This window comes from Aquarana catesbeiana, linkage group LG10 (assembly GCF_042186555.1).
Source record: "Aquarana catesbeiana isolate 2022-GZ linkage group LG10, ASM4218655v1, whole genome shotgun sequence".
In the NCBI taxonomy this organism is placed as follows: Eukaryota; Metazoa; Chordata; class Amphibia; order Anura; family Ranidae; genus Aquarana; species Aquarana catesbeiana.
This window is the reverse complement of record NC_133333.1, coordinates 90,487,766-90,556,744: the sequence shown is the minus strand read 5'-3', so window position 1 is coordinate 90,556,744 and position 68,979 is coordinate 90,487,766. Positions and strand designations below refer to the sequence as shown.

The following is a 68,979-nucleotide window of genomic DNA, read 5'->3' as shown; positions in this document are numbered from 1 at the left end:
GAAGAGTATGGAGAAGGAAAGGAACTGCTCATGATCCAAAGCATACCACCTCATCAGTGAAGCATGGTGGTGGTAGTGTCATGGCGTGGGCATGTATGGCTGCCAATGGAACTGGTTCTCTTGTATTTATTGATGATGTGACTGCTGACAAAAGCAGCAGGATGAATTCTGAAGTGTTTCGGGCAATATTATCTGCTCATATTCAGCAAAATGCTTCAGAACTCATTGGATGGCGCTTCACAGTGCAGATGGACAATGACCCGAAGCATACTGCGAAAGCAACCAAAGAGTTTAAGGGAAAGAAGAAGTGGAATGTTATGCAATGGCCAAGTCAATCACCTGACCGGAATCCAATTGAGCATGCATTTCACTTGCTGAAGGGAAAATGCCCCAAGAACAAGCAGGAACTGAAGATAGTTGCAGTAGAGGCCTGGCAGAGCATCACCAGGGATGAAACCCAGCGTCTGGTGATGTCTATGTGTTCCAGACTTCAGGCTGTAATTGACTGCAAAGGATTTGCCACCATTAAAAAGTGAAAGTTTGATGGACGATTGTTACGTTTGGCCCCTTAAAAAGTGGGAGGCACATATACAAACTGTTGTAATTCCTACATCATTCACCTGATTTGGATGTAAATACCCTCAAATTAAAGCTGAAAGTCTGCAGTTAAAGCACATCTTGTTTGTTTCATTTCAAATCCATTGTGGTGGTGTATAGAGCCAAAAAGATTAGAATTGTGTCGATGTCCCAATATTTATGGACCTGACTGTATGTGTAGAGGAGTCCCTGGTACCCTTTTCAGGCCGGCTAGGAATAAAACAATACATTCCTAGCAAAAGGACCAAATACGGAGTGAAATTTTACAAGCTTTGAGAGAGAGTCACGGGATATCTGTATGCGTTCCGCATATACGAAGGAAGATTCCCAGCTCCAGCCCCGAGTGCCCGGCCTACATGGGCACAACTGGTAAAATTGTATGGGACCTGGCATACCCACTGCTGAAGAAAGGTTACCACATATACCTGGAGAACTTCTACACCAGCCTGCCCCTTTTCAAACACCTATACCTCGCAGAAACCCTGGCCTGTGGAACCTCCAGAAAGAATAGGAAGGGCTTCCCACAAGCCATAGTAAATAAGAAATTGTGAAGGGGAGAAAGAGCAGCTTTGAGATGCAACAAGTGCTGGCCTTGAGGTGGAAGAATACCAGGAATTTGTACATGATGTCCACCATCCATGATGACACTACAATTGAAGTTCAGAGAAGACGAGGTCCCATTGTAAAGCCAAAATGTGTACAAGATTACAATCTGTACATGGGGGGGTTGGTGGATTTCAACGACCAAATGCTTCAGCCCTATTTAGCAATAAGGAGGTCCCATTTCTGGTACAAGAAACTAATTTATTTGGCCATTTATAATGCCTACATCATTTACACCAAATCCACCAAAAGCCCACTTCCTAAAATTCATAGAAGAAGTGGTCACGTCCCTCATCTACCATCGATTTCATGAACGCCACTTCCCGGACCACATTCCACCATCTGAAGCAGGCCAAAGACGCCAAAAAAGATGTAGAGTATGCAGCAATAAAGGATTTCGAAGAGATACCAGCTACCATTGTCCCCAGTGTCCCTCCAAACCCGGCCTTTGCATTGGTGAATACTTCAGACTAGGGTTGTCCCGATACCGAGCATTTGCCCAAGTACTTGTACTCGGGCAAATGCTCCCGATACTTCCCCCGATACCTGGAAGTCAGCTGTGATCGGCACGTGGGGGAGTTACAAGATTCTCCCCCAGCGGCTTTCAGCGGCTTTAGTGACATACAGCGGTGATCGGTCACCGCTGACTGTCACTGCATCCTCCTCCATGCCCCCTCCGTTCCTCTGTCCCCCTCCACTGTCCCCCTGCGTTCCGCCGTTCCTCTCTCCTTCTCTGTCCCCTCCGTTCTGCTGTGCCTCTCCGCTGTCCCCTCCGTTCTGCTGTGCCTCTCCGCTGTCCCCTCCGTTCTGCTGTGCCTCTCCGCTGTCCCCTCCGTTCTGCTGTGCCTCTCCGCTGTCCCCCTCCGTTCTGCTGTGCCTCTCCGCTGTCCCCCTCCGTTCTGCTGTGCCTCTCCTTCTCTGTCCCCTCCGTTCTGCTGTCCCTCTCCGCTGTCCACCTCCGTTACGCCGTCCCCCTCCTCCTTCCTTTGTGAATGGACAGAGTCAGCTGACTCTGTCCATTCACATAACTGAAACATTGTAATCTCTTGTGATTACGATGTGTCAGTTTATGAATGGAGAGGAGCTGCTGTCTTCTCTCCATTCATTCTCAGTGCAGCTGAGGCTGCAGAGAAAGGGACTGGGGAATCTATATCCTCTGTCTCAAGGGGGAGATATCAGAGGTCTGTTAAGACCCCTGATATCTCACCAAAGCCCCCCAACAGGGCTGATTAAAAAAAAAAAAAACAAAAAAAAAAAAAACACATATTGCAATAAAGAATAAAAAAAATGTTATTGTAAAAAATAAAATTTTTAAATAAAAAAAAAAAACCACACACACATAAACCGTGTTCACCCCCCCCCCCCCCCCCGAAAAAAAAGAAAGCACTGTTAAAAAAAAAAAACAAAAAAAAAAAAAAACACTGTCACGTGACATTAAACAAAAAAGTATCGGTAATCGGTATCGGTGAGTACTTGAAAAAAACGTATCGGTACTTGTACTTGGTCCTAAAAAAGTGGTATCGAGACAACCCTACTTCAGACTATATCACACATCCCTAAAATATTAGCCCATATTCTTAACCATTTCCCCATTTTCATCATCTGTGCTGACCATTTCCCATGCTTCCCCAAATAACCATGCCACTACCTTCCACGTGAACTGACCCTGGCCTGTTTTTTGACTATGCCTCTCCCAACCGTTTCGACTGCTTCCACATGAACTGACCCTGGCCTGTTTTACCAACTACGCTTCTGCCTACTGCTTGGACTGCTTCCATGTGAACTGACCCTGGCCTGTTTTATGGACTATGCTTTTGCCTACCGCTTGGACTGATCTGTTACCCTGCTACTGTAGGACACAGGGGTCTCACATGTGAGGGGCTCCAGAAATGTTTTTCCGGATGGAGAAAACAATTTTTTTTTGTTGTCTCCGGATTTCGTAATTTCCGTATTAGGGTCTGGAGTCCAGAGGCTTCAGAGATTTGGGTGGGTCGAAGCCTTTACCCCTGTGCCCCTGTGCACAGGTCTTACCTGATTGCGGCCCTCAGCCTGCTGCTGACTTACTGCTGCCATCCCCTTGCCTGCAGCATAAACTGACCACACCTCTGCCTGCTACCTGGACTATGGAATAATTAGCTGTAGCAAGAGGCAGTAAGTTTATGAAGGGCTGGAGAGCGGTACAATAATGAGTGCAGGGAGGTAATGGTGTACCAGGACCAAAATTAAGTCTGTGCTGGCTTTCTCTGCCTTGACAATTTCTATGGACAAATGCTTTGGCTGTGCTGACAATATCCTTGTGCTTACCATAGACAATATTCCTGCCTGGATAATTACTATTGTTACTAAGCACATCCCTACCTGCACCTATTCTCACCTCTGGGGACACTACTAAAACCACAGGTAATACTTTTTTTTACCCTTTCCTCAATAGAATTTATTTTGAAGTGTAATTTTTGGTATGTAATGTGTTAGAAATATAAGGGCCTTCAAAAATAATAGGTCAGGAAATTACATGTGTAATTTATGCTTGTAGAACGCCTGAAGGTGCTACTTCAATGGCGGGCCTCTGTATGTGGCCAGGCTGTGTAAAACTCACACACGTGGTATTGCCATACTCAGGAGGAGTAGCAGAATGTATTTTGGGGATTCATTTTTGCTATGTACATACTATGTGTTGGAAATATCTTAAAAATGGACAACTTTGTGGGGAAAAAAAAAATGTGTTTTTATTTTTTTCCACATTTTCCAAAAACGTCTGGAAAAAAACGAACAGTTCAAAAGATTCATTATGCCTCATAGATTATACGTTGGGGTGTCTGCTTTCCAAAATGGGGTCATTTTGTGGGTATTTGTACTTTCCTGGCTTGTTAGTGTCCCAAGAAATGAGATAGGTCTTCAGTACATCAGGTATGATCAGGTGTGATCAATTTTCAATGATTTGCACCATAGCTTGTAGACTCTATAACTTTCGCAAAAACCAAATATACACTAATTAGGGTTATTCTTACCAAAGATATGTAGCCGTATAAATTTTGTCCAAAATTTATGAAGAAATATTACTAATTTGCAAAATTTTATGACAGAAATAAAGAAAAAGGCATTCTTTCACCAATTTTTCAGTCTTTTTTTATTTATAGCACAAAAAATATAAAAAACCCACTAGTGATTAAATAAATACCACCAAAAGAAAGCTCTATTTGTGTGAAAAAAAGGATGCAAATTTCATTTGGGTACAGTGTTGTGAGTAATTGTCATTCAAAGTGTGAGACCGCTGAAAGCTGAAAATTGGTCTGGGCAGGAAGAGGGTGAAAGTGCCCTGTAGGCAAGTGGTTAAATTACTTCATGCCATTACAAACTGACCAGGTCCTTAAAATTAAAAGGTCATCTTGTTCTAAGGAGAGTTTGCCATTGTTTACACACAAATCCTATATAGTAGTTGTAACTTGAGACATTTAGTCTCGTATCAGAGCTTGCAGTCACGCATGCATCTGTGATTACCTGTGCCACGCTACGTAAACAGGCGGGACTTCATGGTGGAAACAGCATCTTCAGTTAAAGCGTTTAGAACTTTAATGCAGAGAATGTATAAAAGTGGTAGTAAACTTTGTTCTACCACTTGTAACTACAGGCAAAACCCATAGTAAGGCTTACCTGTAGGTACTGTGGATACCTCCTAAACTTGACGTTACCGGTGCATGCGCTCTGAAGGTGCCGGATCTTCAAAGCCCGTGCCATAAACGGCTGCTCCCGCACACATGCGTGGGAGTGATGTCATCACGATCCCGGCCACTCATGTAGCCAGAGGACGCAAACTCAGAAAGAAGACCAGGGGAAGATGTCAGCGCGGCGCTGGAGGGCTTTGTTCTAAGGTGAGTCTCTCACAATGTGCTATTCAATGTATACTAGCACATTATAACTTTGCCTTGCAAGGGATTTTTTATTTTATTCCAATCAACTGCGGTTTACTACTGCTTGAAGTATTCTGACCATTCCCATCACTGACTCAGTGATGGGAATGGTCAGATCTGACACCAGAGGATGCAGGATTTGCACAGTGAAGATACATGTGATGAGTTCCCAGGTTACGGCTTCACTTCAGATATACTGTTTGACCGACCACCGCAGACGAGATCTAAGGCAGCTGCCCATCAGATATTCATCCAGCCGTGTCTGACCCCCTGTAATTAAGGGGTACATCCTTTCCGGTAAGCGTACCCATACGATTTTGTATATGACATCTGAGACGCAGGAAAAGGGGACCAGTCTGTTTGTGCCAAGAAGAATTTAATATATGTCTTACTAGATGGACTTTTTATTTAATGCTTTTATTTAATGCTTTTAACAGTTTTCGCTGCACTTTCATTTGTTTAGTTATTTGATACACACGTTATGCTGTAATTGGAGGTGGGATGTGTCGCTCCAATGTGCGTTATAAATTATGAGTGAACCCACATCCCTAGTAGCATACAGAACAGAAACACACTCACAAAGGAGTGTAGCTCCTCTAATGGGACTTTAAAGAAGGTCACTTCCAATATAGTACAAGAGTGGTAGAGTTTTTTTTTTTTAATTTTTGAATATTTATTAAGGAAAATATATAAGGAAAATATATAAAAGAGGATCTGCAGGCCCCTAGGTGGAAAAGCGTCCTGTCAGGACATTCATGGGTGTGTCTGACATGAGGCTCCGTACTAGGTGAAGCCGTCGTGGCGTAGGGGCGCGCGCAGAACTGGCGTGTCCGTCGGCATGGTAACCATGTCAACAGACTGCCAGAGAGGAGGGGGGCCGAATGCGTCTGAGAGGGCGCAAAGCGCCCCCCCCCCCCCCCCCCCCCGTGTGCCGAGTGGAGGGCCATGCAGCAATTGAAAAGAAGTGAAAAAAGAAGAAATGGGGACTAGGAACGGGAAAAGAGCAAAGGACAAAGAAAAGAAGAAAAGAAATGTAGAAATAGAAAAAGGGGGAGAAGAGGGAGGTGCAGGTGCAGGTGCTGCAAACCTATTACTAAATGCTTCATTATTTTTATTTTAGTGACCTCGGGTTTATGACCAGTCAGCCCCTGTTTATGGGCACTGGCATGTTCCACCCCTAAGGGTTGACTGTGCTAGTCTTCGGGGGTGCCCTTTGTGGAGTTACTGCAGCCCTTGATTTCTTCTGCCCATTCTGGGACTTCAGTCTCTGCGCTTTATGTTAGTATCTCTTTTTTCCTTTCGTACTTTCTTTTGTTCTCTGGTCTTGGGCCCCAGTGGAGCTGTGACGGGTCGTACGGTTCTTGCTGGATGCTGAGAATATCATGGAAACCCCTATGTGAACTTGAGTGGTTAGTATCGGCATATATTTATTAAATGTACAAATGTTGTAATTGTACTACTGTGGATGATTTATGTGATGTAAATTCTATACTCACTGTTGATATTGATGAAGATGTTTCATTTTTTGTCTACTTACTCCAGTTCTGCTTTGTAACTTTTTAGATGAAAAAATCATCCTGACCAATTGTTGCGACCCTTGAAGAGGAGGTCAACCCCCTTTTTACCTCGAAACGTCGGGTCTTATGGTTATTGTTATAAAACAAGTAAAAATTCGCGCTGAACTGAAAAAAGCAAGCGGTCAGCAAAGTTCGTAGATAACAAACAAAAAGTCACATGCATAAAAATTATTGCGGCGCTGAAAAGTTCAAAATGAAATTGAAGAGTGGGAGGAATCCAATCACCAAATATATTGTGCAGATGTAGAAAGAGTCACTCGTCACCACGTGGTAATGTAGTCTGCTTACCAGAAGGTGTTAAGGATTAGGCATAGATGATAAATTCTCAATAGCATCCAGCAAATCCAGCCCACTGGAACCCCTCATCAGACCACAACATCCGTGGGATTTCCTTCACATATAAACATCTCCCAATGGTCACTTCAGAATTAGGCATTCAGGCATGTAGTCATCATATATCCGAGAAAAGAAAATGAAGGACCCATAGTGAAGCCCGTAATGATAGATAAAAAAAACTTTTATTGTAGTAACTTACAGTTGAAGCTTAAAACAGCATGCATCAATGATAGGAACAAACGGCTGCAGCAATCAGCGTACGGATGTCAGCCTGCCTATGGGTCCTTCATTTTCTTTTCTCGGATATATGATGACTACATGCCTGAATGCCTAATTCTGAAGTGACCATTGGGAGATGTTTATATGTGAAGGAAATCCCACGGATGTTGTGGTCTGATGAGGGGTTCCAGTGGGCTGGATTTGCTGGATGCTATTGAGAATTTATCATCTATGCCTAATCCTTAACACCTTCTGGTAAGCAGACTACATTACCATGTGGTGACGAGTGACTCTTTCTACATCTGCACAATATATTTGGTGATTGGATTCCCCCCACTCTTCAATTTCATTTTGAACTTTATGGTTATTGTTGTTCAATCACCTTTTTTTATTACAATTGGTCATTGTTCCATGTATATTAATTTTCCTCAATTGTATGCATCTATTTTATCTATGTATTACTGTTAGGTCATGATGATCCTCTTTTATATATTTTCCTTAATAAATATTCAAAAATTTAAAAAAAAACCTCTACTACTCTTGTACTATATTGGAAGTGACCCTCTTTAAAGTCCCGTTAGAGGAGCTACACTTCTTTGCGAGTGTTTCTGTTCGTTATGCTGTAATGTACAATAACATATAAAGTGCCAAATAGTGAAATCATTTAACCGCTTCAGCCCCGGGAGATTTTACCCCCTTCCTGACCAGAGCACTTTTTGCGATTCGGCACTGCGTTGCTTTAACTGACAATTGCGCGATCGTGCGACGTGGCTCTCAAACTAAATTGACGTCCTTTTTTCCCCACAAATAGAGCTTTCTTTTGGTGGTATTTGATCACCTCTGCGATTTTTATTTTTTACGCTATAAACAAAATAAGAGCGACAATTTTGAAAAAAAAAACGCATTATTTTTTACATTTTACTATAATAAATATCCCCCAAAAATATATAAAAAAATGTTTTTTCCTCAGTTTAGACCAATCGTATTCCTTTACATATTTTTGGTAAAAAAAAAAAAAAATCGCAATAAGCGTTTATTGATTGGTTTGCGCAAAAGTTATAGCGTTTACAAAATAGGGGATAGTTTTATGGCATTTTTATTAATCATTTTTTTTTTACTAGTAATGGTGGCGATTTTTATCATGACTGTGACATTATGGCGGACATTTTTGACACATTTTTGGACCAGTCATTTATACAGCGATCAGTGCTATAAAAATGCACTGATTCCTGTGTAAATGACACTGGCAGTGAAGGGGTTAACCACTAGGGGGCAGGGAGGGGTTAAGTCAGTACTGGGGAGTGATTACTAACTGTAGGGGGGATGGGCTAGCTGTGACACGTCACTGATCACTGCTCCCAATGACAGGGAGCAGAAATCAGTAACACTGTCACTAGGCAGAACGGGGAGATGCTGTTTTAGCATCTCCCCGTTCGTCCTCTCCGCGAGGCGATCGCGGGTATCCCAGCGGCGATCGAGTCCGCGGGACCCGTGACCCAACTCACGGAGCTCCCGGCTGGCGCGCGCACGCAATGGCACGGCGGGCAATTCAAATGGACGTACCTGTAAGCCCATTTGCCCAGCCGTGCCATTCTGCCGACGTACATCGGCATGCGCCGATCCGGAAGGGGTTAACAGTGCAAATGTGAAAAGTTCATAAATGGCTGGAGTTCAATGAAAAAGATCCCATGTGAGATATGGAGCATGGATCAAATACTTGACCGCGTGATACCCATCACCACAGTGAGGTAAAAGGCTTACCAGAAAGCCAGCGACCACCCTTATTCAGGGGGGTCACAAAGCTCTTGTTGGATCAAGGATCCACTGAAAGGATGTCCAGATATCCTGAGCGTCTCCCACCAGAAGCCTCCACAAACACGGGGCGATGATCAGATCTTCTCAATACCAAGATGTGCAGATATGCAAAGAAACAAAAACTCCAATAGTGCAATATTGTCTCTTTTGGGTATTTTAATGGTAAGTATTGCAGTGCTGCATACAGATATTCTGGCTCAAAAGACGAGTTTCCAGTACAAATGGATAAAAAGAAATTCCTTGCAAGTAAAAAGTCCACAAACGTGTATAAGTGATCTCGCATGCACAGAGCGTGTGTGCGTAACGTCCCGACGATCGTTTTGTCAGAAACGATGACGGACTTTTGATGACGGACTTTTTTTTAGCATCCTGCCAGTGCATGGCTCGCTTTCACACCGGAGAGGAGAGGCGCTTTACAGGCGCTGTTTTTAGCGCTATAGCCCCTCAGTGTGAAAGTAGCCTAAGTTCATTTAAAAATTTACATGAACATGCTTGAAATGAAGGAAAATATTTTCATCTTGATAATAAAATCAAGTTTAAAAAAAAAAAAATTTCACAATGCCTGCACCGACAAGAAGGTCTATTTTAATAAAAGCTGAAGGCCCCTCGCATCTTATTAGAAAGGCATGCTCATTCTGACATTTAAACCAATCAAGGACTTTTTTTTTTCTTCACATGTTTTCAAGGTATGCTAGGTATGAAAAGGGCAGGAACAAGCAAGGAAACAATCTATAGTTTCAGTGGCAGATGCCTCCGTTTCTGAAGATGAAAGCTACACAAGTGCAAATCAGCTAATATCCTAAACCAGAGAACCAAAATAGTGGGTTGCGCATGCCCTCTCACCTGTACGATTACTGGGAATCAGGGAATAGTATGCTAGGAGGGGTAACCACACACAGCTCCTATTTCCTAAGTCTTATGTTTTGTGCTATGACCAGCTTGGTCTTCAAATAACAAAAAAAGATAAATATTTAAAGTTTGGAATAATTATTCTGGGAAAATTTTTGAAAGCATACTGCTAACACATTAGAATGGGTTTTAACTCACTCTACCACAAAATGTAAATCTATTTCTTTTGCAAAGATCCCCATCACTTCGTATAAATGTGATACAGTGTCCCCGCTTTTCCTTTCTCTCTAAGAAAGGAAAAAAAGTTTTTGGCTGGAGTTGGGATTAAAGAAATGTGATGTCACTTTTGTTGCAACGTTAAAGCTAAAAGAATAGTTGAAGAGTTGGGATAACACATAATAGAAAATGTTCAACACCCATGTCTGTTTTAAAGAAAACACAACTCCATTTTAAATAAAAAAGGGCACATTTAATATATTACAGACCTGAATCCAGTAAAATACAACACAAAAAGTTTTTTTTTTTTTTTTTTAAGGGTGCTAAATTATATAAAAAATATTTTTCTTTACCCTTTAAACCTCTTGAAATCCTCCTGAAGTATAGAGGAACCCATGTAGCAACATGTACCCATGGGGTAGAAAGATAAAATGATATTCCTGCATTAATCAATGAGTGAGACATACTATCATGAAATCTGTGGCTTTTAAAGGAATATCGTTTACCTGAATACCTGTTATCGAAGTAACACAGGGCTGCCACTGTCGATCTACTTCAGAAAATGTTTGTTGTCTGGCTGTAGTACTTCCAAGTCATAGACCCAGAATAATTCCTTTCCTCTATGCTTTGTTCTCAGTCAGTGGCTCAAAGTACTGAAGTCAAAGAATCAGCATGACAGGCAGGCAAGTAGCATTTTAAGAAGACCAGCAAAGGTATATATATATATATATATACCTATACAGTACATCCAAGCATAACCTGTTACATATCAAACATATTAAGAGAGCCTAGTGTTGAAAATACAGCTGATGTAAAACTAAAGACTTTTTTTTTTAGCGTAGGAAAGAGTGGAGAGGGATCAGAACACCCTGCATGTTTTTATTGCCGTCTGTGCCCCTGTTGGGGACATTCTCCCCATTTGTCAGATTTACCATCATCACCAAAAGTAAAAGAAAATGACACATTTTGGGTTGCCCTAGACAGGAACAGAAGGGGAATCTTCCAATTGGGGACACTAGTTCTGGTGACAACCAGGGAATCCCTCATTTTGGAGGGATTTCCACTAAATTCCTGTTTTGGCTGTGGGACAGGAAGTGAAGGAAAATCTCTCCAATGGAAAACATGGCAGTGATTATTACCCTCTCCTTTATCTACAATGAAAAAGTTAGTTTTGCTTTTAGTTCTACTTTAGTATCCACAGGTCAACTGCATTATGGGATTCACTAAACAGAAAACAGCATAGAAAATGTTAATAGACAGTTTGCTTGCATGTTCACAGCTATTCGAAATGGTCCTTTCAAAGTTCCAGGCAAACGTGACATGTTCACATATCTTCCACACTCCACTTGTATGCAGATTCTTGGACAGCCTTCTTTTCCGAAATTCTAGCAAAATACTTGTTTTCAAATCCATTAGACCTACCAGGACAAACAAAATGTGTGAAGGAGGAATCTGCTTAACATTTATCATTTACGTTTTGTAAAATAATTCTACAGAGTAGAATTTACATTTAAAAGGAAAAAGCTTGTAGACACAAAATTGCATTGAAGTACTGTTGAACTATAAATGACTACTAAACGGCATTAAAAAATGAAAGCATGGAATGTGGAACTGCCTTTTAAATCTGTCTGAAAGAACTTAATTGCACCCATCAAACAGAATACAGTGCTGGAGGCTCTTTAAATTGAAGGCCCCTTAGGTGTGTTGTAGTAGAATTTCATATTAGCCAATGTATTTCATATTATTCATATCAATTTGCATATGTTTTATTGATAATATAATTATTATTCATATAGTATATAGTAGTGGTCTTATCAATATTCTATAGTAAAGCAATAGTTATTAGTCTTTAATGTATACTATGTTATCGCATAGACAGTCTTGATTTTTAAATGTTGAACTTTTGATGACCTCTCTGCCTTATGCTGGTATTTTTTAGAAGACAGTCACAAGTTTACTGGGTGAAAGGTTATTAGGATGGTTCATTTTAGGTTTTTAAGTCTACTACTTAGAAGAGAAACACTTTGACAGCAGTTGAACTACAGCCTGATAAGATAATATTCCTTGAGGTTAATAAACAAACACTGTCAAGAATAAGTGATAAAACTTCTTATACTAGTGGTTTAAAATGAATTATGTGGAATATGGGAAAGTTATGTACATTAATTAAGTTTGACAGGGTCAAAAAGGTCTGCTTGTGCCCTCATTAAAACTGTTAAAATACATTGAATAAGAGAACACGGATGTGAAAGTATAGATAATTAGACAATATTGAATAAAGCAGTTAGAGATTAAAAAAATATATTATATATAAATAAGTAATACAGTACCTTTCTGTGAAGCCAATATATGAATATACATACATGCATATAGGATTGTATAGTGAAAAACAATAAGAAATATAACACATAAAAGGTGGGGTTGTTGCAAGTTCACTTTCCCAAAGTCGTAAATCTGTATCCTCGAGTTGGTGAAGTCTTATCAGGACAAGGAGGGTTTAATGTAACACGATTGGGTGCCATACTGTCTCTAAACAAGTATTTTAACGGATAAAACCATAGACAAAACCAGTTATAAATAATTTTAACAAACATATAGGAATTCTGGGAATGAATATGTTTGTCTGGTTGTATGACAGGTGTCAGATTTATGGTTAGTTACATTGACGTAGATCTTAGCAACCAATCATGTTGTACCTAATATGCTTGCATTGTAAGAAACTGTATAAATTAGACCTGAATCTTGTAATACTTTCAACATAAACCTGTATGTTCCCAGCTGTTAATAAACCTGCATCACTGAGATCCTGCCTGGTTCGATACGTTATTATTCTACTTCAGTGTCAAACATGTTTGTGAGTTAATTTGACAAAGTGATAAGGTGTTTGGTAGTGGACTAAAGCCAGCCATAGAAGGATCAAATTTTCTGCTGAACCAGCCAAGATTCAAACTATGTATGGGCAGGCTGAATGTACCCAAGCTAATAAACTTGGTTACAAACAGACTGTTGGATTTTACATTCCATGATTGCTATCAGCTATTATAGCCGCTAGAAGTAATCACGGTGTTTTCCCGGCGAGGATGGCTCCCCCTGTCGGGAGAACACAGTGGCTCTGCGGGAGGGATTCCCTCAACAATCATAACCGTGTTGATGGGGGGAATCAAGCAAACCAGGAGGAAGGATGAATCCAGGAAACCACAGGTTGCAGGAAAGAATATCAGTTCATCTATAGCCAGCCATAGACAGTTCGAATCTCAGCTGGTTCAGCAGTTTTCAAACCATGTATGGACAAGACCGCTTGTACCCAAGTTGATTTATTGCTCAACTTGGGTACAACCAGCATTTCAGATTTTTTATGGGATTATTGCCAGCGGCTATAGCCTCTAGCAATAACCACTGTGTTCTCCCAGCAGGCACAGCTCCCTACTGACCGTGTTGATGAGGGAAAACAAGCAACATCTTTGGACGATTTAAGAAACCAAAAGAGAAAATATTTACAACAGGTTACTGGTCAGGCCAAAGCCTAGGTACAACGCATAATGGTAAAGTACAATTCTGGAACAGTTGCAAACCAATAGCAGTAATTGTACAGTACAAAAAAATGTATACAGCTACATCTTTAACCACTTGACCTCTAGCAGATTTACCCCCATTCATGACCAGGCCATTTTTTGCAACATGGCACTGCGTTACTTTAACTGACAATTGCGCAGTCATGCGATACTGTACCCAAACAAAATTTATGTCCTTTATTTCCCACAAATGGAGCAGGGAAAGAAAAATCGATTACTTCCCCATTGACAGGACAGGGCTCTGTCTTGTTCTAAATTCATGATGATTGCCAGATGCCGGCGGTAATCAATTGGCCGGCACATGCCGATCGACATCTGCTGTGTTTAATCCCAGCATGGCTGGGTCGCTGGCAGCACACGTGCCCCCCTACCCGGAAGCGTCACATACCTAGCACGTGATCTGGCACAGCCAAATTGCATTGCCATCGTATATCTACATTACATGGTCGGCAAGCGGTTAAAGAAAAAGCTTTATTACACATTATTTTGTTGCTCCTGTGCCCTAGGCAACTAACTACTTTTTCCTTCTTTCTAGCTGGTCTCACTGCAGAGATAGCGTAATCAAAAGCCAACCCCCCCTGTCAGACCACATATCTAGCAAAAAGACAAATAATTTAATTGGTTAGGATTGACAGCGCAGGAAATACTATTGGTACACATAGGCAAGCTGCACATATATTTCTATCTATTTATAATATGTATGTATCTGGAAAAAAACGTATCCTTTAAAAGGCAGGGGTCTTCAAACTATGGCCCTCCAGTTGTTCAGGAACTATGATTCCCATCATGCCCAGTCATGTCTGTGAATGTCAGAGTTTTACAACGCCTCATGGGATGTGTAGTTCTGCAGCAGCTGGAGGGCCGAAGTTTGAGGATCCCTGCTTTAAGGCATATAGTTAGTGCTGATCCACTACCCAACAATGCAACATACAGGGTTAATGCCCAGCTGCCGGTGTAGACACCTGCCATATACTGGAAAAAAAGAGGAGGAAGAGCCTTTCATAAAACTAGGGGGGAATTAAAACTTTAATACAGGTGTAGAAAACTCAGCCTCTTAGCGCATAACTAAGTAAAAGCCTTTCAACAACCTTACAGCTTATATACACAAAAAGACTGGGAAGATAAAAGTACAAAAGAAAATTTAAAGTGGTATTAAAACCATTAAAAAAAAAAAAAAAAAAAAAAAAAAAAAAAAAAAAAACAGGTAGAGTTTTTATGACAGAAGAAATCGTTGGTCTCTTCTGTCATAAATGCTTCCCCCTGCCTGTAGGTGGTAATATAGACTGGGTCAAGCATTAGCAGCTCAGAATACTTTTATAGCACCAGCTCTGGGCCATGATGAATTGACTCCCAAGTGCATGCGTGGGAATGACATTCAAGCGGCTGAACAGCACAAACCTGGAAGAAGATGGAAGTGTCTGAGTACTTACAGCGCAGCATGGCATCCTTTTAAAAGGTAAGTCTGTCATAATGCGGCACATAATATATGTGGTACATACTAGCTCATTACTCTATTAACTTGTAGGGGGCCCATTTAGAAAACATTTTTAGCAGAGTTTAATTCAGCTTTAACAATAAACTTTCAAAATAAACTAAAACTTAACTGGAAAACATTGGATTGCCATCTTTACCCTTCCTTGATCCAAGTGTAATAAATTAAAAAAAAAAAAAAATTGAATGATGGAAAGCCTAATTCAGGAACAGTACTACTGTAGTATTCAGGAAACCCTGAGGGCGTGAAGGCAATGTAGTTGATGAGAAACGTATTACAATATTTTCACTTATAAAATATATCTAGCAAAAAACAACAGCAGGTTATATCGCTTATTGAAAAAAAAAAAAAGCCATTAACTTTAAAGTAGAATCCCAGTCAAAAATGAAAATGTACACTTGATAAGTATGTATATTATATACATTTTTTATACTACCTAATACTATGTATTATTGTAATTGCTGAATATCCAATTAGTAAAAACTGTCTAATCTAGAGAATCAGCCGAATGTGGCTGCTCACAGACCTTTCCTGGTACTGTTGTCATTGTGTCTATGCAAACAGCACAGCACAGGCCCGCCTTGCCCCATTTATGATGTCATATGTTTTTTTCATGAATGAGGACACACTAGTGTCCTCATTTATGAGAGTGCTCTGACAGAAGGAACTGGAGGAAGGAGACATGCCCAGAAGCTGCCCTAGCTGTATGAACAAAGTGGCATGACTGCAAAGCATTATAATGAAAAAAGGGACAAACAGATTCACCAGCTTGTTGCCGGCCCACAGTAGCTATACTGTGAGCGGACGGCAGGTCCAGGCTGGGCGACATACCCGTTTGTCATGGCCTTTCTTCCGGGTTCAGGTGCGCGTCCCCTGCCAGTCCATGCTGTGACTGGACAAAGCACAAGTTTGGCAACCGATTTCAGCCAATGATTTTGGCTGAAGTCAGCTGATCAGCTGTGTCCAATCACACCCAGAGTTCTGTGTTTACAAAAACACAAAACTATATATGTGTACAGGGAACGGCGATCTGTTTGCTTCTTCCCCCTGCAAAGCAGGATTTTTTTTGTACCAAAGACATCTACAAGAATACATTTTGAAGAAATTTTATTGGATGTGTTTAACAGAAAGTAGAAAATAGTCTTTTTTTTTTTTTTTTTTTTAATTTCTGTATTTTTTTTTTCATTTCTATCACAAAAAATAAAAAACCCAGTAGTGATCAAATACCACCAAAAGAAAGCTCTGAGTGAAAACATTGATAAAAATGTAATTTGCGTACTGTGTTGCATGACTGCGCAATTGCCAGTTAAAGTAGAAAAGTGCTGAATAGCAAAAAATGCTCTGGTCATGAAGGGGGTAAAACCTTCCGCAGCTCAAGTGGTTAAACCCCTTAGTGCCGGCCCTTAACAGGCTTTAGAATGCCGTGAGGCAGGGTGGGGCTTATGGTCAAGTGACCGCCATAATTAGCGGTCACATAATCTAAAAAGCTCCCGTTCGCAAGAAGCGAATGTAGTCGGCAGTAACTGTGCTGGGAGTGCGCACTCTCGTCACAGCTCTATTGCAGGCAAATATGCAGCCACTCGGCGCCAAGGCCCGGCCACCAAGAAGCCACATATTTGCATGTGCTCAGCGAAAAGAGGTTAAATAAATGTACACATAATGATGGAGTTAGATTGTTTAGCTGAATGTGGGGAGTTAATGGAATACAAGCTTTACTTTACTTTGATAATTTTATGCTTGCCATGTTGAACTGGCAGCACCAGTGTTTGGTTCTGAATGTACACATATTAATGGGTAACAGGGTCAGTAATGTTGACCAAACATTACATAATATAGTTTGTATATGAACTCACATACCTGTCAACACCGTCCCAGCGGTACCCTGGCCAGATATTAAATCTGTTTAGAGGAGGATTTGAACCCTTATATCTTGGGCGCTCTGGAGAGGGAAAAAAAAAAAAAAAAGCATTTCATCTCTAATTTGCTGTCACACAACAAAACAATAAAAAAAATAAATAAATAAATAAATAAAAAAGTAAAAAATAAATAATAATAAAAAAAGTGTCAAAGTCCTAACAATAATTTAAACAACAAAGAGAATCGCTGAGGTACTCAGACATCTTAGAAGGCAATGCTGTGTGTCCAGTTTATTTCTACAGTTGGAAGGAATGCGGAAAACACAGCAACCCATTTCTGTGAAGAACAGCTGCCATAAGGATTTCCTACCTTCTCCATCAAATCTTTAAATGCCTAATTTTGCTGAATATGGCTTGATCAAGCCACAGTCATCTAATGCCTATAGGTAAAGCTGGCCATACGCCGACAGATTTTTTTTCCATTCATCCAGCGGATTGAGTGAAAAAAATCTAACAGATTATGCCATCCATGCTAACCTGCCTGTATCATTTTGAATAGAGGAGCTGTTCGCCTGACAATTTTGCGACCAGCTCCAATGATTTTGCAAACAAAGGATGTTGGGAGGAATGGTGCTGGCTCATCAGGAACTGGGAAAATTTGCTACGTTCATGGACAGCTTAAATTTTACATGGTAAATTTATGTACAGCAAAAAGAGCATGAAACTGTTCCACTTTGGCGATTATCTTCAAGCAGCTATAGAAGAGATCTACCACATTTCAAGTCAATTTGCTATAATAACACATTAAAGAAAGCTACCCTCAAGTAAACAATAATTGGCAATCCACATACACATTTTCTGCTTTTTAATATACATATATAAATAAAAGAGTTCTATACCTAACAGGGATTTTATTAAAAGGGAGTCCACTCTTTATGTGTATACACTGCTGCTCTGTCTCTACAATTTCACTATACATGGCAATTCTTTCAATTCCATGACTACAAGGGAGTACTGCTAAATGTATCAATAAGATTTGTGATAGGCAATTAAACAGGCAAGAGTTGCACCCAGATTCTGTAAAACAAATTAAAAAAAGTCTGCTACAGAATTTACCCAGTCACTTCTTACCACATTGTACCTTCATGGCTCTGAAGATTGCTACAGTTCCGTTTTTTGGGGACATTTACCTTTTTTGCTTTGTTCTTCATTCTTCTTTTTCAGGAACTTAGCCATTGGATCTCCATCCCTTTCCTGTTCACGTAACAAGCGATCTAGGTCAGTGTCATCAATGTATCGAGCCAGAGGCTTAGACATCTCCCGAGCTGCATCTTCCACTTTTTGACGCTGCTGTTTCTGTTGTACCAGACTGAAAGAAATTGCACATTGTCACCTCACAATTTTGCTGTCTATTGCCTGCATTATAGCTGCTTGCAGTAATAAAAAGTATTAGCTCTCATACCCTTTGCCCCACTGGGCATACTTCTCATCACGTTTCTCTTGTATGGCTTGTTTCTGAAGCTGCTGTTCACGCTCTGCTTTTAAGTCTCTCCGTTTTCCGCTTTTGTCTCTGAAAATGGTTTCTGTATTTCTTGAATCCTCTGCACAGAAAATACATTACAAAATTTGGAGAAAAAAAGCGGTTTCAAACATTAAAGAAACAGGGAAAAAATGTAACTGGTCATTCAACCTCAGCCTTTGTGTAGTTTTCCAATTGTGAATTAATCTTTTTTTCTACTTGGAGGATTTTTTTTGTCAATGTCACTGCCACAGGGGCGAGAAGTAAACTTTGTCCAGTGCTGTAAACAAAAGGCCTTGCAATTGGTACTTATGGAACTGGGAAAAGTGTGTCAACCATCAGAATCAGAAAATTACCCTAAGGCAAGAACTAGGTGATTTGCATTTCTTTTCAGCCAGTGATCTGCTGAACTGAAAAAAGGATCACTCACAGACTTTAATTCTGTATATTAGATGTGCTATATAAAATTGTTTAATGTACTTATTTATAAATGTTTATTCAGGCATTCATCTAGGGGTGGTAGTTAGACCAATGCATGCAACGCCTAACGTGATGGACGTAATGGAACACTCCTTCTTAGTCATTGCAAACAAGGAATCGATCTCTGACCAGTCTGATAGAGCTGGAGAACAAGTCTGTAAATAACATCTACAAACCCTTACTTGCCCCTATACCCACTGACAGAATCTGATATCTCTAGATTTTCACATAACATACAATTTTATTCTTGTATATACCTCACAAAGCTAAGGTCATGTTTCTGTCTGATATTTTTCAGCAAATGCAGTGTTTTAATGAGACAAAACATGAGGGAAGTGTGCAAGTATTCCAGAGATGTCCTGGATAGAGAAATTTTGACTTCCTCATAAAATCCAAAATTTTGGCGTACCGTACAGTGCAGGACACAGGCTGGATATTTGAGACCCTTGGTTAGAGGCTGGTACCTGCAGGTGATTGGACACTGGGCAAGTTTTGCTTGACATGCTTTTCCTGGGCATACCCTTAAAACCTTACCTACTATGCAAGAGCTCTTTAGCAAGCAATGCAGAGTAAAAAGAGTACAGTACAGGACACAGACTGTGTATTCAAAGACCCTGAGACATCCCAGAAGAATGAATAAGAAGGGTGGGCAACAACAAAGCAAACAGAACCGTGCCAAAAGGCTGAACAATAACAAGGGTCAACAGATCCTTGGAGTCGAAAGCTGTGTCCACAGAAACTTGAAAGTCCACCTGGTAGAACCTGGAGAAAAGTATACACTGAAGACCAAGTGGGGCCTTGCAAAGCTGAGCAACAGAGGATTAATGTCAGGATAGCCAGGAAACACTCACTGATGTGGTGGAGTGAACATGTGAGAGTGCTGGAGGTGTTCTATGCTTTAGAATGTATGGTGAGGCGAGTTGTTGGCAATAAGGGATTTTGAGGTAGGAGATAATTTGCAAGGCCCTGACGACAAGACAAAAGAAAACCTCTTTTTTTTTTTTTTTTTAATACAGTCATGGCCAAAAATACTGGCACCTCTGCATTTGTCAGATAATGCACCGCTTCACTGAGAAAATTGTTGTCATTACAAATATAAACTAAAAATTGTGCGCTAGCATAACATGTAATAAGGTTTTACGATTAGAAGGCTCCTTGAGGTGATATCCAGAGCTACAATATATTTAAATCCCAATGCAAGTAAATAACAAAACAACAAATTTATAACATATCTCCATAAAGAATTAATAGAAAAAGAAATAGAAATGAAAGTTCTGAAGATGCGATTGAACACTCAATCGTTTAAAAGACGCCACATTCAGTCCATAAAAAACAAAATAGCAAAAACAAAAATTGTGAGGAAGAAAAGCCGTTCCTTTGATGTGTCACATCAGGGTAGAAAGGTGAAAAGGGTGCAGAGACACTTCCGAGCCACCATTAATTGCGGGAGAGGAGTAATGGATGTACCCTTACCCCATTTGTTGGACCTCCTCTGTGGCGAGGTCATACGCACTTGCAGATATAACCCTCTGCAGGGACAGATGAAATATAGATGTCCGGGTCTTGCTTACGAGCACCACCAACTCAGAGCTGATCTTACTGCTGCAGCGTCAGGAGGGAGACTCGTGGTTCGGAGGATCCATGAATAAGAAAAAGGGGAAAAAACTCTGATGGTGTAGTAATAACGTGCCCCGTAGAAGACGTCACGTATGACGAAACATGTAGGGCGTGGCCTCGCAGTGCTTGCCATCACGTGTTCCATGTTTGCACGGGCGTTCAGCCTTTGTTTTTATGCCGGCTTGTTAAATCCAATGATTTTTATACTTAAAAAACAAAGGTATAAATACAAAAATTCAAGTAATAAATTCCTCATTATTATTACTACACCATCGGAGTTTTTTCCCCTTTTTCTTATTCATGAATCCTCCGAACCACGAGTGAGCTTTTGATAGTGTACAAAAGTTTTTGTCAGCAGAATCTTTAAATGAAGGAACATCTTCTATAGGCACAGTAAGATGTTTATTTAAGACTGATTCAGCAGGGTCTACTAAGAAGAACAATAAACCACTTTTTGGCAAATTATTTTTCCAATGGCTACAGTTTGGTAAAGATTCTCAGAAGGATGAAAATCTTTTCAGGATTAACACAATCATCAAAAATTGCCAATTCTACTTATTTATGTATGGGGAATGTTTTTTTTTTTTAGACCTCGTAATACCCAAGGGAGCGTGGAGAGACTGAGGAAATTCTAGTGCTACAATGTCAAGGCTTTTGTGCACAGCAGAAGTGAGCATACTGGCAAGTACACTGCGTGAAGCAATAACTTGCAAGTGTATGAGAGGCCGGAGGTGAGAAATCTTCCACAGCCTCCTTTAACACTGCCTCTGGATCCTCTTCATTCCCCTCAATGTCTGCATCTTCTAGAGGTGGCATTTCACAGCAGAGATGGCAGGGGTGGAAAAGGAGCTTGGCTCTTTTATGCTCTGGACAGTGATGACTGTATTGTTAGTTGTCCAAGTTTTCCTTGGTAGGGTAGAACACTTGTTGCATGCCTGAGATAGAGCTAGAATGGAATGCAGAGACTGATGTTAACCACTTCAGGTCCACCCTATAGCAGTTTTACTGCCACGGGGCGAAACGTGTGCGCCAGATAACATACATATAAGTGATCTGACACTTCTGGGTAATCAGGGACAAGTTGTATAGACTTCGCCCTTTATGAAGGGCATGCCCCCAGAGGGGTCTTCAGGGTCTGGGCTCCATAGTGATGGACCATGGCCTTGGACCTGTATAGCACCCTGTGGCTAACTCCATGCATTGTACGAAGTGCCATGGAGATTGCTGAAGCAGGATCCCTTGCCCAAAGCAAAAATATAGGCCATCCCCACACAGCGGGGTCCATGTACAGCTCCCAAGGTTATACCAAGGCTACACTGATCTAGATGCACTGATTCTCTTTTTTAACTAAAAAATAGTGAGAAGTTGATTGAAGAATATGAAGTAAAATAATAAACTGATGAAGGAAAGGATTTCACCTGAAGGTAGCACCCTATAGCCCAGGGTGCATGAATATCCACCAGGAGTCCTGTACTGTACTGATTAAGATAATTATTTTCCTGATGTAATAAAATATAAAAATGTGGCACTGAAATAGTTAGGCTTAAAATTGCAGGCATCTTATATTAAATGATTCTAAGTTTTCTACTCCTCTCACCTACATTGTCTGTATGATGTACACCCAGGGGGCATATCCAGCACAGTTTTGCCAGTGTCCAATAACCTGAAGGTGCCTATAACCCGTGGTCTATTCATATTCAGCTTGTATCCTGTACCATTAGGATTTTTTTTTTCTTTTTGCCAAGGCACACACTTTAACCACAGAAGAAAAGACGAAAGGGTTTGTGTTTTCAACAAGCAGCATTGGGAACAGGACCTCTACTCTCCATATAAGAAAGACCTATGCATTGTCTTATTAAAATGTACAATTTAGGAAAAAACTGAGCAGCAAAGCTTAGGAAAACTTTGCTCAACACCCCCAATAACTTTGCCATTACTGTGCAAGAAAAACTGCAACAATTCATATCATTCATATCAATCTGCAGTGTTCCACTCACGTTCTAGATTACTGTTGTCTTTCCGAGTCCTCCTCTCCTCTTCCTGCTCTTCTCTCAAAACCTCAGCAGAGACAAGGCCAACTCTTCCACCAGAAAGCATCTGAAACATTTACAGGATGTTTAACCCTTTTGCTGTCAGAGCTGTTTTTTGCAAACATTTAAAAAATAATTGTAGGCCTGAAGATTAGTTAAAACGACCCCCTCCCGACCATTAAACATATACTGCACTCTGGAGAATAAAATTATATAAATAGTTCTATTTTTTATGACAAATATTTGCATAACAGTTTATTAAGCACTAATTTTTTGGAAAAAATACAAAGTTAATTTTAGGGCAAACAAATGTAATATATTTTTTGTGGGCGGGTCATCCACCAAAAATTAGAACAGGAATACTCACTATGCCCAAGTGCACATGGGGCAGGGATTTCCGGACCCAGTATGATACTATCAAGCTGCACATTTACTACGGATACTGGACTGGTGCAATCATAGTCGGATAAAGAGCTGGGTATCCCTGGAGCAACATATATCCTCTATTCCACTCAAGGCCCCCCCATGGATTAATTGTGTATGGCTCAGGTAAGTGAGCAGCCTATCACTTTTGGTGCCAGTAATATGAAACCCAGACTTTCCGTCAGGTATGACCGATCCCAAATTTCATCAGTTCTTAGAAGTAGGCAAGTTCCCACTGCCGGATTTTTGGAGACTCAAATGTCTGAAAATACAATCCATGCTTTCACATCTTTACCAACATGGCAGGCAAGACAACTACAGCACCATCTTATTTCACTACCACAGAGTTCAGAATTTTTAGATTCGCACACTAGTTTTGAGAGATTGCGTGTAGAGGCCCAGCCAATACGGCGGGGACCATCCAAGGTGCATGCTGTATTAATAGCACCATCTGAGTCACACGTTTCCTTTTTTATATTGGCATGGAAAAATGATTTTAACAGAACATTTTCAGCTGATCAAAGGGTTCTATTATTTCATACAAAAATCTTCTATCACTTTGAAACTGCAGGAAGCAGGCTATAAGCTTTTGACTAGATGGTATAAGATCTCCAGAGAAACTGCACTGAATGTCCTCTAATGCTGACCCTATCTGTTGGCGATGCAGAGAAGGATGGGGAACACTTTTCCATATTTTCTGGACAGGTCCCAGAATTTGCCCCTATTGGCAAGAGGTGTTCGCTTTGATTAAAGATATCTCTGGTCTCTCCATTGAGAGAGACACAGCAGCATGTTCAGCCCTCTCTCAAGGGGTAGATAAATCGCCAATCGGTGGTAAGACACCTCCTTAATGCGGCGAGGGCCTGTATACCGGAACATTGGAAGTCCTCCAACCACTAAATTAGAACAGTGAATGGGATATTGCATATGGAGGAGCTTACGACATTGGTGAAAAGACAGGAATCCTGTTTCCGTAAAACCTGGGGTGGATGGATTCATTTCACCTCAACAGTGAAATACAGTATAAGGCATTCTGTCCCAAAATATCATCATTTAATATAGTAAGTCAATAACACTATGGAAATAAAACTTTTTTTTTATTTAGTTATTTTTTGTATTTTTCTGGAGGATAGGGGAGTGATAGGATGGGGGAGTGAAAAAAAAAAGGAGGAAAATGATGCGGGGCTCTGTGCATCATCCTCACAAATGACATGGACATATACATAAGTCAAAATGTAATAGTCATTTATTGCTTTCTTAAGAGCCATGAGCCGAGGAGGCGTGCCAGGTACATATGGGTGTATTGTAAATGTGTATTCTGTACTCGACAATTATGGCTTATGTATATGTGGAATTTTTAATAAATTTGTTATAAAGAGTATTAAAAAAAAAAAAGAAAGCCAACATTCGGCTTGCGGATTGTTCCAGCGATCTTTACCGTGCTGCTATGTCCAAAGTCGTACAGATTTTTCCACAGAAATCATCTTCTTTTGCATGTGCACTGCGTGTTCCCATTTAAATCTATGCTAAACTGTACCCATGGCAGCCAGCGGCGGAGCCCCGTGAAGTATGCCTTTTTCCTCTAGAATAAATGGGGCCGCAGTGCGACAAGATAAATAGTCTGTAAAAAGTCTGTGCAGCTCCAGGCGGAGCAGCACAGTGAATATCACTGGAACATGGGCCGAGGTAATTGTTAAAACTGGGTCAGCAGCAATTGGGGTGGGAGAGTATTTAAAAGGACATCTGTACCAAAAAACAGTTGTCCCTAATTGTTGCATTTGTTTATCCTATTTTGCAAATTCAGGTAATGCTCAATTCCTTGGAAAATGCAAGCTTGGAATGCCATACAGAAAAAAATATAGGATTGAAAGGAATATACGCTCATTGGCCACTTCACTAGGTACACCTAGGTAACACAAATTGATAATCAGCCAATCACATGGCAGCGACTCAATGAATTTAGGCATCTAGACGTGGTGAAGATGACTTGCTAAAGTTCAAACCGAGCAGAGAATGGGCAGACTGGTTCGAGATGACAGAAAGGCAACAGTAATTCACATAACCACTTGTTACAACCAAGGTATACAGAATACCATCTCTGAACGCACAACACACCGAACCTTGAAGCAGATGGGCTACAGCAGCAGTAGACCACACCAGGTGCCACTCCTGTCATCTAAGAATAGGAAACTGAGGCTACAATTCATACATGCTCATCAAAATTGGACAATAGAAGATTGGAAAGACATTGCCTGAAGAGGTCGACCGATATATCGGCCGATATTTGGCCATTTTGGAGAAATCAGCATCGGCTGATTATTTTCCAAATTCGGCCGATATTGAACACTGGCTGAACCTCTGCCAGCAGAGTGTGGAGAAGGGAGGAGGAACGTGGGGTAGAGCAGCGCCGCGGTGTGTGAAACTATATGGAGAGAGAGAATTGAGGTTGGATGTCGGGGGTGGGTGGGACTCAGCTATCCAACACCAGCCAGTGGGATCTGGGCAGGCCGCTACATGTATGTGGCCCCGCCCTTTTCTTAAACAGCCCAATCATTGGCTGGATAGCTGCTGGGTCCCGCCCACCCCGGGTCTCATCCACCTCCGACATCACGCTGAATTTGTCAGCTCCTCTCTCTCTCTCCATACAGTTTCACACACCGCGGCGCTGCAGAGAGCATTCAGTTTCACACAGTTACGCTATCGGCTGTGAAACCTGCCACTGCCATCCACTGCCGCCTGCCAGTGCCAATCAGTGCATGCCAGTGCCACCCATTGCCACCTTCCAGTGCCAATTAGTGCCATCCAGTGCCATCTGCCAGTGCCAATCAGTGCCACCTGCCAGTGCCAATCAGTGCCACCTGCCAGTGCCAATTGGTGTCACCTGACAATCAGTGCCAACCTGTGCCATTTGCCAGTGTCAACCAGTGCCACCTGCCAAAAAAAAACGGCCGCAAAAATCGGGATCATATATCGGCCATCCCAATTTCTAAATATTAGCATCGGCCAGAGAAAAACCCATAACAGTCGACCTCTAATTGCCTGGTCTGATGAGTCTCGATTTCAGCTGCGACATTCAGATGGTAGGGTCAGAATTCAGCGTAAACATGAAAGCATGGATCCATCCTGCCTGGTGGTGGATGTGTAATGGTGTGGGGGATATTTTCCTGGCAAGCTTTGGGCCCCTTTACACCAATTGAACATCGGTTAAACGCCACGACCTACCTGAGTATTGTTGCTGATCATATCCATCCCTTTATGACTACAGTGCACCTGTCTTCAGTCAGCAAGATATTGCACAATGTCACAAAGCTCAAATCATCTCAAAACTGGTTTCTTGAACATGACAATGAGTTCACTAGTGGCGGCCCATCCACTAGGGGCGCAGGTGTGCCCCCCATCCACGGGTCCAGTCCCCTGATCTACATGCAGAGTGTCGGACACATGGATTCCAATGGGGGGGGGGGGTTGAAGCACATGATTAGAGCCAGAGGCTCTAATAAGCTTAAAAAAAAAACAAAAAAAAAAACAAAAAAAAAACGATGGTCTCGGGGTGAAAGCACTGTGCTAATGAATAGGTCAGGTCCAATAGCGAATGAATGGTCAGGTCTATCTGCCCCCCCCCCTTTCCTCCCGACCGATGGAGCACCAGCTTGCACTGGAGTTCACTGTACTCCAATGGCCTCCACCAGATCTCAATCCAACAGAGCACCTTAGGAATGTGGTGGAACAGGAGATTCGCATCATGGATATGCAGCTGACAAATCTGCAGCAACTGCGTGATGCCATCATGTCAATATGGATCAAAATGTCTGAAGAACGTTTCCAAACACCTTGTTGAATTCATTCCATAGAGAATGAAAGCGTTTGTTAACCTCAAAAACAAAAAAAACAAAAAAATGCAGATTCTGGTCCCTTAAAGCAGATTACACAGCACAACGCTTGTGTTATGTAATCTGCCCGCCTCTAAACTGTAAAAAAAAAAAAAAAAAAAAAAAAAAAAAAAACCCTAAACCTACCACTTCCTGTATGCCCTCTCTAATCAGACTATGATAACCAGGGCAGCTCTGCCCTGATCACTGTGGTCGAAGTGCCTCCCTCTGTGATAGGCTGCCCTGCTCCACTCTACTCTCTCCCCCTCCTTCCTGCCTGTCATTTTACTGCCAGCCTATATATCAGAGGCTGGCATAGCACACTGTCATTTGTATTAAAAAACGAGCGCTGTAAATACCTAATATCAGCTGTCTTCAGGCCGGTCATGTGACTCGCGGCTGCTTTACAGCTACGATACATTGCTTCTGCGGAGGAGCAGAGCGGCCACGTGATCTCCCCGGCTGACGTCATGTATCGTAGCTAGAAAATGGCCACGAGTGATGGGACTGGCCTGAAGACAGCTGATATTAGGTATTTACAGCACTCGTTTTTTAAAACGAATGAAATAGTGTGCTATTCCAGTCTCTAATAGAGTGGCTGGCATAGACTTGTGTAGATGGGTTAACAAACCCTTTAAGGCAGTTCTGAAGGCAAAAGGGGTCTAACCAGGTACTAGCAAGGTGTACCTAATAAAGTGGCCTGCGCGATTAATCGTTACAAAATCGTTACCGCAATCCAAACCCCCTCACAACCCTAATACAGCATCTTCCCGATTAATGTTAAAAAAAAAAGTGCAGAGCCGAACAGAGCTGTCAAAAGGAAAAAAAAGTAAGGAGCTAGACAAATGCTGTGGTTAGTAGCTGCCCCCTCCTTCTTTGACAAAAACAAAGGCTAACCACATAACCATGGCAACTTTCTAACAAGCATGTTTAAAAAAAACACCCAAGCACTGGCCTCATGTTCGAGAAATAGGCATCATTCATTGTAGGAAATGCAAATTACTGACCTACCACCACCCAAAAACTAGTAGACCCAGGTGGGAATATTATGAACACTTCAAGTCTATGGGTAGCCAAAACCACTTACCTTGGAACCTCCACTTCTCTGTGAGTACGAGGAACCTCTTTCTGACTTAACTCTACTAGGTGGAGGTAAACTGTCTGGGTCTCTGCAATCTGCACGTCGAGGAGGTGACAGGTCGGAATCGGAACCCCTCTGCTGCACATGCCTTGGGGGAGACAAGTCTGAGTCAGAGTCTCTTTGTCCAACTGTAGAAAAATAAGTAAGGTGCAAAAAAAAAAAAAAAGTTATAAATCTGAGAACTGAGGCCATGGAGTCCCCACTAAATACTACACACCACACAAATAAAAATGAATATTTTAGGTCTGAAGATAACCTAAAATCCCCAAAATATTAAAAATTTTCTGAAATCAGAGACCCGGCTCTATATTTTTTTAAATTGAGCTACTGTATACTGTATGCTCTATATTTTCAAAATTCAAATTGAATGCGTTTGTGTGTACTAAAATAAATACCCACATTTAAAAGATGAGGCTGCATCAGAGAAAGAGATAATATGGGACGTTCAAAACTGCCATGAAGTCCATGAAACAAGAATTTATGATACCCAAAATTGTCCATAGGGGACAACTACAAATATTTTACAGCTCAGCAATTTAGAGTGAACAGTGAATGATGGACCTAGAATTATTTTTGTCATGCTGGTGTGCATGGTGACATTCAATACGCATAGTGCACTTGCCATTTTTGTACACATCCACCCTTATGCGTGCATTTGCAGCGCTGCAGCAGCTGATCAAATGCTGGTTTTCCAGCAGAATCATTTGATACAAGCCAGTCTAGCGATCAGCTTCTGTTGAACAGAGAAGGCTACACACAACGAAATTCATCCAGTCCCTACTGAACTGGCCGAACTTCGATCCATGTGTACCAAGCCTAAAAAGTACTTGATATTAATGTGAAAATGAAAGCAGATATTAATTAGAATTCTTGTGGTCCAAATTGAAAACAATGCCTTTTACTACCACTTTTTAATACAGTGCTGCCATTTTAACCAATCCTTGTCACTCCTCTTCCTGGTAGCTTCATTTGCCCACAGTCTACATCATCTCTAAATCCTGCACATGTGCACTAACATTCGTCTGCAGCATTGACAGGCAAGATAGAAATATCCCTTCCTTAGATGTACTCTGTGCTCAGCCCTGCTTTACATATTAACACAGTGGTTCTCAACTCCTGCCCTCAGGACCCACTAACAGGCCAGGTTTGCAAGATAACTGAAATACATCACAGATGATATAATTTGCTGCTCAGAGATTGCAGTATTCTAGTCTGCATCTCCCCAAGGTGATACTTTCAAATCTGGCCTGTTAGTGGGTCCTGAGGACAGGAGTTGAGAACCACTGTACTAACAGAACAGTGTTCAGTGAGCATAGAGGAAAGGTTATAAATGTCACATGAGCACCAATCACTCCCCCTTCAGATGGAAGGCAACACCTTAGTTATATAATTCTTGAACAGCCCTTTACAGACTGCTATCAGAGCGGCACCTTCAGTTATGAGAGGTCCTCACTGGTTGTCATCTACAAACACTGGTGTCACTCCGTAAACTTCCCTGCAACACTCTCATAGCTCCTCAATCCCCCATTTGCACCATTTGCAGATCCAAGGTCCCCCCCCCCCGTGGATCTGCACATGAAAGAAACCAAGTAAATACCATGCAACAAAAATGATGTTACATAGCATTTCTCAATGAAGTTTCAGAACACAGTTCAGCAGCTTTATTTTACATAGCAGTTTTTATAATACAGACCACAAAGTCCTCACAAGATCAGAAGTTACAGCAGTGGCAGGGAAAGAGGAAAACAACACACAAAACAAAACACACAAAACAAACCCAAGATACTTCTTTGAAGTGTTTTAGAGAATGGTCTGCATGCATTAAATTGGTATTAAACCCAAAAGCAAACAATAATTAGATGTGGTGGCTGCTTTAGTTTTTTTTTTTTTTTAAGCTTTCTTTTATTTTCACCTGGTGATTTGGCTAGCATCTCCATTTTTCAACAGAACAAGCTGTTCTGTACTATTGGGTACTTACAATGATCAGCTTGGTGCTTTAACTGCAGTGTGAGCTAGAGTTTGGCATAATTTTTTTAGTGTATCTAAATCTGCTAGGACATTTAATACTCACCTCCCGCCAGACCGACAATGCTGGTGTCCCTGTGCTCCTTCAAACAGAGTGAAGGCATGCTAATATAGATCATCAGATCAGTTGTGTTAGGCTTGGTTTAGACATAAGCGGTGCGGGAAACACAGTGAATACTGTGGGTTTCACAGCATTCACATGAACCTCAGGGGGTGTCAATGTTACGTCTACCTGCATTCCAAAGTTAGCTCTGAAGAAGTGGGGATATACCTCGAAACACGTCAGCTTTCTTTGGACTTTCTTCCAACCCAAGTTTACTGCCCAGCAGATCTTGCTGGATTAGGCACATGATGGACTTTTTATTATCTGCTTGATTTTACCACTCGTTTGTGAGTATGCAGCTTTACCTACAAAAAAATGTCAGTGTTATAAAAGGTAAGGCACAAGGCTGGTGCACCCTCTGTCCTTGTTTTCTTTTAGAGTTTCTTCTGGGTTCCCCCTGACCTGTTGAGAGTGGCAGCACAGCTAATGCAGTGGCATGATTTGTGGAGATCTCCATTCCCTATTTACCCCACCGCAAACCTTAGTGCAGGAGCATTTGTTTCTTTTTGTATCAATTACTGGTCAGATCACCAGGTGAAAACAAAGGGGGAAGAACTAAACTAAAAAAAACACCCAAAAACGAATACAGCCACCACATCTATTGATTGATAAGCTGCAATATATTACATTATTGGTTCTTGGTTTAATACCGTTTGAAGTCCTCAACTGGTAAAAGTTGCTCGGCCACACCTCCTGCTCCCTCCTCACTGGATTTGACTGACAGCATCAGCAGGCTATGGTTCCCAATGCTTTCAGAGTCTGGGGGGGAGGTTGTCGCAACAAGTGGTGGGACCATTTTTATCTTAATGCAGGGAATGCTTTAAAGCGAAGATTCACTCACTTTTGAGAGGTGGTTCTTAAACTTCTTCACCCCTCGTTTTTGGATATTAAAACATTTTATTTTTCCTTCTAACGTACTTTTTATGAAATACATAGTGTACTTCCAATCCATTTGGTCCGCGGCACAGGATGTCATATCCTTTTTGTGTGGCGAGCCCCCCCGCTGTCTTATGGGGCCTGTGTGTGTCCCAGAAGACAGCTGGCCATTCACAAAGCGCCGCACGACTTGCGAATGCGCAATAGGAAACGGGCAGTGAAGCCGCAAGGATGGCGGCATCTGCACCCGATGGATGGACTGGCCTCGGGGGGGCCGAGGTCACGGGCTCCCTTGGACAGGTAGGTGTCCTTAATAAAAGTCAGCAGCTACAGTGTTTGTAGCTGCCGAATTAAAAAAAAAAAAATCTAAAAATTTGCGGATGGAACACCGCTTTAACGTAAAAAAAATTCATTTTAGAACCACTTTAAATACACTTCGAAAAGATCATGAAACTTTTCCAGAAGCTGCTTTCTAAGGCATAAGTATTAGTGTTACACTACATGCTAGGAATTCTATCAAAACTACTGACATTTCACAACTAAAAGGAAAGATATAAGCACACGCACCTTTTCTCTGTCTGTCTTGTGTAGGTCTTTTCTCCATTCTTCTGGGAGGGGAAAGGTCAGCATCAGAATCGTGCCGCATGGAGGAATGAGGGGACGAACGACCATATGGCAGGCTTCTATCAGCTCCTTTCTTTGGAGAAGAATCAGAGGAACGCATTCTGTTTTTCTGAAGCAAGGAGTCTTGTCTATTTTTGGTAGAGGATGGACTTAGAGAATGTTTTTTCTTATTAGAAGGATATGAAGCAGAGCCTGAATCAGAATTTACTTCATTTTTTCCCCAATGCTTAGGAGAAGAATCTGGGGAGCAATATCTATCCCGCCTTAGCGAGGAATTCTTCTGATAATCCTTTCTCGACACTCTAGAAGGGGAACATCTTATGTCGTCTTGTTGGTGTTTTTTGGGTGAAGTGTTTGGTGGACCACGCCTTCCTTTCCGCGGTGGGGACACGTCTGGAGAGCCACGCCTTCCTTTCCGCGGTGGGGACACGTCTGGAGAGCCACGCCTTCCTTTCCGCGGTGGGGACACGTCTGGAGAGCCACGCTTTCCTTTTCTTGGTGGGGAGAGATTAGAGCCACTCCTTCCTTTCCGTGGTGGAGAAAGGTCTGGAGAGCCACATCTTCCCTTCCTAGGTGGGGACAGGTCTGGAGAGCCACGCCTTCCCTTCCGCGGTGGGGACAGGTCTGGAGAGCCACGCCTTCCCTTCCGCGGTGGGGACAGGTCTGGAGAGCCGCGCCTTCCTTTCCGAGGTGGGGACAGGTCTGGAGAGCGGCACCTTCCTTTCCGCGGTGGGGACAGGTCTGGAGAGCCGCGCCTTCCTTTCCGCGGTGGGGACAGGTCTGGAGAGCCGCGCCTTCCTTTCCGCGGTGGGGACAGGTCTGGAGAGCCGCGCCTTCCTTTCCGCGGTGGGGACAGGTCTGGAGAGCCGCGCCTTCCTTTCCGCGGTGGGGACAGGTCTGGAGAGCCGCGCCTTCCTTTCCGCGGTGGGGACAGGTCTGGAGAGCCGCGCCTTCCTTTCCGCGGTGGGGACAGGTCTGGAGAGCCGCGCCTTCCTTTCCGCGGTGGGGACAGGTCTGGAGAGCCGCGCCTTCCTTTCCGCGGTGGGGACAGGTCTGGAGAGCCGCGCCTTCCTTTCCGCGGTGGGGACAGGTCTGGAGAGCCGCGCCTTCCTTTTCGGGGTGGGGACAGGTCTGGAGAGCCGCGCCTTCCTTTCCGCGGTGGGGACAGGTCTGGAGAGCCGCGCCTTCCTTTCCGCGGTGGGGACAGGTCTGGAGAGCCGCGCCTTCCTTTCCGCGGTGGGGACAGGTCTGGAGAGCCGCGCCTTCCTTTCCGCGGTGGGGACAGGTCTGGAGAGCCGCGCCTTCCTTTCCGCGGTGGGGACAGGTCTGGAGAGCCGCGCCTTCCTTTCCGCGGTGGGGACAGGTCTGGAGAGCCACGCCTTCCTTTCCGTGGTGGGGACAGGTCTGGAGAGCCGCGCCTTCCTTTCCGCGGTGGGGACAGGTCTGGAGAGCCGCGCCTTCCTTTCCGCGGTGGGGACAGGTCTGGAGAGCCACGCCTTACTTTCCGTGGTGGGGACAGGTCTGGAGAGCCACGCCTTACTTTCCGTGGTGGAGAGAGGTCTGGAGAGCCACGTCTTCCCTTTGTTGGTGGGGAGAGGTCATTAGAGCCACTCCTTCCTTTCTGTGTTGGAGGGAGGTCTGGAGAGCCACGTCTTCCTTTCCGTGGTGCGGAGGAGTCTGGAGAGGCATGCATCCCTTTCCTTGGTGAAAAAGAATCTGGAGAGTCCTGCCTCTCTTTCTGTGGTGGAGAGAAGTCCGGCGAGTCATGCCTCCCTTTCCGTGGTGAGGAGGAGTCAGGAGAATCATGCCTCCCTTTCTGCGCTGGGGAAGAGTACGGAGAGTCATGCCTCCTTTTCTGTGATGGGAAGAAATCTGGAGAGTCATGTCTGCTTCTCTGAGGCGAGGAAGAGTCTGGTGAATCATGTCGGACTTTTAGAGCTGCTGAGGCATCTGGTGGGACTGGATCATAATCAGTCCTTTTGAGTGCTTCTTTCATGGATTCATCTAGATTTGTCCTTTATGCAGCAGAGAGAGGAAAAAAAATCAATCAGTTTAATAACAAAATGTCAGCATCAACAAGAGTCATACTTACAGCACTTTCTCATTTCATAGTATAATACAATTTGTTCTCTTTTCATGACCTGGTATTTTTATTCATACAACTAAAGTGTAAATGGTGTGTTGCCATCTTCTACCATCTAAAAACTTCTCTTCTGCAGCACTCAACCCGTGTACCGTTGGACTGTCTGCTTTAGGGACTCCTTCAAGACACCACTCTTCACTTGTCCATCCATTTTCTCATTGTGCACTATCCAGTACATCGCTTTCCACTCTCACTGTGTGCTTGATTTACCCATTTCTAAGGATTCTTAAGCTTTATATGTGCCTGTTACAAAAAATTAAAATGTATCCAAAGCCCAGTATCTTTTAAGTGTCGGATAGAGTGTTTAGGGATTAGAAACCCTGTAAGGTATTTATCCATGGAGGGTGCTAGATGGATGTCTACGGGTATTTATTGCTATCAGAGTCCTTATTAGGGTTATGTTCTGGTGACAATTGTCTAAAGGGGCATTTTTTCCACTACTCAGATATTTCTAAATTGTAGGCCTGAGGTGAAGTGCCATAAGTGATTACTCTATCTGGTTCCCATCGGCATCATTCCAATATATACAATCGACCAAAAAGGGAGAAAAGGAGTAAGGGGCTTTATAGATTTCTTTTAGAACCACTTCCAAACTATTTAGTATAAAAATATCAAATTGTATTATGTAGTACAATAAGGCCCCTTATTGGGGTGGTGGGTGCATCGGCAGTAAAGCGCCGCTATTTTTAGTGGCGCTTTACCGTCAATTTCGCGATGCTATTCGGCTGCTGCTGCAGCGCTATGCCGGCGGTATAACCGCGCTGCCCCACTTACTTCAATGGGCAGGAGCAGTGTATACACCGCTCCAAAGATGCTACTAGCAGGACTTTTTTTAGCATCCTGCCAGCGCACCGCTCCAGAGTGTGAAAGCCCTCGGGGGTTGCACATTAGAGAGACAGCAGCGGCTCTTTCAGGGTGCTTTGCAGGCGCTATTTTTAGCGTTATAGCGCCTGCAAAGCTCCCCAGTGTGAAAGGGGTTTAAAACAACAGTTAAAGTCTTACAGTGGGGTATAGACCTGTGTGATCCCCAGACATAGATAGCTTTGATGTACATACTATTTACACCATATTGGATCCCCCTTCTGTCTCAATTGATGCCGTTTGTTCTCATGGGCCGGTAGGCGCAACTTTTGGAGACAAATTTTTCCTTTTTGCTTTTATGGTCACATTTCTACTCGTATAAATCCTTCAGATTGAGAGTCATAGAACTTACAATAAACATGTGGTCCTGAGAAAGCATGTGTTCCCACAAAATATGTGCTAATCTACAGACTAACTGTATACAGAACTGTACCTTACAAAATTTATAAGCTCTGCATTCAGGAGGGTTTTATTTGTCTATACCCCCACTAATTTTTTGAATGTTGTTTTTAGATTGTACTACAATAATAAAATGTGATATTTTTATACTAAATAATTTGGATGCGATTCTCAAAGACATATATAAAGTCCCTCCCTCCTTTTCTCCCTTTTTTTGGTTGTTTGTATTTAGATATTTCCTCTTACTTCCCTCTGTTTCTATAGAAGAAGAAATGAAAGAATATTTCCCAATGGAAAACAGATGGCAAAAGAGGAAAAAAAAGACTTTAACCCTTTCTTACTTTATGCACAATAAGAAAAAAAAGTTTGGGCTTTCACTCTGCACGTTGGCTGTATGGAGGATCCATTCTCAGCTACTAAGCATACACATCTATTTTAGCTTTAACCACTTCAATACCAGGCACTTAGACACCTTCCTGCCCAAGCCAATATTCAGCTTTCAGCGCTGTCGCACTTTGAATGACAATTGCGCGGTCATACAACACTGTACCCAAACAAGTTTTTTATCATTTTGTTCCCACAAATAGAGCTTTCTTTTGGTGGTATTTGATCACCTCTGCGATTTTTATTTTTTGCGCAACAAATAAAAAAAGACCGAAAATTTAGAAAGAAAAAAAAGTTTGTTTGTTAACATTTTTTGTAAATAAGTAGGTTTTCTTCTTCAATGACGGGCACTGATATGCCTGCATTGACGGGCACTGATGAAGTGGCACCAATGAGGTGGCACTGATAGGCAGCATTGATGGGCACTGATAGGCGGCACTGATGGGCACTGATAGGTGGGCACTGAGAGGTGACACTGATGGGCATCACTTGTCTGTACTGATCCATAATGTTGCCAGTCTGTGCCCATTTGTGGGCACTGATTGGCATGTATTGGGCATATTTTTTTACATGTGGATGCCATGGGGTACATACCTGGCCATCCACATGCTGGGGGCTTCCCTGGTGGTCCAGAGTGGGCATCCCCCCCGTCAGGAGAGCCGCCGACCGGCTCTCCTCTACTCGCGTCTGTCAGACGCGAGTGAGGAAAAGCCGATCAACGGCTCTTCCTGTTTACATCGTGATCAGCCGTGATTGGACACAGCTGATCACGTGGTAAAGAGCTCCGTCAGAGTCTCTTTACCAAGATTGGTGTAGCGGTGTGTCAGACTGACACACACCACCACCGATCGCCGCAATGCGCGCCCCCGCTGGCGCGCGACAGCTGTTATCCTGCTGGATGTCATATGACGCCCAGTCAGGATAACTGAACCACTGCTCGGCTGTCATTTTGCTATAGGCCAGGCGGGAAGTGGTTAACCAGATGCCTACCGGGCCATAGCCGAAAGACAGCTACAGCGCGGTCGGCTTATTCTGGGTGGGACGTCCTCACAGAATCGCGCTCCCGTACGCCCCCTGGGGCACACACCTGGGAACATCCATGACCGACGGCCGTTAGCGGCCGTTTACCACGTGATCGCTCCGTCAAATGACGAAGCATCACTTGTAAACAAACCGGCGCCATGTCATGACGCCAGTTCCTCCCTCCCCTCTCTGTACCGATCGGTACAGTGTGAGAGGAGAGAGGGAGAGATCGTTTGCAGCGCTGTGGGCACTACAGATCCAACCCACAGTGCTGCTCAGTGCCAATACTCTGCAATAAAGTTTAACACAAAGAATTTTTTTTTTTTTACTGAATTTTCAGCCTTTTTTGATTTATAGTGCAAAAAATAAAAAACCCAGCGGTGATTAAATACCACCAAAAGAAAGCTCTATTTGTGTGAAAAAAAGGACAAACATTTCAAATGGGTACAGTGTTGCATGACTGAGTAATTGTCATTCAAAGTGTGAGAGCACCGAAAGCTGAAAATTGGTCTGGTTAGGATGGGGGTTTAAGTGCCCAGTGATCAAGTGGTTAATATGGCTGGTAAAAATCTATGCCTTTTGTACCATGATTAAATGATAAGCTCACAGCGTGGCCATCAAACAATTCGTTATATTCATTAAAGCTATGCATGTTTTCCTGTACGCAGCGTTAGAAAGTGAAAGTACTATATAAACATCAGAGTCAGATTTATCATTAACCACTTCACTACCATCCTGGGCGGGCGTCATAGGACGTCCTCGGCTTCCCGGCGGTATAGGGGGCGTGCGTGTCCGCCGCCTCACCAACAAGCCGATACGCGTGCGCCGGCGGCCGCGATGTCTGCCGGGCACCTGCGATCACTCGTGACAGAGCAGTAACGTGGATCCGTGTGTGTAAACACACGAATCCACGTCCTGTCAGGGTAGAGGAGACCGATCGTGTGTTCCTAGTATATAGGAACACCGATCAGTCTCCTCCCCTAATCAGTCCCATCCCCCCCAGTTAGAATCACTCCCTAGGCAACACATTTAACCCCTTGATCACCCCCTAGTGTTAACGCCTTCCCTGCCAGTGACATTTATACAGTAATCAGTGCATTTTTATAGCACTGATCGTTGTATAAATGTCAATGGTCCCAAAATAGTGTCAAAAGTGTCCAATCTGTCCGCCGCAATGTCACAGTCACGATAAAAATAGCAGATCGCCGCCATTACTAGTTAAAAAAAAAAAAAAAACTAATAATAATGCCATAAATCAATAACCTATTTTGTAGAAGCTATAACTTTTGCGCAAACCAATCAATATATGCTTATTGCGATTTTATGTAGAAGAATACATATCAGCCTAAACTGAGGAAAAAATTAGTTAAAAAAAAAAAATAAATAAAAAATTGGGATATTTATTATAGCAAAAAGTAAAAAATATTGTGTTTTCAAAATTGTCACTCTTTTTTTGTTTATAGCGCAAAAAATAAAAACCGCAGAGGTGATCAAATATCACCAAAAGAAAGCTCTATTTGTGGGGAAAAAAAATTATACATTTCATTTGGGTACAGTGTTTCATGACCATGCAATTGTCATTCAAAATGTTACAGCGCTGAAAGCTGAAAATTGGCCTGGGCAGGAAGGGGGTGAAAATGCCCGGTATAAAAGTGGTTAAATAAAATGTAAACCCAGCATTTCATATTCCTGATGTGTGCCTGCTGAACCATGTACTTGTATGAATAAATATTCTGTTCTTTGTTTTGCTCCTTTGTGTGAAATCCCCGGTGTTCCTGTCAGTCCCTCTGCTTGTCTATTGAAAACTGATCTCACAATGTGGTCAGTTCTCTAGTTGTGCTGGAAACTCATCAGCTTGCTCTCCTCCAATGATCAGACTTGTCCTGCCCCCCCCCTTTGCACAGCCATTTACTGGGAAGCCCAGTGTGCTGCTGTTTCTCCTTCCCCAGCTCTTATGCAGCCGAGAACCAAGGGAATGTGGTCACTTATATGTGATTTACACACGCACACACACACACACATATTACTGTGCACCACATGCGCCCATCGAATAAAGAGAACCTGTCAGTGCAGCCCGTCAGTGGATTTGTCAGCACAGCCCAAGAGATATTTTACATCTGAGGAGGCATATACAATCCTTACTATATCGGATGATGAGAGCAGTGGGGAGCTCTCACCATCCAATTCTGATTCAGAATACAAGCTAGTAGAGAGTAGTGAATCGGGGACCAAATCGGAAGGGGAAACAGTCCCTCCCAAAAGAAGAAGAATAACAAAGATCAGAAGACCTGCCTACCAACCGCAGCACCATACACCCCAACACCAACGGCGCTAGACCCCAGAAAGAAAGTACCAGTACTGGAACAACGCACCAGACCCAAAGAATCCAGGCCCAAACCTACCTTCCTTATGCCGTGGCAAACCCATTAAGGTTGACTTCCAGCTTAGGGTCAGCTACAATCCCCCCCACACAGCCAGGTGTGCAGCCCAACACCGAAAATGTTTCTAAAATTAGATTTTTTTTTTAAATTCATTTTTCCCTCAAGAGCAGTACATCGTGGGCCAAACAAATCTTTTTGCAGAGCAATTTATTACCACCAACCCCAATTCATCCTTTAGAAAATAATAGAAACCTTCGCGTCAGTGGTGTCGATAGCAGATAATATATATGAATTACATATACTGGTGGTACATCTAGTAAAAAAACATTCCCAACAATAAAGAAAATTTGTGGAAATATAAACAATCAGTGTAAGCTGCTCCCCAATTTTTGAATAATCAAAAAAATAGATAATCAAAAAAAGGAATGTAAGAAAGATAGGGGGCGCTAGATACCATATTATTCAAGTGCTCCAAATAAATATATCTCCTGCATTACCAAAAAAATGAAAATCATAGTATTGACAAATAATAATTAGATTACACATTGAAGTGCCCACAATAGTGAAAAAATATATATATAGTGATTGATTGTCCACATAAAAAAGTGATTGAAGTAGTTGAAGTGATATCTTTCAATATTATCCCAATCCTGTTGCTGTAAACACAAAGTTTTCCATCACCAAGGGAAAATTAAGAAAAGGAAAACACCTCGAAGTAGTAGATATCTGCTTACCAGATACCAATGACTCCTTTAGTTAAAAAGAGAGTCACTAGCGCTTGTGCAGGGTTGTGCCTGCTCACATGGATGGCCGGACTGTGGTTGGTATTATAGGCATAGATCGTTCCCGTCAAGCTCATTCAAGATAGGATAAGGATACATAGGAAACAAAAACAGTCTCCATAGCGTAAAACCATTTATTACAAAAGTAAATAAATTAAAAAGCCAAATGGCCGCTTACATTGGTGGGTGCCTACCCAGCACTGGGGCTGCTTGCATGTCAGGGTGACTCCACAGTCAGAAAAAGCCTTTCATGTCTATTCCACGCTGGCGTGCGTTCCAGCTTACACAGGGGGGCAGCCAAAGGATCCGGATGTTATTGAGTGATAGGACATGTGACCACGTACCGCTCCGACGTACGTTTCGTAGTGAACGTCTTCAGGGAAGCGTACGTTGGTCACTGGAATGGTGGTTTTTATTAGGAACAGGAAGGGGGCGGGTAATTGGCAAATGGGCCACAGGAACTGTGCTCATAGCAATAAAGATGGAAAGTTCAACTATGGTCTGGAGCGTAGCTCCATCTTGTGGATATTTACCATATTGTTCACAAAAAACTCCTTAATTAAAAACGAATGTGACTTCATATCAACCATCTCCTAGGGGGAGACGACATGTTGTTATAGTCCCCCTACTGGTTAAAAACAGGTAAGTAAATCCACCCTTATAGGTGGTGGGAAAATGAGAAAAAAATATAAGTGAATAAAATAAAATAAATAAAATAAATGGTGGTGTTTTTTGTAGAGAACCACCATTTATTTTATTTATTTTATTCACTTATATTTTTTTCTCATTTTCCCACCACCTATAAGGGTGGATTTACTTACCTGTTTTTAACCAGTAGGGGGACTATAACAACATGTCGTCTCCCCCTAGGAGATGGTTGATATGAAGTCACATTCGTTTTTAATTAAGGAGTTTTTTGTGAACAATATGGTAAATATCCACAAGATGGAGCTAAGCTCCAGACCATAGTTGAACTTTCCAACTTTACTGCTATGAGCACAGTTCCTGTGGCTCATGTGCCAATTACCCGCCCCCTTCCTGTTCCTAATAAAATAGTCACATTCTTTTTTAAATAAGGGGTTTCCTTTGTGAACAATATAGCAAATATCCACAAGATGGAGCTACGCTCCAGACCATAGTTGAACTTTCCATCTTTATTGCTATGAGCACAGTTCCTGTGGCCCATTTGCCAATTACCCGCCCCCTTCCTGTTCCTAATAAAAACCACCATTCCAGTGACCAACGTACTCTTCCCTGAAGACGTTCACTACGAAACGTACGTCGGAGCGGTACGTGGTCACATGTCCTATCACTCAATAACATCCGGATCCTTTGGCTGCCCCCCTGTGTAAGCTGGAACGCACGCCAGCGTGGAGGAGACATGAAAGGCTTTTTCTGACTGTGGAGTCACCCTGACATGCAAGCAGCCCCAGTGCCGGGTAGGCACCCACCAATGTAAGCGGCCATTTGGCTTTTTAATTTATTTACTTTTGTAATAAATGGTTTTACGCTATGGAGACTGTTTTTGTTTCCTATGTATCCTTATCCTATCTTGAATGAGCTTGACGGGAACGATCTATGCCTATAATACCAACCACAGTCCGGCCATCCATGTGAGCAGGCACAACCCTGCACAAGCGCTAGTGACTCTCTTTTTAACTAAAGGAGTCATTGGTATCTGGTAAGCAGATATCTACTACTTCGAGGTGTTTTCCTTTTCTTAATTTTCCCTTGGTGATGGAAAACTTTGTGTTTACAGCAACAGGATTGGGATAATATTGAAAGATATCACTTCAACTACTTCAATCACTTTTTTATGTGGACAATCACTATATATATTTTTTTTCACTATTGTGGGCACTTCAATGTGTAATCTAATTATTATTTGTCAATACTATGATTTTCATTTTTTTGGTAATGCAAGAGATATATTTATTTAGAGCACTTGAATAGTATGGTATCTAGCGCCCCCTAGCTTTTTTACATTTCCATTTTTTTGGTAATGCAGGAGATATATTTATTTGGAGCACTTGAATAATATGGTATCTAGCGCCCCCTATCTTTCTTACATTCCAATTCATCCTTTGCCCGTATGTTTCATTGGCGACTTCTCACAGTGGAGGAGTTAAAACGTTTTTTGGGCCTTACATTTAATATGGGGCTTACAAAGAATAACAAAGCGCATGCCTATTGGACCACCCACCCCATCCATCACATGCCGATTTATTCTGCTGTCATGTCCAGGACACGCTATGACATAATCATGTGCTTCCTGCATTTCAATGACAATTCACAGTGCCCTCCCCGAGATCACCCCCAACCATGATAAATTATATAAAATACGTCACTAATAAAATCTTTTTCCAAGCGATTTGCAGAAATTTATGTCCCAGACTAAAACATTTGTGTTGACGAATCCCTTCTCCACTTCACTGGCCGGCTGAAATTCAAATAGTATATTCCCAGTAAGAGGGCCAGGTATGGATTAAAACTCAACAAATGATGTGAAAGAGTGACAGGATGTGTGCATGCCTTCCATGTGTACAAAGCCAAAGAATCCCAGGATTGGAACCAGCGGTGGCCAGGTTGTGAAAAAGTCCCACATGTGGTATCGCCATACTCAGGACGAGTTGCAAAATGCGTTTTGGGGTGTAATTGCAAGTATGCCGTATGTGAGAAATAACTTTTCACAAGAATTGTGCGAAAAAAATGACAACTTAAAAAACTCAATGTGCCTCTTACTAACTGCCTTGGACTGACTGTAGCTTGTAGACTAGCTTGTAGACTAACTTTCACACAGACTAAATATACACTAATTTGGGTTATTTTTACCAAGGATATGTAGCAGTATAAATTTTGGCCTAATTTTTTGAGGAAAAGTTACTTATTTGCAAAATTTTATAAAATTTTTCTTTCTCAAAATGTTCGCTCTTTTTTCACTTATATCGCATAAAATAAACCCAGTGGTGATTAAATACCACCAAAAGAAAGCTCTATTTGTGTGAAAACAAATGATAAAAATTGTGTTTGGGTACAATGTAGCATGACTGAGTAATTGTCATTCAAAATGTGACAGCGCTGAAAGCTGAAAATTGGTCGGGGTAAAAGTGCCCTGTATTGAACAGATTAAGCACAGCAGGTCAGTGTATATAGGAAGCTAAAGGCAAGGTGGTAGCGTATCCATGCAGAATTAGGAGCTATGCATTTTTTCTATATGGTCTATTTTAAATTAGGGCAGGTAAAAACAACAAAATGTTTATTGTATAGGTGGTTGTCCGGGTAGAGGAGTGTTGTTTTTGCCTCTTGGGGGGGAGGGGGATCAGGAAGGATTTTTTTCCCCTGCTGTAGCAAATTGTATCATGCTTTGCTGGGGTTTTTCACCTTCCTCTGGATCTGTGGGTATAGGATTGTGTATATTAGATTGTAGGGTTTTTTTTTTTTTTGGTTGAACTAGGTGGACTTGTGTCTTTTTTCAACCTATGTAACTTAAGGTTGTGTGCTCACAGACTCCAATAATTGAAATCCAATTCTGATAAAACATAGTGGGGGAAGTTTATCAAAGCTGTACATAGCAACCAATCAGCTAATATTGTCAAATTGTTCATTTGAAAAATTTGAAAATGAAAGATATAAGCTGATATAAGCTGGTTGCCATTCACAGCTGCTCCAGATTCACGTTCTCCAGTTTTGACAGTTCTCCTCGATGTATTTGTAGCTAATTCACAACAAATGCTCATACATTTATTACAAAAAAGCTCATCTAAAAATCGCCAATACGAATGTAATAAGTTTCAAATTTTAATGCAATGTAAATTGATCCCTATAGATAAGCTTCAAAGCAGAATAAAGTGTACAGAGCCAAAATGGCTACCAGTAGCAAAATGGGCACATAATAATACATACAATAATAAATAAAATTTAAAAAACTGCAATCTGATTAGCACTTAAAGTGCTTACCTGTAGGTACCGTGAATATCTCCTAAACTTTCACAGTTTAGGAGATATTCAGTATATGCGCTGCTGCCAACGTCATCAGCGCATGCGACCTGAAAAAACAGGCCGCTGGTGCCGTTTCTTCAGTAGCCGTGACGGCGGCTCCCACGCGCATGCACGGGAGTGACTTCATCACTGCTTTGGGCAATCAGAGTGCCGGAGCCATGAACCCGGAAGTAACTCCAGAGGAAGATGTCGGCCGTGTACTCGGGAGTGCTGACAGGACATTGTTCTGAGGTATTTCATAATGAGCTAGTATACAATGCATACTAGCTCATTATGCCTTTGTCGTGCAGGGTTTGTTTGTTTGTTTAACCCCCCCGAGGTTTACAACCTCTTTAATGTGGATTAAACTCTCATATATACCCAGCCAAGTCAATAGCCTCAGCTGATATACAGAGATGAAACAAACCCTCCAACATGAGTTTTTTTACTTGTTTATCTGAAGTCTTCTCTTGTATACAACCCTTCAAAAGAGCAGATTTTTGATAAAATCCTTCTCTCTATAAAAGGTAAAGAGTAGGGGGTGGAGAACTGCAGTTACAGCTCTTATACACTGTGTGAGATCTGATTGGAGGAAAGGGACACATCCCCTTAAACACAGGCAGAGGAACAAAAGAAACTTGCAGAGCTGTGTTGTGAACAGAAAAGCTTCCTCCCCGTCACAAATTTTAGTAAGACCTCTTCTGGAAGATGCAGTTCAGTTTTGGGCACCAGTTCTCAAAAAGGATATCGGTGAGCTTTAGAAAGTGCAGAGAAGGGCAACCAAACTGATAAGAGGCATGGAGGAGCTCAGCTATGATTAAGGATTAGAGGAACGGAATTTCCTGGTGCCTCCATGGCAGCATACCAATGGTTGGTTGCCCCGCCCCTGACCAACCCACAGGACCACTTTAACTCTATAAATAAAAAAAAAAAAAAAGAGTTGTTCCCCCCTGCCGGCATTCTTTTCTCTGTCCTCATTCCTGCAGGATTACACTCAGCCTTACCTCACCACTTTATGGTGTGACCATTGCAGGTTAATGCTCTCCTGCAGTATGGCGTCCCATTGCTTGGGCTGCTAAAGGCGACAGATAAGTATGGGAGCCCGTTTTTCTGTGGATCTTTTTGGGGCACTTCAAGAGTTAACAGGAGCCAGTCTTCCTCCTCAATTTTTCCCTTATTCAGGATATAAGGCATACCTTAAGTATATGCTTTCATGGCTATACTTTGTTCCTACAGCGTTTGACTGTTTGAGTCTGTTTTGTCTCCAGCAGCGTGGCCGTGTGTCTGTGTATCCCTCCTGAGGACTTTGCAGCGCTTCGCGCGCGCCGTTCGATTCAGCTTTCCCGGTCATCTCTCCCCCTTGTATTATGGAGCCCAGCCAAGGTACCAGGGGGATAATTTTATATATATATATATATATATATATATATATATATATATATATATATATATATATATATATATATATATATATATATATATCTATATATCTATATAGATATAGATATATATATATATATTTTCTCCTCCTTTTTAAGACCGATTGACTTTTCTTTTTCCCCCAGCTGTCCCTAATACTTTAATGCCGCATCAAAAAGATCCTCAACATTCCACTAGGTAAGGACCTCAACAGTCAGGTACGTTTTTTTTTTTTTTTTTGTGTTTTTTTTAAAAAAAGGAAGAACACTCCGGGCTGATTGAAACCCATCCATTTTTCTTTATTGTTTTGTAGCCCGCATCACGGATCATCCCGCAGGTCATCCCACAGAAATTGTACCCACTGGCAGAGGCAGATGCGCAGCTTTTTGACTCGGTACCGACAGTAGACGCCTCAATTATGAGGTTAGCCAGAAATACAACACTACCTTTAGAAGACACGGTTTGCTTTAGGGACGTCCTCGACCGAAGGATCGATTCCGATCTAAAAAAAATCTTATCAAGCAGCAGGAGGGGCGCGTAAACCAGCGATAGCCATGACCTCGATCTCAAGGGCTACCAGGGGGTGGCCAGACAACATTGAAACAGCCCTCAGACAGGGTGTGGGCTCTGACGAAATCATCAAGGCACTAGATGAGCTAAAGTTGGCCTCAGATTTCAAGGCAGAGGCTGCCATTGATGTCTTAAAGTGTTCCTCCAGAGCTATGCTGTACTCCATCACTGCTAGAAGGGCATTATGGGTGAAGCTGTGGTCTGCCGACCCAGCTTCCAAACAATCGTGGTGTCATATTCCATACAATGGGAAAGCTCTGTTCTCCGACAAGATGGATGCAGCAATCACTAGGGTCACAGGGGGGGAAAAGTGATTTAATTCCCCAGGACAGAAGCAAGAGAAAAAGATTTGTTTCACGTCCGGCAGTCCAGCATAGAGCGAGGGATTCCAGAACGTACCGCCCAGCTAGGGAGTACAGAAGAGGCTGGAAGGGTTCGCAGGCAACTTTCTTGAAGATGGGAAAACCTAAAGCCTCAACATCCTCGGTTGAGGGCCAGAAGTTTTTTTGACTCCCTATCCACCCAAACCGGTCCAGTGGGAGCTCGACTCAGGGCGTTCACCCAGGTTTGGGTGGCGAATTGTGTAGATCAGTGGGCAGTTTCCACCGTACTTCAGGGGCATTTCTGGAAATTCAGAAAGCGTCCCCCACTTTTCTCATTCCAGCCCACCAAAATTCCAACCTCCAAAGAGAAGAGGGAGGTGCTTCTTCAGTATGTGCAAATTCTTATTCGTCAGCAGGCAGTAGTATGGGTGCCAGACTTGGAAAAACACTCGAGATTTTATTCCCCAGTCTTTTTGGTCCCCAAGAAGTCGGGAGGCTGGAGGCCCGTACTGGACCTGAAGAGGTTGAACAGATACATCCATGTAGAACATTTCAAAATGGAATCTTTAAATACAGTAATTCTATTAGTTCAACCAGGGGATTGGATGGTCTCTATAGACCTCCAGGATGCATATCTTCATATACCTATCCTGTAGCAGTTTCAGCCAATCCTGCGATTCAAAGTAGGCGACTTACATCTTCAATTTCAATGCCTTCCCTTCGGGATCTCAACAGCTCCCAGGACCTTCACCAAGGTACTAGTGGCAATCTTAGCTCCTCTTCGAGAGAAAGGGATTTGGGTGCTACACTATTTAGACAACATCCTGATTCTATCCCAGCACAAACAGAACCTAGAAATACATGTGCGACTGGTCCTAGACACGCTGAGCAGGTTTGGGTGGCTGATCAATTACTCCAAAAGTCAGCTCACACCTAAGCAGAAGATGACATATCTAGGAGCACTCTTTAACACTCCAGAGAGAGCAGTTTCACTCCCATCAGAAAAAATTCCTGCCCTGATAGGGAAAGTAAAAAAGTACTGGCAAGCCATTCCATGTCGGCATCAGACTGTCAGAGTCTGTTGGGGTCCCTTTCCTCATGTATACCCATGGTGAAGTGGGCCAGGTGGCATCTACGGGGATTCCAGCTGGGGTTTGTCACAGTGGAGGAAGAATAGCCTGGAACAGAGGATATTGGTCACGCCCACAATGAAGGCCAGTCTTTGGTGGTGGACAAGACCATCCAACCTGCAGGTTCCCTGTTCTCTAGGGCCCATCTCGTGGACCATTTTTACGTCAGACGCGAGTCAGTTGGGTTGGGGTGCACACTTCCAAGATCAGCTAGTTCAAGGAAGATGGCATTTCAACTCAGAGCCAGTAGTTTCGAACATCCTGGAACTAAGAGCAGCATGGATGGCAATCCTACATTTAGCCACCTCCCTCAGAGGGAAATCCATACTTCTACATATGGACAACAGTGCGGCAGTGGCCTATGTCCAGAACCAGCGGGGAACACACAGCAGGTCCCTATTCAGCGAAGTAATGCCCATTCTGACCTGGGCCGAGAGGAATCTAATCAACCTACGGGCCTCATATATCCCAGAGCCCGAAAATCAATTAGCCGACCATCTGTCAAGGTCATTCATCAATGAGTGGTTCCTGAATCCGAGGGTCTTCCTTTGGATATGCCAGCAATGGGGCACCCCCCATATAGACCTGTTTGCCTCCCCACTCAATGCAAAGACGCCTCTATTCTTTTCAAGATTCCAGTCTCCGAGGTCAGCAGGAGTGGATGTCCTAATTCAGCCTTGGAATTTTCAGAAAGGATATGCGTTTCCTCCGTCCCCTCTGATATTGAGGTTTCTCCAGCAGAGAAGGTCACAATCTTGGCAGTGATTCCGTATTGGCCCAAAAGACCATGGTTCACACTCCTTAGTCAAGATGGCCCTGTGCGAACCGCTTCCCCTTCCACACCTGAACAACCTTCTGTCTCAGGACAATTTCTCTCACCCGCACCCGGAAATCCTAGACTTGAGGGCCTGGAAATTGAGTGGAAAAGGTTGGATGAGTTAGGATGCTCACATAATGTTATTCAAACACTACTACAGGCAAGAAACTCTTCCACTAATTACACCTATTACAGGATATGGGGAAAATTTACAGAGCTGGCAGAGGTTAATCATTTTGATCTCCTGGATCCTGAGGTCCAGAATATACTTCTCTTCCTGCAGAATGGCTTGGACTTAGGTTTAGGCAACACACTTAAGGTCCAGGTCTCGGCCCTTTCAGCTCTAAATGGATACACAATGGGCATTGAACCCTCTTGTCGAAAGCTTTTTGAAGGCAGTCCTGAGATTGCAACCTCCCAGGAAAACATTGTACCCCAAATGGGACTTGACTATTGGGCTTAATGCCCTATCAAATCCTCCATTTGCTCCCACAGAAGAGTGCACCTTGGAGGATATTTCCTTGAAGACGGTGTTCTTGATCGCCATCACCTCGGCTCGCAGAGTATCAGAGATCCAAGCTTTAGGATCACGGGAACCTTACATCACCTTTTTCCCGGACAGGGTGGTTTTGCAACCCATCCATCAATTAATTCCTAAAGTGCTTTCAGTCTACCATCTTAACCAGGAATGGGTTCTTCCAGCATTTGGGGAGGATCCAGACTCCTCAAGACTACACGAGTTAGATATAGCTAGGTCCCTGAGGCACTATTTAAGTTTAATGCAACAGTTCCGCAAAGATCAAAGACTGTTTGTCATCTCAAAAGGCACCAGAAGGGGAATGGCAGCATCCAAGACGACCTTGGCAAGCTGGATTGTGAAATTAATCCAAAGAGCATATCGGGCTAGTGGTCTTGCAGTTCCAGATGCGGTCAATGCACATTCCACACGGGGAATGGCCGCCTCTTGGGCAGCTTTGGCATGGGTCTCCCCTGAGACAATTTGTCGAGCAGCTAGTTGGTCGGCACCACGTTATTTTAACTGGCAATTGCGCAATCGTGCAACGATGCACCCAAATAAAATTGATGTCCTTCTTTTCTCCACAAATAGAGCTTTCTTTTGGTGGTATTTGATCACCTCTAGGTTTTTTTGAGCCAAAAACAAAAATAGGATTTTTATAACAGCTGTATAAAGCTACGGACCAAAGAAGGCAAAGCAAGTGGTAGTTGAAATAATACAGATGAGGCCAAGACCTGGCCTTTGATAGAACTCAAGGCCAGCTTCATCTCTAACCCCATTTGCAGAAAGTCAAGGATTCTACCTATGACATACTTCCTGGGGTGCCAACCCCTGGATTCACACCAGGAAACATATGCATTCTACTCTATAATATATGATCTAAAGGCTGGCTTCCTTGCATTAATCAAGGTAGAACCTGACAGCCCATGCTTCCTCAGAATGTGGGTCTCAACAGCCAACCCGTTAAATTTAGCGTTTGTAAGGTAGGATGGAATACCGGACCTTGTGAGAGTAGGTCTGGACGTGGTGGTAGGGTCCATGGGTCCCTTACTGCCATCCTTATGATCTCTGCATACCAAGATCTTCTGGGCCACCAGAATCACTGACTTCCCTTCCTGCTTGATCCTGCGAATAAGTCGTGGAAGCAGCAGAATAGAAGGGAATGCATAAATCAGTGAGAACTGATTCCACAGGACCACCAAGGCATCTGTTCCACATGTTAGCGGATACCTTGTTCTTGACACAAAATTGTCGATCTTCTTGTTGAACCTGGACGCAAACAGATCTACGTCCCGGATCCCCCATCTTCGGCATATTGCCAGGAAGATCTCGGGGTGAAGGGACCATTCTCAACTAATTGCTGGCGACTCAAATAGTCCGCCTGCCAATTTTCTATTCCTGCAATGAAGACTGCCGATAGGCAAGGTACATTGTTTTCTGTCCAAATTAGGATATGATTCACCTCTCTCTGGGCCGCACAAATTCTTGTGCCCCCTTGGTGATTGATATAAGTCACGGCTGTGGCATTGTCAGATTGGAGCCTGACAGGACAATTCCGTAACCTGAACATCCAGGCCCTCAGGGCCAAGCGCGCTGCCCGATTCTCCAGAATGTTGATGGGCAAGACCAGTTCTGATTTGGACCATTTCCCTTGGACAGTCGCCTCTTCCAGGACTGCTCCCCAACCCGAAAGGCTGGCATCTGTTGTTACCACCTTCCAGGTAACTGGTAGGAAGGATTTTCCCTTTTGCAGATTTTTGGTTATTAACCACCAACTGAGGCTCCGGCGCACCTTTGGAGACAGACACATTGGGAAATCTAGAGCTTGGACCTTCTTGTTCCAAGCTAATAGGATACTGTTTTGCAGCAGCCTCGAATGAAAGTGAGCAAAAGGAAAGGCCTCGAATGAAGCCACCATCTTTCCTAACAACCTCATGCAAAGCCGAATAGGATTCTTTTTTGCTTTGACCACCTGAATCAGTTCTTTTATGGCGCTGATCTTTGCCTGGGGCAAGAATACTCTTTTCTGGGCTTGATGGTTTTAAGGAAGATTTCTCTAGGTTGAGAAACCAACCTAGGTATTCCAGGTAGTTGACTGTGGTGACCATACTTTGGTCTAAGCGGGCTACCAACTAGTCTATCAAGAGCACATCATCTAGGTAAGCTATAATCGTTATACCTTAGGCCCTTAATCTGGCTAGAGGAGGGGCCAGGTCCTTTGTAAACACTCAAGGTGCAGTAGCTAGACCAAAAGGAAGAGATACAAACTGAAAATGAAGATTTTCTATTTCGAAACGTAGATATTTCTGGTGAGCCGGGAAAATAGGCACATGGAGGTATGCATCCTTGATGTCGATTGACACCAGATCTCCACCTTGTAGGATGGAGACCACTGATTGGATTGACTCCATGCGAAAAGAGCAGATATTCAGGAACCGATTTAGATCTTTGAGATCTAGATGGGTTTGACATCACCATTTGGTTTTGGCACCATGAAAATGTTTAAATAAAACCCCAATCCCTGCTCTTTCATGGGGACCACCGAGATCACTTTTTGAGACAAAAGACGGTCCAATGCTTAAAAGAGAGACTTCTTTTTCACTGGATCCTTGGGAACGTTTGATCTGAGAAAATGAGGAGACGGGGACTCTCTGAACTCTAGTTTGTACCCTAGAGCCAGAGACCCTAGAGGAAGTCACCCATGTTTCTCGACACTCTTCCTGCCAGACCCTTGAGAACTGCAGAAGTCTTCCCCCCAGCAAGCGGGGGCGCCCCTTCATAAGGAGGCTTTAGTTTTTTGTTTTGTAAGTTTCCTCCCCAAGGACTTCTTTTGTCCCTGGGGTTGACCCTGAGGTTTACCTCTTGAACTTGACGGCAGAGGCCGTCGTGACTGCCTGGAGGCTGATGCCCCCGGCACTGGAGAAGGAGCCCGTTTAAATTAAATACGTTTACTCCTTTTCTTAACTGGCAAAAGGGTACTTTTTCCACTGGAAATTTTTTGGATGTATTTATCTAAATCAACCCCAAACAGCCATTTACCGCAAAAAGGAAAACTAGCCAGGAGCTTTTTGCATGGCGCTTCGTCTGACCAATTTTTCAACCATAGTATTCTACGCATATGCACCAGCCCAAGCGTAAGGCGCAAGGCCTGAAGAACAGAATCTCTCATATCATCTATTGTAAAACATAAAGCCCCTGGTAGCTCGGCTAAATCCTGGGCCTGCTGATCAGGGATAACTTTGACCACCTGTTTAAACTGGTCTTTCAAGGATTGACACACACCAATTGACAGCCACCGCAGGTTGAGCCACTGAACCTGCCAGAGAAAATGTGTTTTTTTTTTTTAACAGAAATTCCAACTTCTTATCTGTTGGATCCCCTAAGCATCTGAGCATTGTCTACCGGACAAGCTGAAGGAGATCCTTCCGCATTTGACCACTCAGAAGAGGAGTCATCAGCCTCTTCTCGGTCCCCTAAGGGAAAGTCATCTTCTCCCACCCCCAGTTCCCCTGTTTGAGGTTCCCGGGTAGTGGAAGGGGACCTGTCGCGTTTTGTCCCACTCTGGGAAGATGCGATTAAAGCCACTAACCTTTCTTCCAATCCTATCATAGCTGAGGAAAAAAACCTCTTCAGTAATATAGACAGGGGCTGCAGTGTTGGAAACAGCTGTAACATTTGATGGCCCCGATGGCTCACTCTGACCAGCCACCCCAGATCTCTAAGGGGAAGATGCCATTGTAGAGATGAGACTAGGCTCTTAGAGCTTGAGGGAGACCCTTTTTTGGGATGTTTCTACCTCCCCTTCTGACCATAGCCCGATGCACAAATGCAGAGGTACTGCCAGAAGAAATTGCACTGATTGAGCAAATAGTCCAGCAACTGCCACTGCTATTAGTGCTCAGCCTGATGCTTTAGTAAATGTGCCAAGGGAATGCCTGTGTCACCACTTACATGCCCTGCAATCTACAAAATTGAGCTTTTTATAAAGTACTCCCACGCTGGACACTAACGCAGCGCCAAGCCACACCCCTGTCTTCCCACCGTGCCCCCCCTCTTTTCAAAAAAGAACATTTTCCCACGAGAGCGCGGGCCTTCGATCTGACGGGATCGGCGGGTGTGTGTGTGGGTTGGTGGTGGCGAGGAGGAGAGCCGATGACAAACCGCCGTACAGAGGCGGTGGAAGAACGGAGGAGCGGCATCCGCCAATCGTTCTGGCTTCCCCCTACTTATCCGGGAGAGGGGGAGAGCTCCTGCCTAGGTGGGGGGTGTTTTTAGAAAAAATCCCCCCCCCCCCCCCCCCCCAACATCTTACCGGAGGCCTGGGACTGCCCGGAGGAAGCCTGCAGCTTCTACTGACACAGAGCGATCTATGGAAAACATGAACAAGGTACGTGCTCTATACAGCCCCCAGTGGTGACTTTAGGCATGACATTTACTTTTAAAGGAAACAATCCATAAGAAAAATGTTAAATTCCTTAGGAATCTCCACTTACCTTATCCCGTCGCAGGGATTCTGTGGTAAAACCAACAGACCCAATCTTCACCCCTCACGGTGGGCTCCATTAAAAAAAAAAAAAAAAAAAAAAAAAAAAAAAACTTTCAGGGACCTGGGCCCCTTTTATCGGGGGTTCCACTCCCCTGGACCCGTATAGCACCCCGCCAGGAAGCTTTATGGCTGAAAAAACCAAAGCACTGGATCCCGGGGTCCAGCTCTCCAAAAAGAGAAAAGCGTTACAGGTTAAACCTAGTTTCTTCCGCCAAGAGGCCCGGGTACCATTCAATTTGGCCTGAAAAGATACTTTGAATGGATCCGGTTGTATAGCTTGCCCCAGCAAAGGAATATTCCAGTGGAGCTCAGCCTAGCACATCTTTACTCGTGACCAACACCTAAGACACTGGCGAAAAAAACTGAGGTACTCCTAGTAGCGGGAGGGGTTATATAGGGAGTGAACTTCCTTTCTTAGGGTGTGCCAGTGTCCATCACCTAAAGGTAGCCTATAACCTACATAGTAACTACTATGGCTCTGTGTCCCGTGATGTACGATAAAGAAAAATGGGTGACAATTTGGGGGGAAAAAAAAGCACACTATATTTTTTTTACTTTCTGCTATAAAACATATCAAATAAAAAAAAAAAAAAATGTAAAAAATGTCTTCATCAAATTAGGTCAATATGTATTCTGCTACATATTTTTGGTAAAAAAAATCCCAATAAGCATAGCTTGATTGGCTTGCGCAAAAGTTATAGTGTCTACAATCAATAGGATATTTTTATGGCATTTTTATTTATTTTTGTTACTAATAATGCTGGCGATCAGCGATTTTTAGCGTGACTGCGACATTGCGGCGGGCAAATCGGACACCTGACAATGACACTTTTTTGGGAACCAGTGACATTATTACAGTGATTAGTGCTAACCATATGCACTGTTACTGTACTAATGACACTGGCAGGGAAGGGGTTAACACCAGGAGTGATCAAAGGGTTAAGTGTGTCCCTAGGGGATGTTTTCCAACTGTGTGGAGGGATGGACTGACTGGGAGAACACAGAGATCAGTGTTCCTGCATAGCAGGAAAACAAGATCGCTGTGTTCTTCCCTTTCAAAGCGGCGATCTGCCTTGTTTACGATCAGTGGGCCCCCTGGACCTGCTGATTGGCTCCCCCTCTGGCCAATCAGTGCGCCCCCACTGTCTATTGCACAAAACGACGTACAGGTACCTCGTTTCGTGCAATAGAGCTGCCCTGCAGCAGCATATGTGCGGTGGGCGGTCTTTAAGTAATTAAAGGTCATCACAGAGGACAAGGGGGTAAAGAGATTTCATCTCCAAATACGGAAAGGTTTCTTCACAGTAAAAGCTGTGAAAATGTGGAATAGATTCCTTCCAGAGATGGTTCTGGCCAGCTCAGTAGATGGCTTTAAAAAAGCCTAGATTCTTTCCTAAATGTACATAATATAACTGGATACTAACATTTATAGGTAAAAGTTCATCTATGGAATATCCGATTGCCTCTCAGGGAATCAGGAAGGAATTTTTTCCCTTGCTGTACCAAATTGGATCATGCTTTGCTGGGGTTTTTCACCTTTTCTCTGGATCAACTGTGGGTATAGGATTGTGTATATGGGATTGTATGGTGTTTTTTTTTTTTATTGGTTGAGCTAGATGGACTTGTGTCTTTTTTCAACCTAACTATATAAATTTTATCTCATGTGTCAGGAAAACTTCTCAGACTGACTCATGCTGATGGAGAAAGATATGTAAACACTGCATATATGTGCTTGGTTCAAATGTAATGACCGGGGGTTTACAACCACTTTAAGTATCTTTTCTTGGCGCTCCTTCACACCAGGCCTCTGCATTAACCCAGAAGTTACATGCACTGATGTGCTGTGATGCCATTCATTGTAAATAGTACCTCAACATCACATGTGCATAGCTCCTTTTTTTTCAAAATTGTGTGCATTGTGGTCTGACCAGGCCCACAAAATGAGCATAGCAAGGTCTAAAAGGACCTAGGCAAACAATATTACTGATGTAGTTTTTAACAAACATAATCTTCTTTGTGGAGGACTTGACTGTACAGGAGATCTCCATTTATAGCCAGGTGAAGAAACACAGCCACCCCATTTTAGTGCCAAGCCCCACCCTCTGTTTTTACTGTCAAATAGCAGAGCCTCAGTGGGCAGGAAGGGATCTGGCACTTGCATTTCACAGCTAAATGATAAGGGGTACAGAATGGATGGGGTGGGCTCTAGTGGCAACTTGGCCAAAAAACGAGACCCTGTGTGTAGCCTGGGCCTGGTACCCAGAGGACTCCAAAATTACATAAAAATTGATTTAAAGATTAAAGCAGGCACTTGCTGGGAACCCAAGGTATCTGCAATTTATTTGTTAGTGGTAGAAAAAAAACAAAAAAAACCCCCATATGAAAAAGCTTGCTTGGCAAGTAAGCCAGTGGTTATGTATGGTGGTCATATAGGGGTCGCAATGGCGTTATAAAGAAGTTCTGTTGTTTCTAGTTGCTGGGCAATTGCCAGCGCAAATCTGTGTGACCTTTTATTTCCTTTTTTTATGGTGGATACTGCAGAACGTTTTATTCCTCTACTCACTTGAGGAGCACCACTCTGCAATATCTTAAATTCTGCACCCTATTAGCATAGGTAAATTTGATTTTTTTTTTTATTGTTTTGAACATATTAGGACAATGATTAAATACAGTACTGCAACACACAATTTACCTTGATTCTGAAGCAGGTGATCCATCAGCTTCAGGAGACTCGTCATCTGTAATAAGATAGACATATTACGCCACTATTAAAAGTTACCAGCAACATAACACAACATTTAGATGTGCAAGGATTAAGCAGGAGCAGCTTATGTACAGTATATAAATTGCTGAGGTAAATAATAAAAACATAATACAACATAAGCTAAGCTCTAGGCACACAATAAAGCCCAATTCACACTTGTGTGACTTTTAATGCGACTTTGGTCCCCAAAGTTGCATGAAAAGTCGCACCCCATGTTTCCCAATAAGTACTGTTCACATCGGTGCGACTTAAAGTCGCAGCAACTTTAAAGTAGTTCCTGCACTACTTTGGTTCCATTTTCATGCGACACGAAGGACACTCCCTCACCTTGGCAGTTGGACCTTAAAATTATAAAATGTCTAGTCAAAGGTTCCCTTAAATCAACTGGGACAAGCTATTGCTCCTGCCAGGTTCAGCTACCTCACTCTTGTATAAAACAAGGATCCCGATCTGGTTCCGATGGGATGCTCAAATAAAAATAAATAAATAAAAGGATAGGCATAGCGCTCTCTACATGTTAAAACAATATTTCTTTATTAAAATAACACTCACATAATATTAAAATCTGTTTGGCTTATCTGGTGTATTTAGGCTTAAAGGAGCAAATCCTGAATGTCGCAGCCACAATAAAATCTCTCTCATCTCCTGGATGCAGCCAGCCTTACGCTCAGCCTCACTGACTGATCTTCATGTTCCACCAATCGTTACATCAAAAATATCATCAGGGGTATTGGTTTTCAATGCTTTTTTAAGAAATTGAAGTGTGATGCACATTTGTTTATATATTTATATACAGCACTTTTCATTCGAAATTCTGGGAAAAACAGGAAGCAAATTACTCAACGCAGGAAATTCCATTTTTGGAGGTGGTGTACAAAAAACGCCTCCAGATTGCTACTTGGCCCATTGGGGGCCGCCATTTGAGGTGAGAGGCTGGGGGAAACACCTGTGTGCCGCACCAGTTTTTAAGTGAAAGAATTCAGCACTAAGTCACCTTTACTGGCACGTTACTATTGACTTTTTTTATGGACATCAAGAGTCACATTGCATGAAGCAACATTTAATTGGACTTAATCACAATATTTGTCACAGTTTTTGCAATTTTTTGTAGGTGGGAGGGGTGTTGATTTTGAGTCATTATTGGAGTCACATTTATATATGCATGATTTTTGCACAATTGTCACCTTGTTTTGCACTTGATCACTTATGTATAGATGTGGGGTGCAGAGTCGCATCCTTTAATCAAGCATTGCATTGCAGTTTTTATGCTTATATTATGAGGAATTGTATTTCATTTATTCACCAGTAATATTTATTTTATTTCATTTTCTGGGTATATTTTCACACGTTGTGGTTTTTAGGAATATCATGCACATTGTATGATTTATTTATATATTTTGAGGAACTGTATTTTATTTATTCACTATTAATACCTATTCTAATTTTCTGGTCATATTTTCACACAGTGTGGTTTTAGGAACATTATGCACACTGTATGATTTATTCATATATTCTCATTAGGAACGGTAACCAGCATTTAGCACTTTAATATAGTTTGGCTGTTTTTAAACAGGAGAAGGTAGTCAATACTGAAGTGTTCATATGGGAAAAACATCTATACTGGTCTATGGTAACTATCTGTAGGTGCTTATTGGTTGTTATACTAATTATAGGCATTACGTGCACTGTGAATCAAGGAAGGATTTAGATTCATGCTACTTTGAGAGGTCCTTTCCTTAATTGTGAGTGGTACATTTAGATAGATTAGCGCCACATACCCTTTTTACCATATATTACGCATTCATCAGGGTGTGTGAGGACACCTTTTATGCTGGCAGCTGTTCTATCTGGTACTATTGTCCATGGTCTGTGAGAGTGTGGTTTTGCGCACTAGTTCTTTGCTATTTTACCCTGCCACTGATGTCACCTGGTATACAGTAACATGGAGTTTTTTTGCCTGCAGGATCCAGCCCTGGCAACATTACAGGCCATCTCTGCTCTTGCATGCAAGGTCAGGGTACCTTCTGCTCATCTTCTTTCTCTGACCTTTATTCCCAGGTGAAATCCTCCTTTAACCCTGCAGGGGTGTTAGGAAGAGACCAAAAAATAGCGACTAAAGCCCACAAAAGGAGATCTTAAAAGAGACATATGTAGGCACATCCACCACCTAAGGACACTAGCTAAAAATGGAAGCCAAGATGGTAGAGGTTGAATCCTGGGCGAGGATTCCTGCCTTTTTTTGGATAGTGTCCAATGATGAACTATTAAGAAAGACAGTTTGAGGTCAGTGTCATGTCCGATGTTGTACTTACCTTGGATCCGCCTCCACTTGTTGCTGTTCTTGAATTCTTCCATTCTTTTCACTTCCTCCGGCCGCTCATCTACAAAATCTGCCACCTAAAAAAGCATAAGACAGTTATTTACAACATAACATACTAAAGACCATCTCCAGATTCGTAAGGGCCAGGCAGTAAACCAGAGCACAGATATTGTATATATTTACCTTCATAAAACACTTGTCATTTTACATAAGAAAAACTTTATCAAAGAAAATCAGTGCCCAAAAACGCAGAATTTTATTTACTCAATGAAATCAGACAGGAATCAAACCATTTAAACCTCAGCTCCAAGAAACTTGAAAATTCTCCCTTGCAGTGTTAACTGCTAGTTTAGTCTAGGGGAGAATACAAGCTGTTTTACTTACTTGATCCATTGCTTCCGTAGGCCGATGCCACTCTCCCATGGCCCAGTGCTGGACTATCCCTCTGCCTCCTCACATCCAGTGCAGGGCTATGGACCCTTCATTGGTCTTAATGATGTCAGAACCTTAGACTGTATAAGCATGGAGGGGAAGATGCTGCAGAAACCGACCTAGCAGCACAGAAGATTGAGTAGGTAAATCTACTTTTCTATGCCCCTAGACAAAAATAAGCAGTTAACAGCCTTGCAGTGTGAGTGCAGCCCCAAGTTTCCTGGAGTGGTGCTTTAACAATACTTATTGGAAGTCTAAACCTGCCTATTGAGAGGCTCAACTTTCATCCTCTGCAAGTGACTGCCCTGTAGTAATCTCTACATGTTCAAAGATTGGCTACATTGGTTTTTAAAACCAGCACTCTAATCAAACAACTAATCACTGTAAAAGATCTCTAATTTTACTTTGCTTTACTCCAATTCTTCCTGGTTAAGCTTTCCTGCTTCCTTGATTCCTTTCATGCTAATAGGACAGAGGTGAAAATTCAGATCCATAGACCCAGTGGAGAGGTAACATGAGAAGCTGCATTGCTGATCCAGAATATAAGTTCACCTTAGGACTATGTGAATCTGCGGCCAGGCTATAGACATATCATATTTAACAAATCCTCACAAGTAGTAAATGAGCTTTAAATAATGTCCTAAATGACCTATATAGCTACAGGTTCTGTGGAAAACTTAAACCTCAAACATCACAGTACAACCTCTGAAGTCGTTTAACGTTTTCTCAGCAGCTCAGCTCACTCTCTCCATCCAGCAATGATTTAGCAGGAATCCACCCTTCCAATATTTAATACAAGCACATAAATGGTGGTCTGTTAGGGAGGGGCGGTGTAAGTTAAGCTGCTTAGAGGAGGACTTCAGTACTTCTGCTGAGACTTTTGAAGATGAATTGCGTCCATAGTGCTGTCAGCTACAGAGGTCAGTAAGTGCTTATTTTAATGCTCATGTGCTACTTGTTAAGAATATGTAAAAATACCTGAATGTCCATAGCATGACCAGAGGTTCTCTAAGAAAAGAGTCAAAGATGTCTACCACTGGTTGGTCCTCTTCCTCTTCGACAACCTCCTCTTTGGTGTTGGTTTCTTTCTTCCAGTCTTCAGCATCATCGTCTACAATCCGCATACTGCAAGAAAACAATAAAGAATGATGACCGAGACCAGGCCACTACAGGAATTATATCTTATGTTTTAGTCGATGGTACTAATTACAAATAAGGAAAGCAAGCATACCCCCGAAAGCGCACTTATACTTTAAAACAAACAATAAATTCAAGATTAATCACTGCGCTAGTAACGGTAATAAAGCAGCTGCATAAATTGTATGTTGACAATAAGAAGCATGAAAAATATAATAATATGCAGCGATATAAATGTAGTATTACAAATAAAAAGTCCATAGTGTTTGAAATAAAATCCTTGTTCAGGAGAAAACGCTGGAATCACCTACAGTGTAGACAGAAATACAAATTAGGTGAATGCAGTTAGGTGAAAATGTGAATACACTGCATTTTTCTTTGAATAAATGACCCTGGTTTATAATACTACACCATGAGGAGTTCCTTCTTTTATATTTTATGCACGCACCTCTGATTATTTGGTGGAACTACAAGACCCAGCCATTTGTGATCTCCATTAATGGTTTTGTGGCTCTGTGGATTTATCATGCCTGTTTGACCACCTGTGTGGTCCATTATTTTTGGTAAGAGGCCTGGTGTGTTGATGTTCGGTGGAGGATAAGTCCGTATTCACCTAATTTGTATTTCTGTCTACACTGTGGGTGATTCCAGCGTTTTCTCCTGAACAAGGATTTTATTTCGAACACTATGGACTTTTTATTTGTAATACTACATTTATAGTGCTGCATATCATTATATTTTTCGCACTTATACTTTAGTATAACTAAAGGCAAAACCTTTTTGGATTCGTGTAAAGGAGGATTATAACCCCTGTCATTTGTTTTTTGCCATCTTTTACTTTCACTCTCAGTGATAACAGGCAAACAGAGAAATAGGGAGGGTAAATCCCCCAGATGGGGGCATAGAGAGCAAAACAAACCTGACAGGCATTCTAATCCCCACCCAAAACTAAAAATAAAGCTTTGCCTTTAGTGTTAGTAAAAAAAAAGTGAAAAACGACAGCGGACTCTAAACACATTTTGGAAACAAAACCCTCAACATCAAACCAAGTGCTCACCCCCACCAGTGGCTCATGTAACCAATTTCTTGACAGTGGTCACATGGCTACTGCCAAAGGGGAGGATCATTGTTCAGTACTTTAGGTAAGCCAGACATGACCAGATCTTTAGTAATAATCACGTGATCCTGTGCTTGAGGAAGTCTGGTTTCCAGAGGAGCAGATTTGATTTTCTACACTGCCACCCACATTGCTATACATTTTATTGGTAGGGTGAATAAAGTGGTTTCAGCATACTAAAGTGGCTGCAGGAAAACAAGGAAAAAAAGGTAATAGTTGTACTGATCTACCAACTACCACATTTGTATATTTATACTTGAAATATATTCTATTTAATATGTATCTACAGTAAAGCCAATCCTTTTTTAAGATTTGGATTGGACAGAGTTAAAGGAGTTGTAAAGGTTCGAATTTTTTTTATAAAAATAACAAATATGTTATACTTACCTGTTCTGTGCAGGTAGGGGTTATACACAAAGCAGCCCCGATCTTCCTCTTCTGGGGTGGTGCCCCTCCGGGTCTCCTGGCTCCTCTCCTTCATCGGTTGCCCCGATGAAGAGACACTTTCCATGAGGGCATTCGTGCGGGCGTGCTCCCGAGTACCGCTGCTGCATGCATTGACACAGACAGGGATACTCGGCTCCGCGTCATTGGATTTGATTGACAGCAGCGGGCTCAGGTAAGAAAAAAAAAAAGGGGGGGGGGCAGCTGCAGCAAAGAAGGTTTTTCTTATACCTTAAAGCGGAGTTCCACCCAAAAGTGGAACTTCTGCCTTAAGGACTCCTGACCCCCTGACATACCACATTTGGCATGTCATTTTTTTTTGGGGGGGGGGGGGGGGCGTGTACCTAGTTTTGACAGGTAGCCAGCTCCCACTTCCGCTCGGGAAGCTTAGGCGACTCGAGCAGAAGTTCTCCTCTCCCCCTCCCTCCAATCTTCTGGGACATGTCACAGGTCCCAGAAGATTGCCCGGCCATTCAGGACGCGCAGTGCGACTCGCACATGCACAGTGCGCACCTGGTTATGAAGCCACAAGCTGTCACAGCCAGGTGCCCACAGTAGAGATACCAGTGTGAGGTGGGGGAAGAGAACCAAGGCTTAAGGTGGCCGCATCGCTGGATCGTGGGAGAGGCGAGTGTGTGTTTATTAAAAGCTACACTTTTTGTAGCTGCTGACTTTTAATAAACACAGGAACGGCTGGAATTCCACTTTAGTGCATAGAATGCATTAAGGTGAAAAACCATGGGACTTTACAATCCCTTTAATGATTAAAACCCCATCAGTTTTAATTTTTATTCCCTATCTGTGTCCTTTTGGGAGATTTCCCTTCAATAAGCGAGAATAAATGAGGAGAAATCACAAATTGTTACGTGAAGCAGTGCCTCCATTGGATGACTTCTTGCTTCTGTTCCAAGGACAACTGTAAAATGTAGGATTTTCCACCACTTCCTCTGGTGATGGGAAAACCAGAAGATAATTATCAATGTTGCCGGCTATAGCCAACGGCACCGATCGATCAGGAAAAACCTCACAGGCCGGTGGATAAATCTACTTGTGTACAACCAGCCAGCCCATACATGAATCAAAATTCGTCTAGTCCATGCTGAACTGGCCAAATTTCGATGCATGCTTGGCCAGATTAAGAGTAAAGCCTCGTACACACGGTTTGATTGTTGGTAGGGGATTGTCTGTTGACAGACTGTTGTCTTAAAATCCTACAGTTAGTACGTTCCTTTTGAAAATTGTCCAATTTTCCACCAACAAATGTTAAAGGACAGGCTAGTAAATTTTCGGCGGACAGCGGTTTGACGTCAGATTTTCATATGGTCAGTACACAAATCTCTCACACAAAAGTCGAAAGTACAAACACGCATGCTCAGAATCAGTGCTCACCAAACACGAAATTAGCAGAAGGGGCCCAAAGGGTGGCGCTCAAGAGCTGAAATTCCTCGTAGTACGTCACTACGTTCGTGTTTGTGGCACGGCAATTGTGTACCATTAGTATGCAAGACAAGATCCTGGCACACGCCCTTTTGACAAAAATCAGACGCTCGGTTGGCCAATAATCGTACCGTGTGTACGAGGCTTTACACAGGAAGAAATAAAAATATGTTTATTAGGAACAGGGAAGCTAAAACCCATATCAGATTGTTATTTCTGTCTGTATTGGAGAATCACCCTCATTTCCTGTCTGGTAAAACTGTTGTCAGCAGGACAGGAAGTTGGAGTGAATCTTTCTAACAGAGCTCTGGATAGCAGTATAAAACTTGACAGGAATTCTCATCCTGCCCCACTCTAATCATAACTGCAAAAACATTTTCTGGCTTGACGTAAAACTTTAAACTAACACATAAAGCAGCGACTCATTTCAAAAAGCAATGGAATATCCTTAAAACGGCTGCCAGGTGTAGCACTTTAGCAGCACTGGCTACCTGGATCTTGCCATTTGTGACACATGAACACTTATAGCTCCAAACACAAAGTACATGAATGGATTCCGTATTGACTGCTAGAGTTCACATGCTGTATACTAAAAGGCAGGATGCGATAAAACCTTCACGGTAAGCCAAGTTAATATCCAGGGGGAGGGGGAAGAACTTCTAACACAAAACAGCTACAGAACAACACAGATTAGCAGGAGGAAGAACTGAGTGTTTCTACTCTGGAGGAAGATTGTTTTTTATATACCCGAAAGAAAAATCCTCAGTACAGGAGCTCAGCAATGGGGCCCCCCACATTCCTCTCAGTAAAGGCATTCAGCAATGGGGCCCCCACATTCCTCCCAGTAAAGAGGGAACCCAACAATGGGGCCCCCACATTCCTCCCAGTAAAGAGGGAACCCAACAATGGGGCCCCCACATTCCTCCCAGTAAAGAGGGAACCCAACAATGGGGCCCCCACATTCCTCCCAGTAAAGAGGGAACCCAACAATGGGGCCCCCACATTCCTCCCAGTAAAGAGGGAACCCAACAATGGGGCCCCCACATTCCTCCCAGTAAAGAGGGAACCCAACAATGGGGCCCCCACATTCCTCCCAGTAAAGAGGGAACCCAACAATGGGGCCCCCACATTCCTCCCAGTAAAGAGGGAACCCAACAATGGGGCCCCCACATTCCTCCCAGTAAAGAGGGAACCCAACAATGGGGCCCCCACATTCCTCCCAGTAAAGAGGGAACCCAACAATGGGGCCCCCACATTCCTCCCAGTAAAGAGGGAACCCAACAATGGGGCCCCCACATTCCTCCCAGTAAAGAGGGAACCCAACAATGGGGCCCCCGCGTTTCTCCCAGTAAAGAGGGAACCCAACAATGGGGCCCCCGCGTTTCTCCCAGTAAAGAGGGAACCCAACAATGGGGCCCCCACATTCCTCCCAGTAAAGAGGGAACCCAACAATGGGGCCCCCACATTCCTCCCAGTAAAGAGGGAACCCAACAATGGGGCCCCCACATTCCTCCCAGTAAAGAGGGAACCCAACAATGGGGCCCCCACATTCCTCCCAGTAAAGAGGGAACCCAACAATGGGGCCCCCACATTCCTCCCGGTATAGATCTGCTGTAACTCTATATTACACTTGTATCCCCGGCCATGGACGGATAAGAAGCGGTAATATAAGGGGGTGTCGCTGTCTGTACACTGTGAGGAGCGGAGGTGATGAGCCTGCTCCGTCCTCTCCATGTCATTTGTCGGCTCTCACCCTTTCCCCTCCAGCCTCTGCTTCCTTCTTTTTTTCTTCTTGGTCGCCCCATCTTTCCCTCTTGAGCCACCACCGTCCAGGTATCGCTTCAGATACTCCGCCTTGGAAACCCCTGAAGCCTTTCCTCCGAGCGCCGCCATCATGCTGGAGCCGGAAGATCTCAGGACAAACACTTCCGGGTGAGCGATCACTTCCGGGTGAGCGGCCACTTCCGGTGCTGAGATTAGGAGGGGAGGGAGTGGTGAAGTTCAGTGTGTGGGACAAGTCATTGATTTGGTGTCTTAGGGACGATTTGATTCAGAAATACTGCTGCCTCTCACCACATATGATGTATACTCACAAACATGGAAAGGGGAGATGTCTTCCTCAGCTTCTACTGTGTCACTAGAGTGGGATCAGCATGCAGCCAGTGAAATCTGTACAGCAGTCCTGCAGGCTTGTTATGGGTCAGGATCAGAGATCTGTCAGCTCCTTCTTTAATTTCTTGTCTGCGGGCAAATTTTCAATTCTTTGCACATTTTAATTCTAAAAGCAGAGGTTTCTGGAGAATAAAATAGTGGTAGTTTCAGTTTTTACGTTGCACAACATTTGCACAGTTATTTATCAAATGCATATTTTCAGGAATAATACACTAAAATAAATTTTACAGCAAACACAATAGTTTAATCAATTTTTTGGTAAAATATGGGGTTGCGGTCGAGTAAAGAGATACTAAAAATGTCAAGTCTTAAAGCAGTTGTAAACCGCGGCAGTAAAAGAAAAAACATTTTCCCTGTAAAGCAATTTGTATAATGTGCTAGTATGCATCTTATACTAGCACATTATGAAATACCTTCGATTGAAGCCCTCCAGTGGCACGCTGTCACCGCTGACTGGGCTTCCATCTTCTCCCGGTCTTCTTTCCGGGTTCACAGGCTCCAGCTGTATGAGTAGCCAGAACCACAATGACATCACTCCAGAGCATGCGGATGGCATGCTGGCTGCATCCAGTCTAAATATTTCCTAAACAATGCACATTTAGGAAATATTCATTTTACCTACAGGTAAGCCTTATTATAGCCGTACCTGTAGGTAAAAATTACAAAGTGGACTTCACTACCGCTTTAAAGTGATATTGAAGGTAATTTTTTTTGTTAACCACTTGTTGCCCGCCATATAGCAGAATGACGGCAGCAAAGTGGTTGTGATATTCGGACCGGACGTCATATGACGTGATCAGGATAACACAGCCGGCGCACCAAGGAAACATCTTTCCTCGGTTCACGCTGACAAAGAGAGGCGATCGGCAGCTCTCCCTGTCGGGGGGGGGGGGGTCTGTGCTGATAATCAGCACATTGATTATCAGCACAGCCCCCATCAAAAGGTGCCCATCAGCTGCCAATCAGTGCTCAACTCCTGCCAGCTTGTCCCCATAATAAACACCTGTCAGTGCCCCATCAGTAATGCTTGTCAGTGCCCCATCAAAGTGCCAGTCAGTGCCACTCAGTAATGCCTGTCAGTAGTTCCTCATCAGTGCTGCCTGACCAGTGCAACCTATCAGTGCCACCTATTAGTGCCCATCAGTGCTGCCTATCAATCAGTGCCGCTTATCAGTGCCCATCATTTTTATTTTTTAATAAAGAACTTGTCCCAAGCTGTCTCTTGTCTTTTTTACCATTTTTTTACACTTTTTTGGTGAAATGGGTAGGGGTACAATGTACCCCATTACCAATTCACAAGGGGGGGCGGGATCTGGGGGTCCCCTTGTTAAAGGGGGCTTTCAGATTCCAATAAGCCCCCCACCCGCATACCCCCACAACCACCGGTCAAGGATTATGGGGATGAGGCCCTTGTCCCCATCAACATGGTGACAAGGTGCTCTGGGGTCAGACCCCAAAGCACCCTCCCCATGTTGAGGGCATGTGACCTGGTATGGTTCAGGAGGGGGGTTGGGCACTCTCTCCCCCCCCCCCCTCATTTCCTGCAGCCTGCCAGGTTGCATGCTCGGATAAGGGTCTGGTATGGATTTTGGGGGGGACCCCATACGCTATTTTTTTTAAAAAATTGACGCAGGGTTCCCCTTAATTTCCATATCAGACCTGAAAGGCCTGGTATGGATTTTGGGGGGACCCCCACGCAATTTTCTTTTAAAATTTTGGTTCGGGGTTCCCCTTAATATTCATACCAGACTAAAAGGGCCTGGTAATGGGGGGGGGGGGCCATGCCCTTTTTTTCAATGAGTTTTATTTATATTGCCGAGACCCGACAATTCATTACAGCCGCAATCAGTTTTTCCTTTAGAAATGTCATTTTGCTGCGGTACTGTTCTAAACACGGGAAAATGCGCTACTTTACAGGCATACTATAGACACCCCCCAGGCATGATAGTTAAAGGAATATTTCATTTTTAGTGTTTCACTTTAAGCATTAAAAAAATCACTGCTCCCGAAAAAACTGCTGTTTTTAAAAACTTTTTGCATTGATCCATGTCCCCTGGGGCAGGAACCAGGTCCCCAAACACTTTTTATGACAATAACTTACATATAAGCCTTTAAAATGAGCACTTTTGAATTTTCATGTTCGTGTCTCATAGACTTTAATGGTGTTTGTGTGTTCTTCCGAATATTTTGCCTGTTCGGATGTTCTGGTGCAAACCAAACCCGGGGGGTTCAGCTCATCCTTGATCACTGATCTTGGTAAAGAGCCTCTGACGGAGGGTCTTTACCACGTGATCAGCCGTGTCCAATCACAGCTGATCACGATGTGAACAGGAAGAGTCGTCTTTTCCTCATTTGCGTCTCTCAAACCGGTCTATTGTTTATCAGTGCTGCATGCCTTTCCAAAAGTGCTATCATCCAGATTAAGGATCCAAAGCAGGGACCTCAGCACCATCCGCATATGCATTAATTAGTATTGAAGTGTCCAGTGGTCTCCTGGAGAGATGCAAAACATGGGAAGCCAACACAGCCCCATCCAGAGAAACCATACAGTGGGGCAAAAAAGTATTTAGTCAGCCACCATTTGTGCAAGTTCTCCCACATAAAAAGATGAGAGAGGCCTGTAATTGTCATCATAGGTATACCTCAACTATGAGAGACAAAATGTGGAAACAAATCCAGACAATCACATTGTCTGATTTTTGAAAGAATTTATTTGCAAATTATAGTGGACAATAAGTATTTTGTCAATATCAAAAGTCCATCTCAAAACTTTGCCAACAAAGGATATATAACAATGACAGAGGTCAAACGTTTTCTGTAAGTCTTCACAAGGTTGTCACACACTGTTGCTGGTATGTTGGTCCATTCCTCCATGCAGATCTCCTCTAGAGCAGTGATGTTTTGGGGATGTCGCTGGGCAACACAGACTTTCAACTCCCTCCAAAGGTTTTCTATGGGGTTGAGATCTGGAGACTGGCTAGGCCACTCCAGGACCTTAAAATGCTTCTTACGAAGCCACTCCTTCGTTGCCCGGGCGGTGTGTTTGGGATCAATGTCATGCTGAAAGACCCAGCCACGTTTCATCTTCAATGCCCTTGCTGATGGGAGGAGGTTTGCACTCAAAATCTCACGATACATGGCCCCATTCATTCTTTCATGTACACGGATCAGTCGTCCTGTTCCCTTTGCAGAGAAACAGCCCCAAAGCATGATGTTGCCACCCCCATGCTTCACAGTAGGTATGGTGTTCTTTGGTTGCAACTCAGCATTCTCTCTCCTCCAAACACGGCGAGTTGTGTTTCTACCAAACAGTTCTAATTTGGTTTCATCTGACCATATGACATTCTCCCAATCCTCTTCTGGATCATCCAAATGCTCTCTAGCAAACCTCTAATGGGCCCGGACATGTACTGGCTTAAGCAGGGGGACACGTCTGGCACTGCAGGATCTGAGTCCCTGGTGGCGTAGTGTGTTACTGATGGTAGCCTTTGTTACACTGGTCCCAGCTCTCTGCAGGTCATTCACTAGGTCCCCCTGTGTGGTTCTGGGATTTTTGCTCACCGTTCTTGTGATTATTTTGACCCCGCGGGGTGAGATCTTGCGTGGAGCCCCAGATCGAGGGAGATTATTAGTGGTCTTGTATGTCTTCCATTTTCTAATTATTGCTCCCACAGTTGATTTCTTCACACCAAGCTGCTTGCCTATTGCAGATTCAGTCTTCCCAGCCTGGTGCAGGTCTACAATTTTGTTTCTCGTGTCCTTCGACAGCTCTTTGGTCTTCACCATGGTGGAGTTTGGAGTGTGACTGTCTGAGGTTGTGGACAGGTGTCTTTTATACTGATAACAAGTTCAAACAGGTGCCATTAATACAGGTAATGAGTGGAGGACAGAGGAGCCTCTTAAAGAAGAAGATACAGGTCTGTGAGAGCCAGAAATCTTGCTTGTTTATAGGTGACCAAATACTTATTTTCCATCATAATTTGCAAATAAATTCTTTCAAAAATCAGATAATGTGATTGTCTGGATTTGTTTCCACATTTTGTCTCTCATAGTTGAGGTATACCTATGATGCCAATTACAGGCCTCTCATCTTTTTAAGTGGGAGAACTTGCACAATTGGTGGCTGACTAAATACT

General features: G+C 43.0%; 1 protein-coding gene across 1 annotated transcript; it reads right to left on the bottom strand.

Moving 5' to 3' along the window:
* Positions 1–10,351: 10,351 nt before the first annotated feature.
* Positions 10,352–64,629, bottom strand: BUD13 (BUD13 homolog). Its single transcript, XM_073602395.1, has 11 exons — positions 64,425–64,629; positions 59,571–59,661; positions 58,097–58,181; positions 55,713–55,758; positions 31,691–33,762; positions 28,066–28,247; positions 22,654–22,753; positions 18,503–18,641; positions 18,231–18,409; positions 17,042–17,123; positions 10,352–11,538 (listed from the first exon to the last, which is right to left on the bottom strand). The coding sequence occupies exons 1-11, from the start codon at positions 64,565–64,567 to the stop codon at positions 11,445–11,447; spliced, it is 3,213 nt and encodes a 1,070-aa protein (XP_073458496.1). The 5' UTR covers positions 64,568–64,629; the 3' UTR covers positions 10,352–11,444.
* Positions 64,630–68,979: the final 4,350 nt, after the last annotated feature.

Excerpts from the sequence above, each read along its gene's own strand:
- BUD13 (XM_073602395.1), bottom strand. The coding sequence starts at position 64,567 with ATGATGGCGGCGCTCGGAGGAAAGGCTTCAGGGGTTTCCAAGGCGGAG. Across the intron at positions 33,763-55,712 it reads TCACCTGCTTCAGAATCAAG|GACAAATCTAGATGAATCCA; the intron begins GTAAATTGTGTG and ends TGCTGCATAAAG. Across the intron at positions 28,248-31,690 it reads ACAAGACAGACAGAGAAAAG|TTGGACAAAGAGACTCTGAC; the intron begins GTGCGTGTGCTT and ends ATTTTTCTACAG.